General features: G+C 43.5%; 1 protein-coding gene across 1 annotated transcript; it reads right to left on the bottom strand.

Moving 5' to 3' along the window:
- Window positions 1–4,579: 4,579 nt before the first annotated feature.
- LOC115466967 (WAP four-disulfide core domain protein 8-like) lies at window positions 4,580–57,359 on the bottom strand. Its single transcript, XM_030198570.1, has 9 exons — window positions 57,193–57,359; window positions 50,012–50,161; window positions 41,889–42,035; window positions 41,450–41,572; window positions 32,496–32,651; window positions 24,692–24,832; window positions 16,983–17,135; window positions 10,431–10,567; window positions 4,580–4,679 (listed from the first exon to the last, which is right to left on the bottom strand). Exons 1-9 carry the CDS (start codon window positions 57,284–57,286, stop codon window positions 4,671–4,673), a joined length of 1,110 nt encoding a protein of 369 aa, XP_030054430.1. The 5' UTR covers window positions 57,287–57,359; the 3' UTR covers window positions 4,580–4,670.
- Between the last annotated feature and the right edge of the window lie 10,037 nt (window positions 57,360–67,396).

Genomic DNA, 67,396 nt, shown 5'->3' on the forward strand with positions numbered 1-67,396 from the left:
GTATATCACCCACCACTAAAATTCTAGGTATTACCCTAGATGCCCCCCTTTCCTTCTGACCACACATCTCTACTGTTATCAGACAATGGTTCTACAAACTATGACAAATTCATTTGATTCGTCCTTTCCTTAACTCATCGGCTCTTAATATACTTATCCATTCTTTCATTATCAGCAAACTTGACTATTGCAACTCGTTATATATAGGACTTAGACAAAAGACATTAGACATCTTCAAATTGTCCAGAACACCACAATCAAACTCATTAATGATAAAAAGAAATACAATCACTTCACCCCTCTACTAAAAGTGTTCCACTGGCTTCCACTTCCTCATCGTTTCATCTATAAAATCTTGCTATTGATCTTTAAGATTCACCAATCAGGAAAACCCGCTTATCTCTCCCGTATGATAATTCCCTATGCCACCAAAAGGACTCTACGTTCAGCATTTCAGAACCTACGATAACTATCCCATCTTTCCACAAAGTTGTTCACCAATGCACAAGAAAGGCTATCTTTTCCTTTCAAGCACCAGAACACTAGAACAAGTTACCAAATTATCTTCGCCTTGAGCAATCTCTCCAGAACTATAAAACAAACCTCAAAATGTTCCTATTTTGAGATACATTCTCTTAATCATACTTGATGCTCCACAAAGTTGAGGCCTGTAGGCCTTTTTTGACCAGTCTCAGCCCTTCTTTCCTTTCTCCCCCTCCTCTCTCCTATGCATAATTGTAGTCCTACCCCACCCCTTTATTTCAGCTCCTTCCTCTTCTTCCTATCTATATTTTTAGTATATAAGCCACACAGACCTCTCCATGATGGGCGGGGTAGTAAATATTGAAATAAACTTGAAACTTGATCCTCGCCTGATGTAAATTTTTGACCTTTGCAGCTGCTCCTCTAAGTTTTTTTTTTGTTTTTTTTTTTGGACCATTCTTCTCATTTATCATAGTCTCCTTTTTGAAAGTTAAATGCTAATGTATTGGATTTTCCTATGTGTACTTACTCCAGAGCTGATATCAAATCTAATCATGTTATGACCACTGTTATCAAGTGGCCCCAGCACCATTACCTCCTGCACCAGATCATGTGCTCCACTAAGGACTAAGTCTAGAATTTTCCCCTTCTTTTTGAGTCCTGAGCCAGCTGCTCCATAAAGCAGTGGTTGATTTCATCAATGAATTTTACCTCCCTAGTGTGCCCTGATGTTATATTCACCCAGTCAATATCGAGGTAATTAAAATCATCCATTATTATTGTTGTGCTCCCCAGTTTGTTAGCCTCCCTAATTCCTGTTAACATTTCTAAATCTGTCTGTTCATCCTCCTATCACTATCCTTTACCCACTGCTAACTCCAGACTCCGTTCCTTTTATCTTGCTGCACCATATGCCTGGAATAGACTTCCTGAGCCTGTAGGTCAAGCTCCATCTCTGGCCGTCTTCAAATCTAGGCTAAAAGCTCACTTTTTGATGTTGCTTTTTAACTTCTAACTCTTACTCACTTGTTCAACCCCTACGCCAAGCTCCCTCCCTACCCATTTTCAAATCTCTGCTTAAAACCCACCTCAATGCCGCGTTCGGCACCTAACCTCTCATGAAATATAGTATCACCTACCAGACGGACTCTACACTTGTCTTTAGATTGTACACCTGTCTTTTTAGATTGTAAGCTCCTTGAGCAGGGACTGTCCTTCCATGTTAAATTGTACAGTGCTGCGTAACCCTAGTAGCGCTTTAGAAATGTTAAGTAGTAGTAGTAGTAGTAGTGTTCAGCACCCATTTTTATCATTACTCCTTATTTGTCCTGTTTGTCTGTCCTAGTTAGATTGTAAGCTCTGTGAAGCAGGGACTATCTCTTCATGTCCAGTGTACAGTGCTGCGTACATCTAGTAGCCCTATAGAAATGATAAGTAGTGGTACTAGTAGTAGTAGTATAGCAGCATTTTTCAACCAGTGTACCGTGGCGTATTGGTGTGCCGCAGCTGGTCCGCAGGAATTGAGGGTCATTTACGAGCAGGGCCAGCTTAATTTGTGCCGGAACAGAGTATACCTTTTAAAATGCCCTCCACAACTTTTCATTCTCTTTCAAGCTCTTAGGAGTAACTCATAATAAACACGTGAATGTAGAACTAACTAAGAAACCTCCATCAATGAGTCTCTAATTCTTCCTTTGCTTTCTAGTTCATTGTGTTTATATACTGGAAAGGCATTCATTTATTTAGTGATTTACCTAACATAAGAACATAAGAATAGCTTTACTGGGTCAGACCAATGGTCACTCTAGCCTAGTATCCTGCTTCCAACAGTGGCCAATCCAGGTCACAAGTACCTGGCAGAAACCCAATTAGTAGCAACGTTTGTCAAGTGACGGATGTCACAGGCTTCTTGAAAGCAGTGCAATGATATAGTTTCTCAAACTTTCAGTGCCAAAGTTGAGAACTGTTAATGAAAAAGTAAATGAAAGCTAGCTGACTATGGGGTCCTTCTACTAAGCTGTGGAAAAAAGAAGGAGTAGCCTAGTGATTAGTGCAGTGGACTTTGATCTTGGGGAACTGAGTTCAATTCCCACTGCAGCTCCTTGTGACTCTGGGCCAGGGGCGTAGCCACGGGTGGGCCTGAACAGGCCCAGGCCCAGCCACTTTCCCTCCAGGCCCGCCCACCCAACATCCCCTCACCTGGGGTTTAAATCTTTTTTTACCTCAGTCGAAGCGGCCACGTCATCGAAAGCCCTGCCCATCGAGCCTTCCCTTTGTTGATTCCCTCAGAGTCCCGCCTTCAGATGTCATTTCCCCTTTCCGCGAGGGCGGAACTCTGAGGGAACAAACTCGAAGGGAAGGCTAGAGATGGGCAGGGCTTTCAATAACGCGGCCGCTTCGACGGAGGTAATCAGGTGAGAGAGGAGAATTGCTGGGTATGGATGGCTAGAGGGGGGCAGGGGAGAGGAGAGAATCGCGGGGTATGGGTGGCTTGAGGGAAGGCAGGGGAGAGGAGAGAATCGCAGGACATGGGTGGCTGGGGGGGGCAGGGGAGAGGAGAGAATCGCTGGGTATGGGTGGCTGGAGGGGGCAGGGGAGAGAAAAGAATCGCTGGGTATGGGTGGCTGGAGGGGAGCAGGGGAGAGAAGAGAATTGCTGGACATGGGTGGTTGGGGGGGCAGGGGAGAGGAGAGAATCACTGGACATGGGTGGATTGAGGGGAGGGCAGGGGAGAGGAGAATTGCTGGATATGGGTGGATAGAGGGGGCAGGGGAGAGAGGAAGGTTGCTGGATATGGATGGAGGAGAGGGAAGGGAGAGAGAAGAAATACTGGACATGGATGGAGGGGAGGGAAGAGTGAGGAAGGAGATGAGATGAGTGAAAAGGAGGAGAGGAGAAAAACTGCACATGGATGTACAAAACAGGCAGAAGCTGGATCCACTGGACTGTCAAGTCTGCGGAGGACCCAGCTTTTACCTACGGATGTAGGGCAAGAAATGAAGAAGAAAGGCGGAAAGTAAAGAAACAAATGGAAAGGAAGCCCTGAAAACTGAGTTAAGAGGACAGATAGCAGCAGAATCAGATACTGGGCCAGCATGATCAGAAAAACAAAGTCACCAGACAACAATGGTAGAAAAATTCATTTTATTTTCATTATAGTGTTTGGAATATGTCCACTTTGAGAATCAGGTGCTCAACATTAAAAGTTTATATTTATTTACTTATTTATGGCATTTTATCCCACATTAAACATGAATTAGATTGGAGCCTGAGATCATTTACTTTTTTTTTTCCTGGAGAGAGTAATGCATTGCTGCCCCCCCAGGCTCTCTCCCCGGCTACAGCCAGCTCTGCAATTTTGAGGGGAGGCGCAGAGGTGGATGGGGGCGCGCACAGGTGGACTGGGGAGAGAGCCTGTTGTTAAACATTTACCAGCACACGACTAGTGCCCACTCATCCAACCTGTTGGCCCACCCAAAAATTGCTTCTGGCTATGCCACTGCTCTTTGGCAAGTCATTTAACCCTCCATTGCCCCTGGTACTAAATAAGTACCTGAATATATGTAAACCGCTTTGAATGTAGTTGCAAAAACCTCAGAAAGGCGGTATATCGTCCCATTTCCCTTTCCCTTAGCAAGCCATTGGGTGGGTTTTTCCCATGCTCTAAGGCAATTTTAGGCTGATTTTCTATTTTTTGTACCAATGGCCACACAAGTTAGCATGCACTGAGCCTATTTCCTAGCACTCTTAAGTATACAGACAGTGAAGGAAAACAGAGAGAGAGTGAGCAATCACATAACCTTAGGAAATTATATACTTTCTGCATGTTATAGTATTAAAGAAGTACAGAATATAGTTTATAAAAGATCAGCTAGGACAGGAATGGCTTATGAAAAAGAATTAGGCCTTGGGAACAGATGGGGCATTTAAGTGCAAATGGCCCAGTCTATTGCAGTGTAAGTTCATGTTATCACAGAGCTGTTTTGTATTGTTACATCTCACATAGCATCATTAGAAAACACAATATAGACATTTAACAATTGCTAGAATAGTTATAAAATGATGTCTGCCAGGATCCAGCTTCCTAGAACTTTAGTTTGTAGTTGAAAGTGTCTCCTTCTTCAGGGTCACAGGCAGGCCTGTTCTGGTCCTTATGTTATTCAGTGGCTGGAATCCATCAGATACTGCTAAGGACACTGAGAAAAGAAGAACAGGAAAAGCCAAGATAATCAACTCAGTGTACAGAGCACATCAGATTTTATACAGAAAGTGGAATAATTGAAATGTCTGTATTTTTAGCTTTCATTGGTGCCTCAAGGTGAGTTACATTCAAGTATAGAAGGTAATAAAGTGATACATCATGGGGGAGAAAGGAGCAGAGGCGTAGCTAGGTGGATTGCCTGAATTTTAGGCAGCTCATGAGACCTTGGGGAATATACGCAGAAAACATCATTACCAGAGTTTTTATGATTTTAAATACTGTATTTCACAAATATTTTCAGAGAAATTAAATGAAATCTTTGCTTCGGTCTTCACCGAGGAGGATTTGGGAGGGACACCAGTGCCGGAAAGTGTATTTGAAGCGGGCGAGTCGGAGAAACTAAACGAATTCTCTGTAAACTTGGAGGATGTAATGGGTCAGTTCTGCGAACTGGAGAGTAGTGAATCACCAGGACCTGATGGTATTCATTCCAGAGTATTAATAGAACTGAAAAATGAACTTGTAGAGCTACTGTTAGTAATATGCAATCTATCCCTAAAATCGAGTGTGGTACCGGAAGACTGTAGGGTAGCCAATGTTACGCCGATTTTTTAAAAAGGCTCCAGAGGAGATCCGGGAAATTATAGACCGGTGAGTCTGACGTCGGTACTGGGCAAAATGGTAGAGGCTATTATTAAGAATAAAATTACAGAGCACATACAAAAACATGGGCTGATGAGACAAAGAGGGGAATAATCGAATGGCACCAGTGAAATAGATTGCCGGCGATCTATTTTGGCGGCGCCACAAACAGCTGGCCGAACCGTATTATCAAAAAAGATGGCCGGCCATCTTTTCTTTCGATAATACGGTTTGGCCCGGCCAAATGCCAGAGTTCGCTGGGTTTGAGATGGCCGGTTTTCTTTTTCAGCTATAATGGAAAAAAAATGCCAGCCATCTCAAACCCGATGAAATCCAAGAGGAGGAGCCAGCATTTGTAGTGCACTGGTCCCCCTGACATGCCAGGACACCAACCGGACACCATAGGGGGCACTTCTAAAAGTTAAAAAAATATATACAAATAGCTCCCAGGTGCATAGCTTCCTTACCTTGGGTGCTGAGCCCCCCAAATCCCCCCCCCAAGACCAACTCCCCACAACTCTACACCACTACCATAGCCCTTATGGATGAAAGGGGGCACCTACATGTGGGTACAGTGGGTTTTGGGGTGGGTTTGGAGGGCTCAACACTTTCAGCACAAGTGTAACAGGTAGGGGGGGGGGATGGGCCTGGGTCCGCCTGCCTGAAGTCCACTGCAACCAACAAAAACTGTTCCAGGGACCTGCATACTGCTGTCAGGGAGCTGGGTATGACATTTGAGGCTGGCATACAGGCTGGCAAAAAAGGTTTTTAGTTTTATTTTTTTAGTGTGGGAGGGGGTTGGTGACCACTGGGGGAGTACGGGGAGGTCATCCCCCATTCCCTCCGGTGGTCATCTGGTGAGTTGGGGCACCTTTTTGAGGCTTGGCCGTGAAATTAAAAGGACCAAGTAAACCTGGCAAAATACTGATTAACGCCGCTTTTTTTCCATTATGCGCTGCAGCTGGCCATCTGGTAGCCACGCCCATGCCTGCCCATGTCCCGCCTTCGCTACGCCGCCGACACGCCCCCTTGAACTTTCGCCGGCTCGGTGACGGGAAAGCGGCGATGGTGTAAAAAAAGCAGCTTTCGATTATACCAATTTCGCCGCTTTTGAGAGATCGCCGGCCATCTCCTGATTTATGTCAGAAGATGGCCGGCGATCACTTTCGAAAATAAGCCTGAAAATCAGCACGGATTTAATGAAGGGAAGTCTTGCCTCACCAATCTACTGCATTTTTTTGAGGGGGTGAACAAACATGTGGACAATGGGGAGCCGGTGGATATTGTGTATCTGGATTTTCAAAAGGCGTTTGACAAAGTGCCTCCTGAAAGACTCCTGAGGAAACTGGAGAGTCATGGGATCGGAGGTAGGGTATTATTATGGATTAAGAACTGGTTGAAAGATAGGAAGCAAAGAGTAGGGTTGAAATGTCAGTATTCTCAGTGGAGAAGGGTAGTTAGTGGGGTCCCGCAGGGGTCTGTGCTGGGACCGCTGCTTTTTAACATATTTATAAATGACCTAGAGATGGGAGTAGCTACTGAGGTAATTAAATTCGCAGATGACACAAAATTATTCAGGGTCGTGCATGTAGCCCCATGCAGGATGCAAGGTGTCGAAACAGCTGATCGCAGGAACTTCGTTGAACGAAGGCACTACTCAGGTGCTGAAGAAGACTCTCTTCGGCTGGCGGGGTTCGGGGACCCCCGCCAGCAAAAAAGGTATCTGATGCGGCGGCGGGGCGGGCGGCGACGGCGGGGGACAGTTGGTGGTGGGAGGGAGGTTCAAGCAGATCGTCAGCAGGGGGGCCAGGGCCAAACCTACGGGGGCCCAGGCCCCCTCAGGCCCCACGTAGCTACGCCACTGCTATGGAGCACTGTGCATTTCCAGTTCCAATATTAGGTAATGTTTCAGAATAGTACTGACATTCATGCAGGCCTCTGTGTATAAAGCTTGCCCACCCTGGGCTAGAGTGTTACCAGGGCAGATAAAAGAGAGTTTTAGGGGAAAACTTGTGTCTTATTCCTCTTTTTCAGTCTTCTAGAAGCAAGCTGAGTACCCAACAGCTCAGGCCTTGTCTAGTGTGGATCCTAAGTACTACCCTAGTCCTGGGATAAATGAAAACAGAAAGCTAGGAGCACCCAGGGAGGGTGCTACACCACCAGAAGGATCAAGGAGAGATCTAACAAAGGGAATTTTTGGGTGCTACCCGAGCCCTAGGCCACTAAGAGAGAAAAGTTGGTGTAGGCGATGTTGAGGCTTAAGAGAAGACACTGGCAGTGGCGTTCCTAGGGTGGCTGACACCCGGGGCGGATTGCCAATGCGCCCCCCCCGGGTGCAGCGCGACCCCCCCACCCTCGGCAAAAGGACACACCTCCCCCCCTGGCGAAAGGACACCCCCCCGGGAGTATTTTTCCTGCTGGGGGGGGTGCCGCGCGCCTGTCTGCTTCACTCGTTCCATGCTCCCTCTGCCCCGGAACAGGAAGTAACCTGTTCTGGAGCAGAGGGATCACGGAACGAGCGGAGCAGACAAGCGCGCGGCACCCCCCCCCCCCCAGCGGCATGCACCCGGGGCGGACCGCCTCCACCGCCCCCCTTGGTACGCCACTGGACACTGGAACTACGATTAACCACAGTGCCAATGGGCCATCTACACGTGTCATTAATATCAGCCATTAGTATGCATGCTAAACTACATTAACAGACAATATATGCACATTTTAATACATTGGCCCTTTAATGAGGAAGTGAAAAAAGGAATGAAGGTGCAAAACTGATAAAGAAAAATGCAGGCATCAAAAGACTAACTAGAGAATGACTTGGGGACGGGGACTGGCGGTAATCGCAGGGAAAGGGACAGAGCCCGCTGGTATGGGGTGGGGACAGAGCCTGAGGGGACAGGGCAGGGACGGGGATATAGCCCGTGGGTACAGGGACAAACTTTGTCCCCGTGTCATTTTTTACTTTGAAGCCTGTTAATGAACTGGACTGTTATTTATGTTTTAGTGATGCAGACAATGATATTTTGATTTTTTGGAAAAACAAGCAAACATGCTGGCCACAACTAGCAAAATTTGCACGGGGGATCCTGTACATTCCTGCTACCAGCACGTCTTCTATTACAGGAAGGACTGTGTATAACAGGAGACTGAATCTTGAGATTGTTGATGACTTATTCATCTACAGATTAAAAAATCATAACAGTGCTTCATAGGGCATATTTCTCCCCAACTAGGGCATACAGAACAGGTTGTATTTTGTCCCCCTGAACATTTTAACAGGGTGGATTAGGAGTCCTTGGGCTAGTAGAAGTCAGCTTTTGTTGGGGTTCAAAGGGTAGAGGGTGGTGGTGGGCGATCTACTTCTTGTCACACTATCCTCATTTGGGTTCCAGGGCTCTGTCCTCTCCTGGTTCTCCTTTTATCGCTCCCACCGTACCTTCAGAGTACATTCTCATGGTTCTTCCTCCACCCCCATCCCGCTCTCTGTTGGAGTTCCTCAGGGATCTGTCCTTGGTCCCCTTCTCTTTTCAATCTACACATCTTCCCTGGGCTCCCTGATCTCATCTCACGGTTTCCAATATCATCTTTATGCCGACGACACCCAGCTTTATCTCTCCACACCAGACATCACTGCGGAAACCCAGGCCAAGGTATCGGCCTGCTTAACCGACATTGCTGCCTGGATGTCCAACCGCCACCTGAAACTGAACATGGCCAAGACCGAGCTTATTGTCTTACCACCCAAACCCACTTCTCCTCTCCCTCAACTCTCTATCTCAGTTGATAACACCCTCATCCTCCCCGTCTCATCTGCCCGCCACCTCGGAGTCATCTTCGACTCCTCCCTCGGCTTCTCTGCGCATATCCAGCAGATAGCCAAGACCTGTCGCTTCTTCCTCTATAACATTAGCAAAATTCGCCCTTTCCTCTCTGAGCACACCACCCGAACTCTCATTCACTCTCTCATTACCTCTCGCCTTGACTACTGCAACCTACTCCTCACTGGCCTCCCACTTAGCCATCTATCCCCCCCTTCAGTCCATTCAGAACTCTGCTGCACGTCTTATCTTCCGCCTGGACCGATATACTCATATCACCCCTCTCCTCAAGTCACTTCACTGGCTTCCGATCAGGTACCGTATACAGTTCAAGCTTCTCCTACTAACCTACAAATGCACTCGATCTGCAGCCCCTCCCTACCTCTCTACCCTCATCTCCCCCTACGTTCCTACCCATAACCTCCGCTCTCAAGACAAATCCCTCCTTTCAGTACCCTTCTCCACCACCGCCAACTCCAGGCTCCACTCTTTCTGCCTCGCCTCACCCCATGCTTGGAATAAACTCCCTGAGCCCATTCGCCAGGCCCCCTCCCTGCCCATCTTCAAATCCTTGCTCAAAGCCCACCTCTTCAATGTCGCCTTCAGCACCTAACCACCTACCTCTATTCAGGAAATCTAGACTGCCCCAACTTGACATTTCGTCCTTTAGATTGTAAGCTCCTTTGAGCAGGGACTGTCCTTCTTTGCTAAATTGTACAGCACTGCGTAACCCTAGTAGCGCTCTAGAAATGTTAAGTAGTAGTAGTAGTGGTGGGAGGGTTGTTATAGTTGCTTGTTGTTATTATTGTTTTAGATTTGTGATCTATAAACAACAGTTGCACAGCATATAGTTCTGTTTTATACTGTAATAAAAAGATTTAAATATAAAATCATGTGTTCAAGGCTTCTGCAGATGAAGACAGAGCCCACAGGGATAGGGCGGGGATGGAGACAGGGCCCGTGGGGACGGAGACAGAACCTACAGGGATGGAGTGAGGATGGAGACAAAACCCACGGAGATGGGGACAAACTGTCCCTGTGTCAATCTCTAAGACTAACACTGTATCTTCTGTTTAGCTCTAAAACTGGCAAAACTACAATTTGACAGTATTTTTTTTTTTATATTGTACCATTCATTGTACATTCAGGAATGTAACAGAACTAATAGGTGTTTTTCTAATTGGTGTTTGTATAGGTCTGTCCTTCCATGTGGGATTTATATAACCAGAAGATGCAGTGTGGACCTTCCACAATAACACATCACAATGAGTAGAAAGATCAAATACCAGGCAGACGTATCCTTCAGTCCCCAAGCAGCACTTTTCACTTCCAGGACAGTCTCTGTCAGTTTTGCATCTCCATGAGATCTCCTTTTTCGTCTTGCTCACAGCAGTTGCAGTGGTTGGGCAAATCCCCGGTTTTTCTAGAAGAAAGAAAAGTCTCAGTGCACATATGTTCCCCAAGAGTTGCTGTATAATGCATATTGCAACCAAAACAATCCAAATTAATATGCTACTGGGTATTCCAAAATAATATAGTTGCAAAAATTCAATCCTAGCTTCATGTCACACAATTGGGGCAAATTCTACAGAATGGCACCTAGAGGTAGGTGCCACTTAGAACATAAAAACATAAGTATTGCCATACTTGGACACACCGAAGGTCTATCAAGCCCAGCACCCTGTTTCCAACAGTGGCCAATCCAGGTTACAAGTACCTGACAAGATCCCAAAACAGTACAATACATTTCATGCTGCTTATCCTAGAAATAAGCAGTGGATTTTCCCCAAGTCCATTTTAATAAAGGTTTATGGACTTTTCTTTTAGGAAGATAGCCAAACCTTTTTTAAACCCTGCTAAGCTAACTACTTTTACCACATTCTGTGGCAATGAATTCCAGAGTTTAAATACATGCTGAGTGAAGAAATATTTTCTCTGACTTTTTTTTTTTACATTTACTACTTTGTAGCTCCATCGCGTGCCCCCTAATCCTAGTATTTTCGGAAACAGTAAACAAGCAATTCACCTCTACCCGTTCCACTCTACTCATTATTTTGTAGAAACTATCATTTCTCCCCTCAGCCATCTTTTCTCCAAGCAAAGAGCCCTAGCCGCTTTAGCCTTTCCTCATAGTGAAGTCGTCCCATCATTTTTGTTGCCCTTCTCTGTACATCAAAGGTATCAATAATTGACAGGTAGGCACCTATCCTGCTTATTTTTGAAGGAGAAGGCCGGCAATCTTCTGACACAAATCGGGAGATGGCCAGCCTTCTCCTATACCCTGCCAAATCGGTATAATCGAAAGCCAATTTTGGCTGGCTTCAACTGCTTTCCATCGCAGGGCCAGCCAAAGTTAAAAGGGGCATGTCGGCAGGGTACCGAAGGCAGGATGGAGCGTGGCTACGAGATGGCCAGCTTCGGCCGATAATGGAAAAAAGAAGGCTGGCTCTGACGAGCATTTGGCCAGCTTTACTTGGTCCATTTACTTTTAGGACCAAGCCTCAAAAAAATGCCCCAACTGACCAGATGACCACCGGAGGGAATCGGGGATCACCTCCCCTTACTCCTCCAGTGGTCACCAACCTCCTCCCACCCAAAAAAAAAAAAAGTTATACATTTTTGTGCCAGCCTCTATACCAGCCTCAAATGCCATACCCAGCTCCATCACAGCACTATGCAGGTCCCTGGAGCAGTTTTAGTGGGTAATGCAGTGCACTTCAGGCAGGTGGACCCAGGCCCATCCCCCCCTACCTGTTACACTTGTGGTGGTAAATGGGAGGGCTCCAAAACCCACCAAAAACCCACTGTACCCACATCTAGGTGCCCCCTTTACCCTTTAAGGGCTATGGTAGTGTTGTACAGTTGTGGGTAGTGGGGGTTGGGGGGCTCAGCACCCAAGGTAAGGGAACTATGCACCTGGGAGCAATTTATGAAGCCTACTGCAGTGCCCCCTAGGGTGCCCGGTTGGTGTCCTGGCATGTCAGGGGGACCAGTGCACTACAAATGCTGGCTCCTCCCATGACCAAATGACTTCGATTTGGCTGGGTTTGAGATGGCCGCCATTCGTTTCCATTATCGGCAAAAACCAATGGCGGCGATCTCTAACGCTGGCCCAAATGTTGAGATTTGGCCGGCCCCGACTGTATTATCGAAATGAAAGATGGCTGGCCATCTTGTTTCGATAATGCGGTCGTGTATTCCGCTTTACGGGGCCAGTCTTAGAGATGGCCGGCCATATAGATGGCCGGCCCCATTCAATTATGCCCCTCCACGTGCACTAGGCACTATTCTAGAAGGTAGAGCCTAAGTACCATAGTGCCTAACTACAAAGGGAAGCACACATGTGGGTGGAACATGGGCATGTCTTCCTGTTACATTACATGGTGCACTTATGGATGCCATCTTATGCCTGCCATTGACATGGCTGAAACTGAAACCTTATGCTGGGTCCCCCTAGCTCTCCCTCTCCATTGTACAATAGAAGCCCTCCTCCCTCCCTCCCTCTCCTCCTCCTTCCTCCCTGAACAGAACAAGCGCCCCTACAGGATCGATCCATAGCCACACCCCACACCCAGGCCTACCATATATCCCCTGGTGATCTAGTGGATAGTCTGGGCAGGAGTGATCCTCAGTTGCTCCTGCCCATTTCCTCATTATCAAAATGGCCGCCGCACTCTCTCAGAAATTCTTTGTACTTGTCCCAGACTTTTTTTGAATTCAGATAGCCTCACATGGAGAATGCTTCATGCATCTGCCCCCTTTTTCAGAATCTGCCCCCTTTCATCCAGACAGAACACAACCTACAGAACCCTGAATGCTATCAGATATCTCTTGACTAGCCCACTGTATTAGCTACTTTTAGCTTAGCAAGAGCCTCATAGATACAGTCTTCTGAAAATTATTCAAGGTCTACATCACTTTCATTTCTGTTTGCTTCCATTTTCTGCAGTCCTACTCTCAGCCCTCCTTCAGTGAACAAATGAATATTTGTTAAGAAATTATGCTTTTTGTTCATTAGATGCCACATATTTCTCTCCTATAATCCTGAAGCTTACAATCCCACTTTTGCACCTCCTCCTCCTCTCATTAACATATTTAAAAAATAGTGTCACCCGTCTGTGATAAGACTTCACACAGTATCAAAATACCTCTAATATGTAGTCGTGCCAGCCGAGGGAACCAACTGTGCTCAGCTCACCAGAGACAGAGTGAACATAAAATAAAACATCATCCTTTAAAGATAATACCGGATGAAGGCATAAAGGTGAATATGGATTCCTGGGAATGGAATCAATTTGATTTACAATAAATCCAGATACTACTCCCTTATATATATATATATATATATATATATATATATATATATATATAACAAAATATTATTTAAGTGGAATGGAATTATTTGACTGTACTGGTAAACAGAAAGAAATACTCTTCAGTTAGATTGTACAGGATTAGACCAGTAGAACTGCTGATTCCCTACTGGATCCAGTATACACTCTAATTTCTTTACTAACCAAACATTATTAGTCTTCTAACCAAATTACAAGTCAGTGTAACACTTCAAAAATTTCCAACTCAAAATAGGAATGTTTCTTAGGTGTATCTCATTTAAACATTTTTATAAACTTCTTTCCTACAGGGCTTACTTATAAGGTGAATAACTATCCAAAATCATAGTCTTATAGTGGTATAATTATTCTACTTGGATTTCTCCTTCTTCCTTTATTTTCAAAATTAAATCTCAGTTCACTTGGGTGATAAACAGGAGTTTCAGAAAAAGTGTGAATTGTCTCTCTCTCTCTTCCTCAATTTCCTGTATTAAGTTGTTTACTTCTTTTTCACAGTACTTAGCTGAAGGAAAACTTCCAGTTGCAGACTCAGTCTTCAAGAGATCTCTCCTTTAGAAGTTGTCTCCCATCAATTTTTCTTCCTAAACTTAATCTAAAAATAAAAATAAAAGGAGAAATACTGCCTCTCTGCAGTGTGTGAGTCTTTAGATCAGCCTGCCTGAAACTGGAACCTGGAATGAGTGCTAAACTATAAAAAAAATAAAATAAATTGAATTTCCTCAGTTCTAATTTCCTAAGTAGCTTTGTTATAACTTTACCCTGACTATCAAAAGAGCAACTCTTTTTTTTCTTCCAAGCTGCTGAGATCTTGAAGCCCACTGCTGGATCTCATCCACACACACACATTCATATATCCACTCCCCTCTCTACTCTGTAAATTTACTAATCTGGCTAATTCAAAATGTGAGCAAAGTCCTCCTAGTTTCCAAAGATTCATTTTCTACCTTATCTCAAAGGATATAATTCAGATCAAACATTTATCTCAGATCGACTATCAGATCAAATATTTATTTCAGGTCAAATATTTATTCCAGATCAAATATTAAGGTTTCCTTGCTTACAGGCACTTAAATCTACCTAGCCTTTATATAGTTTATAGGATTTAAACACTCTTAAACTGAAATTCACCCTTTTCAATTCTTCATAAACTTCAAGTAATCCTGAAATATTCAGATCCTTTTCTCAATAGAGAAACCTCAAACTTGTAAATCTCCACCAATCTCTTTTCACTCATATTTTCTCATTTACCACATAATCAGGAACTCTTTTATAATTTCAGTCAACTTAGATCAAACAACAATTCTTTCTTTCCTTTCATACACACCGAGCTCAAAGCTGCATGTCCTCTCAGTCCAAATCTTCAGTTGCTCTCTGTTCTCTATTCCCACCGGGCAGATTTTCTAACAGGAGCCTGCTCATCCAATCAGAGAGCTCTATTTGAATGCAGATTAACATACAGACACTCTAATGGGAATTTTTAGTCAAAAACATTAGCTAAACCCTTCGTTTTTTGATCAAACTTCACATTTTTGATCAGAGCCATGCCCTAACATTAAGGCTATAAACATTTCCAACAATTTCTACCCATAAATTTGCAAATGAGAACCTCCCAAAAATGGACTAATTTGCATATGATTTAAACAAATTTGAGTACATAGCATACCAGTCCCATCTCCTAGCACCTAAATTCTGCAATTAGATTTAATGCAAATACTTTTAAAACATATTTTTAGCACTTTTAAAATCTCAGGTGTCAGTGCAAGTCTCTTTAGTATGAACTGCTCATGTGCAGGAATTCATCCTACTTAAATATCTCCCTGGCAACCCATGACACCTCCAGCCAACCCCCCATGCTCTCCCAGCAGTAAGGTAAACAAATTAAACCAATTTCTACAACTGGTTACAATAGTCTTTTCCCTGTTTTACTATTGTGATCCAGGGTCACTAAAGCCCTTACTGCATGGGGTGGATTCTCTTTGTGCCTTTATGATTTTGGGGGGATTATATTTGTTGTCCTGGCCTTGCCCTTGCTGCAGCTTTGTCCCTTAGTTACCCTTAACCTTTGTATAGCGATTTCTTGTGAAAATAAAATGCTAATGAAAAAAGCACTAAAAAAGTATAATTAAAAAGTGTAATATCTCAGCACCAATCTCAACTCCGGGATCGAACAGCTGATTGGTATAGAGTAAATGAGACAAACAGGAGGTACCATTCTAATTACAGAGAACATTCATATGAGTGTTTGCCATTCAATTTCACGATTTAGCCCCTACAGTTCTACTGTATTTAAAGTAATGATCCAAAACTGCTCTTTAAAATTTAATGTTCTTTTTATTTTTTCATTATCAATTCAAGATTAAATAAACAATGAACGTGAAATTATATACTTGATCATGATTTTTCCTTGGTGTTTCTGGGACACAGACCATAGAAGCCCACCCGGCTCTGTTCTTATGTTCCAACTACTGGAGTTGCATCAAAGCCCACTCCATCCTATCCAAATCTGTCTTGACATTTGCAGGACAAAGACCGCAAAATTCTGCCCGGCAATGTCCTTACATTCCAGATTACTGGAGTTTCCATTGAAGCTCTCTCCAGCCCATCCTAAACCGGATTGCTATATGCAGTACTCAGACTGTACAAGCCAGCCCAGCACTGGCCTTAGTTGACACAGCCAGAGTCACCATCTAAGCACTTGACATGCAAACACATAAGCAACCCTTTAAGTTTTGTTTTTTATATCATTCATTTTCTAATTAGAGATCCTCTGTGCATATCCAACACTTTTTAAAATTCCGCCACAGTTGTTTTTTCCACCACCGCCCATCCTGTTGGCACTTGTGTGAGCAAGTGTACGCCTACATACATACGTGCTAGCATTCTATAAATGTATGCATACAAGGGGCGCATAAATATGGGTGCCTAGATTACAAACTTGCCCTTTAACCTTCTGTTATGACCTCACAAAAAGTCTCTGACAGATGGAAACATCCAGAGCAAAACTCAGCCATATGATTCCTCTCCATCTTTCTGCAGCATCTGCTCTAATTGATCGAGTTCCTCTCCCACCCAACATAGAAACATGACGGCAGATAAAGGCCATATGACCCATCCAGTCTGCCCATCCTCTGTAACCCCCAATTCTACCTGTTCCTAAGCGATCCCACATGCTTATCCCATGCCTTTTTAAATTCTGGAACAGCCCTCGACTCCACCACCTCCACCGGGAGGCCATTCCATGCTTCCACCACCCATTCTGTGAAATAATACTTCCTTAGGTTACTCCTAAGCCTATTCCCTCTTAACTTTGTCATATGCCCCCTCATTCCAGAGCTCTCCTTCAGTTGAAAAAGGCTCTCTTCCTGTACATAAATGCCCTTGAGATATTTAAACGTTTCTATCATGTCTCACAACTGACTTGGTGAAATGAGGACAGCGGTGAATTGATTTGGCAGGTGTCTTGCAGCTGCCCATCTTTATCGGTACCTGCCAAAGAAGTCACGCACTGCTTCATGTACCCAGAGAAACAGCACTTCTCATCAGTGGCACAGTGCCAATCATGTGAGCAGGTAGGCGCAGATGAGTTGTATCTGCAGGGCTGTGATGCTCCCAGATGTGGTGGGCAAACTCCATCATGCTCTGTAAAAGAGAAAATACCACAGTGAAAACACAAATCTACCTGATGGAGGAGTGACAATGTTATACAGGATGGAAATTGACAGGTGGTGCTTGCAAGAAGGGGTGTAGCCACAGGGAGCCTTGGAGGTCTGCGCCCCCCAATTTAGGTTTGGGCCCCTGGCTGGTGAAGGTTCCCAAGCCCCTCCAGTGGAGGTCCTCCTCTGCCCACAGCCTGCACATTCCCTGGTTGCCCGCAGCCAGTGCATGCTCAGTTTCTGTGAAAACGAGTATGCACAGGAGAGACCCGCCCCCTGCACATGTTCAATTTTGCAGAAACTGAGCATGTACTGGGGCATTACATAATGAAACATTAATGCTCTAAACAGATATTTAGTTACATTATAAGAAGTTATTTACATAGGGCAACTGCATCAGTTCTTGGATATTTAATTGATAGATTAACTTTTTTTGATTAACTGCATACCAGCAAGGCATAATACAGGGTAAATGTTAAAATAAACAATAAATATTTTAACAAAGCAAACAAACATAAACACCCTCCTTCCCAATCTAACAGTCAAAGACATTGGGGCCCTTTTACTAAAGGTCAGTAGGGCTACCGCGTGGGTAGTGCACACAGAAACAGCACCACCACAGGGCGCGCTGAGGTATCCCGTGATATTGCTGTGATCAGTGTGTGCTGATCCCCTCGCTAGAAACTAGCCCGACGGTAATCACGCAGCACAGACAAATTGCCACACGCTCGCTGCCCGATTACTGCATGAGTAACGCGTGAGTCCTCACCACTTACTAAACAGGTGGCAGTAAGGGCTCAGGCAGTAATGGCCATAACCCCAATTTGTAAATTAGCACAGGCCATTAATGACATCAATTGAAATTCAGCCCTTTTACAGCCACGCTAAAAAGTGGCCACAGCGCATGGGAAATCCATGCACTAAATGTAGCGCAGGCTACATTTTAGCACAGCTTGGTAAAAGGACCCCATTGTTCAAAGCATCAAGCTTTCAGCCTCTTACAAAACCTGAGATGGTTTCATTCTTCCTGCACTCCCTGAGGGAGCACATTGCACAAACAGGGAGGGATCCTAGGGGCGGAGCTTGGCACTGCATCAAGATGGCCAATTAGAGTTGCTCTCTCCCTACCATTAGAAGAATTGTGTCCTGTTCCATTGTTAGCAGTCCCAGCATTGGTTCTTTGGCTGTTACAACTCCAGGGAAAGAAAAGGAATGGAATGGAACGAACCAAACCCACAAGACAGGATGTTCCAAAATGGCTCAATTTATTAACAAAAGCAGTCTTCCAGGATCTATATCCAGAATGAATGTACATAAAAATCATGCACAGTAGATATAGTCGGTACTTCAAGATGAAGAAAACCCAACAGTACATTGCAGTGTTTCAGCAAGAAATTGCCTTCATCACGGGTCCTAACATGAAGTGCTCTATATCATATGTGCTTTACCAAATCAGCACTATGGATAAATCACTGAAAGCTGTAAGGAAAAACCACTGGTCATGAACAGTGTCTCTGATCCTTTTCTTTCCTTGGACTGTTTTACAGGAGGACTTTGTTTCCTCTTTTGGCTTGACACTGTTACTGTTATTCCTCCTAGTGCAGCAGCTTCGTTAAGCCCAGTTGGAAGGACCCAAGTCTGTTGCCAGGGACTTCCCTAAATTGGAGCACGCCAGATGACAATCTGAAGGCTGTTAGTGTCTGTGTGCCAGTGTGCCTTCAGCATCTATCATACTGGCACCCGGAGATTCACAATAGCTCAGTTCCCAAAGACTAAATCTATTTCATTACTATTTTCGTTTCTTCAGATGAACTCAGCGATTTCTGAGGAAGCATTTTCAGATGTCTCACTAGAGGGCATCTGGAGTTTGCTGTTGAAAACTAATTTGCTTCTTCAGGGATTTGTTAAACAAACAGACTGTAAAGTTTTTTGAGGAATCTATTGGGGAAACTGCAGGGGTGTGATGCAAGGCTACAAATGGAAAGTAGTGTATGATCTATTGGGACACAGATTGATGTGATTCAGGCAGCAGAAGCTCCAAGATCAAGGATATAATGGGACTTCATCGCCAACTTGAGTCAGTGTAAAATGGCTATAAAATAAAAAATTTACATTTTCTTTATTTCCCCAAAACTCTTCTCCTTGCCCCTCTGATATTATTGCAAAAATATTCCAAGGAGGTTTCCCAATTGGTTACTACTACTACTTAACATTTCTAGAGCGCTACTAGGGTTACGCAGCGCTGTACAAATTAACAAAGAAGGACAGTCCCTGCTCAAAGGAGCTTACAATCTAAAGGACGAAATGTCAAGTTGGGGCAGTCTAGATTTCCTGAGTAGAGGTGTAGTGAAGAGGTGGGCTTTGAGCAATGATTTGAAGATGGGCAGGGAGGGGGCCTGGCGTATGGGCTCAGGGAGTTTGTTCCAAGCCTGGGGTGAGGCGAGGCAGAAAGGGCGGAGCCTGGAGTTGGCGGTGGTGGAGAAGGGTACTGAAAGGAGGGATTTGGTTAACCATATGGTTAACCATATTAATACTTCTAAGTTACATATATCTAATTGCCTGTTGAGAAATCTGAACTAGTTTGAGAGAAGTGATGTCCTATTTCTAATTTAACTGATTTCCTGGAGACCTTTCAAGATCTGATCTCCTCTATAGCTACTTTACTTATCACATTTTTGGAAGATGACAATGTATCTGTCTTGAAAGCTTATTTTTCAAAGAAAGATATATTACCCACTTCAGGCACAGCTCCTTGTGACTCTGGGCAAGTCACTTAACCCTCAATTGCCCCAGGTACAAATAAGTACCTGCATACAATATGTAAGCCGCATTGAGTCTGCCATGCAGGGCCGTGCCGATGCGGTAAGCGGGGTAAGCGCCGCAGGGGGGCGCCCACCTCTGGAGGGCGCCGCCGCGGTGCTTACTCTCGCCCCGCGCCGCCGAGGCCTTTAAATCTTTTACCTGGTCGCAGCAGCGTCAGTGAAAGCGCTGCCGATGTCTCCCTTCCCTTGCACTCATTGGTTCCCTCAGTGTCCCGCCTTCTAGAAGAAGGCGGACACTGAGGGAACCAAGAGCGCGAAGGGAGATGTCGGCAGCGCTCCGCTTTCACTGACGCTGCTGCGACCGGAAGTAAAAGATTTAAAGGCCCCAGGGTGCGGAGGAAAGAGCAGAGGCATAGGCGCCCCGTATAAGAGGCTTGGGGAGGCTAAGCCTCCCCAGCCCAACCATGACCTTTAAAACCGGCTCCGGTCCCCACCTGGCAGTGTTGACGGCGTCCCCTGTGCCTTTGAGCAGCTTACCGGCACACGCAGCACTTCTCTTGTTTCTCCTCTTCGTTGCCGTCGCGTCGTCCCACCCCCCCACCCCCCCCTTCACGCGATTTGCGAACCGCGCTGCCGCTTAGCACTGCTTAAAAAAAAAATTTACACGTCAGCAGGAACAGGCTGCTTCAGCCAATCCCAGGAGCCTTCCTTCAGCCCTTGGGCGGAACACGCTGAAGGAAGGCCCCTGGGATTGGCTGAAGCAGCCTGTTCCTGCTGATGTGTAATTTTTTTTTTAAGCAGTGCTAAGCGGTTCGCGAATCGCGTGAAGGGAGAGGACAATTTGCTGGAAATGGAGGGGAAGGGAGAGAGAGGAGGATTGCTGGTTATGGATGGAGGAGGGAAGGGCAGAGAGGGACAAGGATGGACATGGGGGCCCACGGAGAGGACAATTTGCTGGAAATGGAGGGGAGGGGAGAGAGGAGGATTGCTGGCTATGGATGGAGGAGGGAAGGGCAGAGGGGGACAAGGATGGACATGGGGGCCCACGGAGAGGACAATTTGCTGGAAATGGAGGGGAGGGGAGAGAGGAGGATTGCTGGCTATGGATGGAGGAGGGAAGGGCAGAGGGGGACAAGGATGGACATGGGGGCCCAGGGAGAGGACAATTTGCTGGAAATGGAGGGGAGGGGAGAGAGGAGGATTGCTGGCTATGGATGGAGGAGGGAAGGGCAGAGAGGGACAAGGATGGACATGGGGGCCCACGGAGAGGACAATTTGCTGGAAATGGAGGGGAGGGGAGAGAGGAGGATTGCTGGCTATGGATGGAGGAGGGAAGGGCAGAGGGGGACAAGGATGGACATGGGGGCCCAGGGAGAGGACAATTTGCTGGAAATGGAGGGGAGGGGAGAGAGGAGGATTGCTGGCTATGGATGGAGGAGGGAAGGGCAGAGAGGGACAAGGATGGACATGGGGGCCCACGGAGAGGACAATTTGCTGGAAATGGAGGGGAGGGGAGAGAGGAGGATTGCTGGCTATGGATGGAGGAGGGAAGGGCAGAGGGGGACAAGGATGGACATGGGGGCCCAGGGAGAGGACAATTTGCTGGAAATGGAGGGGAGGGGAGAGAGGAGGATTGCTGGCTATGGATGGAGGGAAGGGCAGAGGGGGACAAGGATGGACATGGGGGCCCAGGGAGAGGACAATTTGCTGGAAATGGAGGGGAGGGGAGAGAGGAGGATTGCTGGCTATGGATGGAGGGAAGGGCAGAGAGGGACAAGGATGGACATGGGGGCCCAAGGAGAGGACAAATTGCTGAAAATGGAGGGGAGGGGAGGAGGATTGCTGGCTATGGATGGAGGAGGGAAGGGCAGAGAGGGACAAGGATGGACATGGGGGCCCAGGGAGAGGACAATTTGCTGGAAATGGAGGGGAGGGGAGAGAGGAGGATTGCTGGCTATGGATGGAGGAGGGAAGGGCAGAGGGGGACAAGGATGGACATGGGGGCCCAGGGAGAGGACAATTTGCTGGAAATGGAGGGGAGGGGAGAGAGGAGGATTGCTGGCTATGGATGGAGGAGGGAAGGGCAGAGTGGGACAAGGATGGACATGGGGGCCCACGGAGAGGACAATTTGCTGGAAATGGAGGGGAGGGGAGAGAGGAGGATTGCTGGCTATGGATGGAGGAGGGAAGGGCAGAGGGGGACAAGGATGGACATGGGGGCCCAGGGAGAGGACAATTTGCTGGAAATGGAGGGGAGGGGAGAGAGGAGGATTGCTGGCTATGGATGGAGGAGGGAAGGGCAGAGGGGGACAAGGATGGACATGGGGGCCCAGGGAGAGGACAATTTGCTGGAAATGGAGGGGAGGAGAGAAAGGAGGATTGCTGGCTATGGATGGAGGAGGGAAGGGCAGAGAGGGACAAGGATGGACATGGGGGCCCAAGGAGAGGACAAATTGCTGAAAATGGAGGGGAGGGGAGGAGGATTGCTGGCTATGGATGGAGGAGGGAAGGGCAGAGAGGGACAAGGATGGACATGGGGGCCCAGGGAGAGGACAATTTGCTGGAAATGGAGGGGAGGGGAGAGAGGAGGATTGCTGGCTATGGATGGAGGAGGGAAGGGCAGAGAGGGACAAGGATGGACATGGGGGCCCAAGGAGAGGACAAATTGCTGGAAATGGAGGGGAGGGGGAGGAGGATTGCTGGCTATGGATGGAGGAGGGAAGGGCAGAGAGGGACAAGGATGGACATGGGGGCCCAAGGAGAGGACAAATTGCTGGAAATGGAGGGGAGGGGAGGAGGATTGCTGGCTATGGATGGAGGAGGGAAGGGCAGAGAGGGACAAGGATGGACATGGGGGCCCAGGGAGAGGACAATTTGCTGGAAATGGAGGGGAGGGGAGAGAGGAGGATTGCTGGCTATGGATGGAGGAGGGAAGGGCAGAGGGGGACAAGGATGGACATGGGGGCCCAGGGAGAGGACAATTTGCTGGAAATGGAGGGGAGAGGAGAGAGGAGGATTGCTGGCTATGGATGGAGGAGGGAAGGGCAGAGAGGGACAAGGATGGACATGGATGGGAGGACAGGACCCAGGGAGAGAGAAGAAATTGCTGGAAATGGATCTAGAGCAAGAAATGAAGAAGAAAGGAGGAAAGTAAAGAAATAAATGGAAAGGAAGCCCTGGAAATGGAGTTAAGAGGACAGATAGCAGCAGACTCAGATACTGGGCCAGCATGATCGGAAAAAGAAAGTCACCAGACAACAAAGGTAGAAAAAAATCATTTTATTTTCATTTTAGCGTTTGGAATATGTCTACTTTGAGAATTTACATCTGCTATCTTATTTTGCAATGTATAGCAATTTGTTTCTAAGAATATTGCTGACAATTCCTGTCAGTGTAGCAAGTGGTGAGCGATCATTTTCACCGGGGGGGGGGGGGGGGGGGCGCCAACTGATAGTCTGCAGGGGGGCGCCAGAGACCCTAGGCACGGCCCTGCTGCCATGAGTGGGAAAGCACGGGGTACAAATGTAACTAAAATAAAAAATAAATAGTTTATGAATATAAAGTTGCCAGTTTTCCAGATGTTGCTCAAGCAACACAGTTAAGGAGGAAATAATTTTGGCTACCTTTTTTCTGTTTCCCAGGGCTTGCAGATCAGGAACTTTGTTGCTTAGACTGCAAGCATTTGTGGTCATCGCTTTCCAGCTACATTTCAGTGGAGTCTCATCTTCTTGTTAGTTTTTTCTTTAGTCTCACTTCCTGCTGTGTTGGTAAGAAGTGATTTCATTGCTTTCTTTACTACTGTCACATCATGTCTTTAGCTGGGAATGACTGCTGGAAGTGACCTGCCTCCATATTCCACTCCCGCCTTCTAGTATAAACTGCGCGCAAATTCCAGGATCCGCCCATGCCCCTCCCATGGCTAAATCCCCTTTTTCGGATCTATTTGTAAAATTTACACACAGATCCCAGCACCTAAAGATGCATGCGCAAATTTAAATTAATGCCAATTAGTGCCAATGATTTTTAGTGCTTACTGGCTCATTTATCAATTAAATTGCGCAAGCAAATTGGGCATGTGCCGAAGTTTACACGCACAATTTTTAGCACCATATATAGAATTAGGGAGTAGGTGTCTCATAAATAAGAATCTACAGGAAGCTGGTTTAAGGTATGGCAAAACAGGAGCATAGCACTGATTTTCAACTCTTGACACCAAACTTAGGATTCTTAATCAAAACAGATTAATTGCAGGTTTAAGAATCCTAAATGTATGTGAATTTCTACTTATAAGTTTGACTGAAAATAGATGGTTATTTGAGGAAGCAAACTTTGGGGGTTATTTACTAAAGCTTAGCATGAGTTATCTGCAGCAGGGCCCATAGGAATAAAATGGGCCCTGCTGCAGATAACTCGAGCTAAGCTTTAGTAAACAGGGGGGTTTGTTTCCAAAATTTAGTAGCTGAGCTTTTTTGAACATCAGCCTGTATAGTTTGCTCTATATTCTACTCTGTACCAGTGGTATCAGGCATTTATTACTCTAACGTTAGCTCTATTAATACTGAAGCACATCTGTGGATGGAAATTTATCAGTAGGACAGGATTCACATTTGTTACATATTACCTGGTTACATTTGGCATCTGTTTTCTTTGACAGATGGAAGACTGAGTCAGCTCTCTTAGGGTCGGAGCCCATGAACCTCAGGATTACGAAAGTCACAAAAGAAGACAATTTAAGCAAGAGAGCTGTCATTGCAGCTCTCGTGACAGATTATGTTCCTACCTTGAGCAGGCGTCATGCACACTCTCCCACACAAGGTGCAGCACTTCTGAGTCTGGGGGCAGTTGCCGTCATTGAAGCACTTTGGTGCAGGTAGAGGAGGAAGGCATTTAGCCATTATTGCTGGGCACATACCAGGTTTCTCTATAATTAAAATAAAGTCTATTGAGAACATCAGTCACTTTAGAGCCTTGAAAGGAGAAATTATTATGCAGGTCAATATGCCATGGTCAGAGTTTGCTTTAAATGTTGGCTGTGGTATTAAACTGTGGAAACCTGGGAATTCCCGGATACAAATTCACATCAGAGGAAAACCTCAATACAAAGAAGTATGGGCTATGTTCACAAAGCATGCCACAGCCGGTACTGAATTGCTTCTGGTCTTGCAAACTTTAAAATCAATACATTCACACCTAGGCTAGTAGTACTCTCTATTTGGAGGAAAAGACTTCAGATTCTCTGTTTGCGCCCTGCTTCTTGTCATGAGCTGCTACCTTTCCTCTGCAGATTGTGTGTCTGCTTTGATTAGGATTAGGAGCCGAATCGTCATCAGTCGAAAAACCTTCGTATATTTCTACTTCATATATTGTATGTGTTATAGCTTTCACCTGCTCTGTATGTCTTGATTATACTAGGGTTACCATATGGTTCCAGAAAAAGGAGGACGGATTGAACCAGCCGGGTTTTACTTCCATTGCTTTCCAAGCAATGGAAGTAAAACCCGGCTGGCTCAATTACTTCCATTGAAAGCAATTGCTTTTCATTGAAAGCAATGGAAGTAAAACCCGGCTGGCTCAATCCGTCCTCCTTTTTCTGGAGCCATATGGTAACCCTAATTATACACTTATCTGGGCTGTAGAATGATCTGTCAGGAATGCTCTTTACTGGTCTTGCAAGCAATATTATACAATTCTGGAGCTAATCATTGAGGGGTCCTTTTACTAAGCCGCGCTAAAAAGTGGCTTGCAGTAGTGTAGGCGCATGTTTTGGGCACGCGTCAGGCCAGTTTTTACTGCGTCTGCAATCAAGGGCTTTCTTTAATGGGACAGAAAAAGAGCATGCGGTAAATCTGAAACCAGCGTGCACCTAAAACCGGCCTGAGCCCTTAGCACCACCCATTGATCTAGTGGTAAGGGCTCACGTGCTACACACACGCAGTGAACAGTCGGCACGCACAAACTGCCGATTACTGCTGGAAACGGCATGTGTGGAAGGAAATAAATAAATCATCCAAGCGTTATGGGTGAGCGGCAAATCTGAAATTACTGCCAGGGGCGTGGTAGCCTGGCGGCAGTCTCATTTTGGCGCACACTGCATGCACGTAGAGCTTAACGCACCTTTGTAAAAGGGCCCCTCATTGCCTACTACTACTACTTATCATTTCTATAGCGCTACTAGACGTACGCAGCGCTGTACACTTGAACATGAAGAGACAGTCCCTGCTCGACACAGCTTACAATCTAATTAGGACAGACAAACAGGACAAACAAGAGATAAGGGAATATTAAAGTGAGGATGATAAAATAAGGGTTCTGAACAAGTGAACAACGGTTAGGAGTTAAAAGCAGCATCAAAAAGGTGGGCTTTTAGCTTAGATTTGAAGACGGCCAGAGATGGAGCTTGACGTACCGGCTCAGGAAGTCTATTCCAGGCATATGGTGTAGCAAGATAAAAGGAAAGGAGTCTGGAGTTAGCGGTGGAGGCCTAATTATCTTATTGAATCATAGTTATTCCCTTATCTTCCGATGACCACCTGTTACTTTCTATAGCTTAGTTTCTACTGTATTGGCAAGAGACAATAAGCTAGATGGTGATAATCTACAGTTTGACTGCTTGTCATACCGTTTATTACACTTCTAGTTGGAAACTGATATTCAAAACTATTTAACAGGCCAGGAGCATTCAAACTTCAGACAATACAAAAGATGATAATTATCTTTATTGGCTTCTCTAGTTTGTGAACTTTAGTGAGTGATGATTTTTTTTAACCTTCTAGAATTGTTTTTTCTTTGTATATTTCTCATTGTATACATTTGTCTGTATAAGTGAGTTTGGGTATTCTTCCTTTGCAATTTTCAAAAAATATATTTTTTAAACGCTGTGCTTAAGTTTATATCCCAATCTTTAAAAAATATACAACATGTGACACACTTATCGGAATTGGATCTTCTCCAATCATATAAACATATTCTGTATTTGAAATCTTTTGCTTGAAGACTCCCGTTTAGAACGTGTACAATGAAATAGCAAGGAAATCAGCAGTATATTCAACTACTTTTTCTGGTAAGTGATCTTGGACATAAAACATACAGGGACAGGCTTATGAACCTCAACATGTATACCCTGGAAGAGAGGAAGGACACAGGAGATACGATAGAGACATTTAAATATCTCAGGGGAATTAATGTACAAGAAGTGAGCCTTTTTCAAGTGTTGAAAAACTCTGGAATGTGGAGGCATACATTGAAGCTAAGAGGAAACAGGCTTAGGAGGAATCTAAGAAAGTATTCATTCATGGAAAGGATGGTGGAAGCGTGGAATGGCCTCCCATTGGAGGTTGTAGAGATGAGGACTGTGTCAGAATTTAAGAAGGCACGTGGGATCCCTTAGGAAAAGGAAGAGTTAGTAGTTACGGAGAATGGGCAGACTGGATGGGCCATTTAGCCTTTATCTGCCATCATTTTTCTATGTTTCTATCTCAAGCTCTGTCCCACTGATTTTTAAATGTCACATTCTTCTTCCATACTGGGATCAAGACCTTTCCCCTCCCTATCCCCCAAGAGTCCAGCTTCTCCTTTTTCCCTCCCCCTTCTTCTGCATCCAGAATCTCACCCTTTTCCCTTCCTCTTACCAAGCCTACTGCCACTGCCCGTTCCTTCTAGAGGCGAAGAGCAAAGTGGATTCAGCACCAGCATGGGAAAGATTTTCATACAATGTCTCCTTGGTTTAGAAATCTATCTCATACATCTTCACTGTAGATATCCCCAAAACACGACTGGCTGGGTGTGCCCCAAGAACAGGGTTGAGAAGCACTGTGGTAGAGTCACTACACAAACAAAAGCCATGTATTTGGAGCATGTGCTGTTCTTGAGTTGATTATCATGATTTGAATACTTTTTTGTGTGGCCAGTTGTAAGAGGGTAGAGAATCCAAACCACGCCCACATAGAAGAATTTGTTGAATGATGCTATCAATTATATAATGATGGTTTTACTGGGTAGTTTAAACAGGTTGGAGGGAGGAGGGTTTCTTTTATGTATAGAAGATTGTTAATTTAAAAGTGGAGGGAGGTTATGTATGGAAATATCGCTTTGACTAGCCCCCTTCCCACCATACCTAACCTGCCCCCCTGTTGTCACCCCAAATATTTATGTCTAGAGATGTCACTGCCCAACCCATGTTCTCTGTCTCTCCCTTATGATGAGCAAGTGCAATCTCCTGTTCCCCCTACTTTGTATCTCCTCCCCCTCCCCCCCCTCCCCCCCATATGTCCCTCCTTTGGTTTTATTTTCTTTTAATAGGTTGTTTGTAAACCATTTTGCTGTGCCTGTTACATGAAATGCAGTATTGTATGTGCTTGTAAATTAAAAAGAAAATCATATACTACTACTACTACTTAACATATCTAGAGCGCTACTAGAGTAGAAATGGCTCATTTGATCACAACTTCATCCTTCTCTGAAATTCTGTCAGGTTGGGATGACACAAACTATTCAAAGTTGTTAAATCACATGCTGACTGTGAGAAATTGCAGGAGGACTTTAGGAAATTGGAAGACTGGGCATCCAAATTGCAGATGAAATTTAATATGGACAAATGCAAAGCGATGCACTTTGGGAAGAATAATCCAAATCATAGTTACTTGATACTAGGTAAGACAAGGCTGAAGGCCCTTCTGTTGTGATCTGCCGAAAGGCGATTGCAAGGCATAGATCTTTAATTTGAAGAGGCCCAAAGCTATGGAACAACTTGCCAAAAGCTATCAGAAGCATTACTTGTTATTGTACATTCAGGAGAGCAATTAAGGCTTTCCTATTTACTCAGTATTTGAAGGATTCTTCAGTATGAAGGAAGGAGTATTTTTTGACTGTAAATTATTGTAAGGCAACTGTTTTCAAAGGGATCGGTATCATTTTAATGTTGTTATCCTCCTAGGTCCTTTGAGGTGAGGTGGAATATAAATGCCCATATTAGATTAGATTAGGTTCCGCTTTTGGAGCCACCATCAAGAAAAAGATCTAGGTGTCAATCATGGACAATACGTTGAAATCTTCTCAGTGTGCAGCGGTGGCCAAAAGAGCAAGCAGAATACTAGGAATTATTAGGAAAAGGATAAAAAATAAGACAGAGAATATTATATTGCCTCTGTATTGCTCCATAGACCAACCTCACCTTGATTATTGTGTGCAATTCTGGTCACCGTATCTCAAAAAAGATATTGCAGAATTAGAAAAGTTTCAAAGAAGGGTGCCCAAAATGATTAAGGGGAAGGAACTCTTCTCATATAAGGAAAGGCAAGTGGTTAGGGCTCTTCAGCTTGGAAAATTGATAGCTGAGGTGGGATACGAAAGAGGTCTACAAAATCTTGAGTGAAGTACAACGGATAAATGTGAATTGATTATTTATTCATTCAGAAAGTACAAAGACCAGCGATCACTCCATGAAATTACATGGTAATACTTTTAAAATGAATAGAACATATTATTTGCACTCAACAAATAGTTAAGCACTGAAACTCATTTCCAAAGGATGTGGTAAGAGCAGTTAGTGTATCTGGGTTTAAAAAAGGTTTTGACAAGTTACTGGAGGAAAAGTCCATAAACTGCTATTAAGGTAGACATGGGGAAAGTCACTGCCTACCCCTGGGATTGGTGGCATGGAATCTTGCTACTCTTTGGGATTCTGCCAGCTATTTGTAACCTGGATTGGCCACTGCTGGAAACAGGATATAGGGCTTTGGTCTGACCCAATATGGTTATTCTTATGTTCTTATGGGATACAACAAAAGCTATGATAGTATGTCGCTTTTCTTGCTGCAATTTTATCCTTGAAAAGACAACAAAGTGCCCTGTTTTCTCCCTTGACAAAGCCGGTGGGCAAAATGGGTCCCTGTCGGGAGTTTGAAAAGGATCCGACGAACAAATGGGGGTTGGACCATATAAGTCAAGCTAAGTTGCTCTAATGATTACATTTTCTTTTTTTTGGTCAAAGGTTTACTCCGTGGTACTTTACATTTTTATGGACACAGAGTTTGATATTGTCACTAATTTTGAAGAACTTTGATTTCTGGAAGTGATCTTTTCATGCCAGACCTGGATAAGGCAGCACATTTAGGAACTGCTGATTTGGGGTTTCTGTCAGCTAGAGGTAATAAATAGAAATAAAACAAAACTTAGAAAAGAATATAAGATGATGCCTTTTTTATTGGACTAACTTCATACACTTTTTGATTAGCTTTAGAAGTTAACCCTTCTTCTTCAGCTCAGAAATGAAACACCAAAGCACTCCAATGACAGTTTCACAGGAAGAGGGTGGAGTGGATAAAGTGAGAAACAGGGGGAGCTGGGTGGATAAGAGACAGGGAGACATACATGGTAGATAGGAGAGTGACAAAACAGTAGAATGTTATGGTTTATAATGGGTTAGAAACCCCCTGTATGGTGGGTGTCAAAATATTTAATCATTTTGACTTCAAAGGTCTTACGTTCCTGGATTATCTTAATGTTTCCTTTTAGTATTCTCACCATAAAATCATTGACATCCTGGTTGGCACTGACATTTTTCATACGATGTCTATGCATCTGGCTTGTTTCGCCAACATATCACCCTTCTTCGCGCTTTTTACATTGAATGATAATATACCACATTTGAAGATGAACATGTGACGTTGTTGAATATTTGTCCTTTGTGAATGACTGTGGGATCCTGTGAAATGTGATGGCACAGTTTACAGCTAGATATATTGTAAGGATGTGTGCCATGCTCTTCTTTTTGAGTTTCTAACGGGAGCTTGCTTTTCACTAGTTTGTATTTTAAGAATGGTGGCTGTTGAAAGGCTACAGTGGCGTAGGAAGGGGGGGGCGGTGGGGCAGTCCGCCCCGGATGCACGGGGGTGTCGGCTCGCTGGTTCCCTGCTCTTTCTGCCCTGGAACAGGTTACTTCCTGTTCCGGGGCAGAGAAAGCAGGGAAGCAGCAGAGCCGACGCAGCTCCCAGTGACGTGCACTGGGGGCGGATCGGCCCTCCTGCCTGCCCTGCTGAAAAGTAGGGTGCGTTTCGGAGTGGGGGCACTCCGGAGGGGGGGCACCGTGCCCTGCACTAGGGGGGGTGCGCAGCGGCGACCCACCCCGGGTGTCAGGCACTCTCGCTACGGCATTGGAAGGCTAGCACTAGTGGGGATGGGAATATCTCTTTCAGTAGTTCATTCTCCTGGAGTAGTGACACACATGCTTGCAATATATCTAGCTGCAATTCACAAAGGAAAATATTCAACATAAAGGAATCTTTCACATGCTCATCTTCAAATGTGGTATATGTCATCCAGTATAAAAAGTGTGAAGAAGGGTGCTATATTAGAGAAACAAGCCAGATGCTAAAGATGAGATTTAATTTGCACAGACATCATGTGAAAAATGCCAATGCCAACCAGGATGTCACCTCTGTGGGACAGCACTTTACAAAAGCAGAACACTGTATCAATGATTTTATGGTGAGAATACTAAAAGAAAATGTTAAGACAATCCAGGAATATAAGACCTTTGAAGTCAAAATCTACTATAATAAAACTCACCCTCAACGTTCTGAGGACACTGACGTCAGTGAAGCCAAGCCCTGACTTCCTTCAAAAAGGTTCGAAGGTTTGTGGTGGTGAAGCCACCAAAATCTCTCCAGGCCCCGCCCTCGAGGGCGGAGCAATGGCAGAACAACGAAAGGGTTGGCAGGGAGGGAGGCAGGGAGGCGGGGGGTGGGAAATCGCTCCAGGCCCCGCCCTCGCGTCAAACGTCATGACGTTGGGGGCGGAGCAATGGCAGAACAACGAAGGGGTTGGCCAGGGAGGGGGGGGGTGTTGGCGACGAAAACCTTGCTAGCGCCCGTTTCATTTGCTCTGAAACGAGCCTCTTTTACTAGTGATTAAATATTTTGACACCCACCAGACAGGACTTAACAAAGAACTAGGTTTTCTAGCCCATCTGCTTTGTCAACCTCTTATCTACCATTCATCTCCCTGTTTCTCATCCACCCAGCCACTCCTGTTTCTTGCCTTGCCCACCCCCCCTTTTCCTGTGCAACTGTCATTGGAGTGATTTGATGTTTCACTTATATATACTGTTGTTAGTTAACAACATTTGCTTATTTCTGATCTGAAGAAGAAGGGTTACCTTCGAAAGCTAATCAAAAACTTCATTGTTAGTTCAATAAAAAATAAAACCATCTTATTTTCTTTTCTCTGTTTTGTTTTATTTCTATTTATTACCTTTAAAAATGGACTAACACAGCTCCACATCACCCTACTGCCAGCTAGAGGAAAAAGACTTACTTCAAGGCTCTTAGGGCTTGAAATACACTTTTGCAGTGTATAAACACAGACAAAAATCCACATCAATTTGTTTTGTTCCCAATAATTGACAGGAAATCATCTCCTGAAAATTATATTCATTGCATAAACCATAAGAATGCAATTTCCCTCAAAAAAGCTTCTTCACTGAAAACACACAGGGCATACCTTTTGCAGCCCAAAGGGTAACTGTCCACATAAACAAAAGTCGCAGCATATAAAAACTTCTCCCAGATGCCCCATGCAAATAGTACCTGCCAAGGCTTTCACACACTGCTTCCTACCGCCAAAGAAGCAACACTTCTCGTTTGATTGGCACTCGCTGTCACACTTGCAGAGCGGAGCAAGCGGAATCTCAGAAGAATACTGATCATTGCTTCTTAGGTCATTTGGACAGAATCCAGGGTGTTCTGCAACAGAAGAAATAAACTGAGTCAAGACGCCTGTGTAACAATAACAATCACAAGCTACAGTTAGGACCATAGCATTCTGGATTTTACTCACTACAAAAAAGAAATAAAATAACTTCCTCCAGTGATAAGTAAGGACAAAAAGAAAAATTATTAACTTTAGTAATATAAAATCATTAAAATGTATTTATATTTATTTATTGCATTTGTATCCCTTATTATCCCACCTTTTTGCAGGCTCAATGTGGCTTACAATTCATCATGGAAACTGGAAATGGAAAAGAATATACATTTGGTTTTACAGCAGGTGTTAGGTGCATGATGGTGAAATACATAGTACTGGAAATAGAAAAGAGTATACATTTATGTTAGCAGAAGTTTAGGGTGCATGGTGGTGAGATATATGATAGTATTAAGTCATAGACATTAGGTATATGATAGTGTGAAAGCAAAGGGCATTGAAGAGCGTTCCTGGATATCTTAACAAATGTGGAGTTATGTGTGTTGTTCTTTATGATATATTTTGTCGAAGAGATAAGTTTTCAGGAGTTTGCGGAAATTGGTCATTTCGTAGACCGTTTTCAGGTTTCGTGGCAGTGTGTTCCAGAGCTCTGTGCTTGTATAGGAAACGGTTGATGCATGCATTGATTTGTATTTCAAGCCTTTACAGTTGGGAGGATGAAGGTTGAGGAATGTGCGGGAGGACTTTTTTGCATTTCTGGGTGGTAGTTCTATTAGGTCTGAATATGCATAATATGGAATACTATCCAGCTTATTTTCGAAAGAGAAGGCCGGCCATCTTCCGACACAAATCGGGAGATGGCCGGCCATCTCTCAAGGCCGGCGAAATCAGCATAATCGAAAGCCAATTTTGGCCGGCCTCAACTGCAGTCCGTCGTGGAGCCAGCCAAACGTCAAGGGGGCATGTCGGCAGGGTACAGAAGGTGGGACAGGGGTGTTGTACGAGATGGCCAGCTTCGCCCGATAATGGAAAAAAGAAAGCCGGCCCTGACGAGCATTTGGCCGACTTTACTTTGTCCCTTTTTTTCAGATCCAAGTCCCAAAAACGTGCCCGAACTGACCAGATGACCACCGGATGGAATCAGGGATGACCTCCCCTGACTCTCCCAGTGGTCACTAACCCCCTCCTGCCCTCAAAAAAACAACTATAAAAACTTTTTTTGCCAGCCGGAAATGTCATACCCAGCTCCCTGACAGCAGTATGCAGGTCCCTGGAGCAGTTTTTAGTGGGTGCAGTGCACTTCAGGCAGGTGGACCCAGGCCCATCCCCCCTACCTGTTACACTTGTGGTGGTAAATGGGAGCCCTCCAACCCCCCCCCCCCCAAACCCACTTTACCCACATGTAGGTGCCCCCTTCACCCATAAGGGCTATGGTAATGGTGTAGAGTTTTGGGGAGGGGGATTTGGGGGGCTGGCATGTCAGGGGGACCAGTGCACTACAAATGCTGGCTCCTCCCATGACCAAATGCCTTGGATTTGGCTGGGTTTGAGATGGCCGGCCTCGGTTTCCATTATCGGCAAAAACCGAGGCTGGCCATCTCAAACCCAGCCATCTCTGACATTTGGCCGGCCCCAACCGTATTATCGAAACAAAATATGGTTGGCCCCACCCCTTCGCAGTGCCGTCCTCGGAGATGGGCGCCCTTAGAGATGGCCGGCCCCATTCGAAAATGCCCCTCCACGTTTCTTCCCTCCTGAGGAGAGCGATTTATTCCTGAGATAAAGGCTTACAGAGATATAGAGACCAGCAAGAGGACATACTGTACCATTATTTCTGTAAGCACAGCATTTACAGCACTGGTTCCTAATTCTTCAAGAGAAAGGCCACCTAGGACATTGCAAATCACTGAGAAGATTCATGGGTGCCCCACCCACTCAGAATTTGCTAAGGTGAGTGGAGTTTTGCCTTAGAGTTTGTTCAGTTTATCAGCCAGATCCAGCTGCTGGCAGGAAAAGGATGGAGGAAAGCATGCAGAGGTTGAAAGGGGACTGACTCAGGAAAAATATCAGAAAGTTTTGGTTTTTTTTCACTGAGAGGGTGGTAGGTACCTGGAATGCCACCAGGAGGTGGTTGAGATGCAAACGGTAATGGAATTCTGTGAACTCCATTCGCTGGGTAAATGACTCCTGTCATCCCCCTTCTCCCCCACTGCTAACTCCCGGCTCCGTTCCTTCTATCTCGCTGCTCCCTATGCCTGGAATAGACTCCCTGAGCCAGTACGTCAGGCTCAGTCTCTGGCTGTCTTCAAGTCTAGGCTTAAAGCCCACCTCTTTGCTACTGCTTTCGACTCCTAACCATGACTCTCTTACTCAACACCCTCACTTATCACCCCTACCACTGCAATTTCCCCACCCCTAGCTGTCTGTTCTTCTGTCCAATTTAGATTGTAAGCTCTGTTGAGCAGGGACTGTCTTTTCATGTTCATTTGTACAGCGCTGCGTAAGTCTAGTAGCGCTATAGAAATGTTTAATAGTAGTAGTAGTAGGAATTCAAAAATGCATGGGATAAATGCAAAGGAATCCTGTTTGGAAGGAATGGGTCCAAAGAAGCTTAGCAGAGATCAGGTAGCAACACTGCTAATTGGGAAGCAGAGCCAGTGCTGGGCAAGACTACGGTCTGTGCCCTGATAGTGGCTGAATAGAATTGGATGGGCTGCAGTGGAGCTTTTCGGGGGTTTCGACAACTTCAGAAATTTAGAACAAGGACAGTGCCAGGCAGACTTCTACATCTGTGTCCTGAAAATGGCAAGGCAAAATCAAGATCAGGTATATATGTGAAGTATCACATCATACCATATGTAATGAGTTTATCTTGTTGGGCATACTGGATGGACCGTACAGGTCTTTATCTGCCATCAACTACTATGTTACTATGGCCCATGGAAATCTTTCCAATGTGTGACTGTGTGTATGTGAGGGAATGTGTATGTAGAACGATTGTTTTGAGTGTATGCATACTGTTCGTGTTGTGTGGGGCTAGTTGGGGGGTAGTTATGAGGAGTGGGAGAAATTGGGGATGGTTTGGGTTGTTGGACAGATAGGAGGACGGTGATTGAGTTGTGAGGGCTAATTTGGGGGATGGGGCATTTTAGTGAGGTGGTGGTGCCATTGTAGGGGGTAGCTGAGTTGGAGTGGTGTAAATTTGGAGGGTGGGGACAGTAGAGAACAGGGGAGATGCAGTTTGAAAGGAAAAATTCCCCAACTGCTGTGTTTCACTGTGTGGAAGTTTCTATGCATTAGACCATATTTTTTTATTGGGGGAGGGGGAGATTAATTCCTCTGGGATCCTAGTCTGATTTGGCCCATTTTTGAACTGTGTGTCTTTTCATTTGTTTTTCCCAATGCCAAGTTTCATCCAATTCATTTAATTTTCAGAGTTATTTTGGTCCCAGAGAAATATTTCTCAATCCTTTTTTTATAATTCTTTCCAACTTCCAGTGGATTGGAAAGAATAAAAATGAGCTCCACAAACCTTTTTGCAAGTGTGCCCTCTGCTGCCACCCAATGGCTACAGCCAGCACTACATACAAGGCTAGATGCGTGATGATAATTTGAACAGCGCATTTGTATTTGTGATTCAGTAGGATGGATAAACCACATACATTTTAGAGACCGAGAAAAAAAATAATAAAACCCTCCTCTTACTGGAATACACTACCAGAGCTTCATCATGAAGTGGATCAGGTGCAGCTGGAGAACTGATTTACTGTACCAACTTGCATTCAAGTGGCTGATCAGAAGAGAAGAAGCCTACTAAAACTTATACTTTTTTATTATTTCATATTTATTGAATTTCTATACAAATCCTTCAAGATAACACTTGTAAACAGAAAATAAGTAGTCATCAGGTGGAAACTTAGACAGAGTAAAAATATACTAAGAAATAATCTACTACTATTTAGCATTTATATAGCGCTACAAAGCGTACGCAGTGCTGCACAAACATAGAAGAAAGACACCTACTAAACCAATCCCGGGGAAGGGGAAAAGAGAACAACAATAGATGAATTTTTAATCATAAGAAAAATAAACCTAGAACTAGACCAGGGGTAGGCAACTTGGTCCTCAAAGGCCGCAACCCATGCAATCTATTACCACAACTATGGCATTGCAAAATGTTTTATTACATACTACAGAGTTTATATTAAAATCCTGTGAAGATATAACATCACATATATGTAGTGCTGTTACCCACACCTCATAAACATATATCGCCACTAAACATACAGTGGTGGAAATAAGTATTTGATCCCTTGCTGATTTTGTAAGTTTGCCCACTGACAAAGACATGAGCAGCCCATAATTGAAGGGTAGGTTATTGGTAACAGTGAGAGATAGCACATCACAAATTAAATCCGGAAAATCACATTGTGGAAAGTATATGAATTTATTTGCATTCTGCAGAGGGAAATAAGTATTTAATCCCTCTGGCAAACAAGACCTAATACTTGGTGGCAAAACCCTTGTTGGCAAGCACAGCGGTCAGACGTCTTCTGTAGTTGATGATGAGGTTTGCACACATGTCAGGAGGTATTTTGGTCCACTCCTCTTTGCAGATCATCTCTAAATCATTAAGAGTTCTGGGCTGTCGCTTGGCAACTCGCAGCTTCAGCTCCCTCCATAAGTTTTCAATGGGATTAAGGTCTGGTGACTGGCTAGGCCACTCCATGACCCTAATGTGCTTCTTCCTGAGCCACTCCTTTGTTGCCTTGGCTGTATGTTTTGGGTCATTGTCGTGCTGGAAGACTCAGCCACGACCCATTTTTAAGGCCCTGGCGGAAGGAAGGAGGTTGTCACTCAGAATTGTACGGTACATGGCCCCATCCATTCTCCCATTGATGCGGTGAAGTAGTCCTGTGCCCTTAGCAGAGAAACACCCCCAAAACATAACATTTCCACCTCCATGCTTGACAGTGGGGACGGTGTTCTTTGGGTCATAGGCAGCATTTCTCTTCCTCCAAACACGGCGAGTTGAGTTCATGCCAAAGAGCTCAATTTTTGTCTCATCTGACCACAGCACCTTCTCCCAATCACTCTCGGCATCATCCAGGTGTTCACTGGCAAACTTCAGACGGGCCGTCACATGTGCCTTCTGGAGCAGGGGGACCTTGCGGGCACTGCAGGATTGCAATCCGTTATGTCGTAATGTGTTACCAATGGTTTTCGTGGTGACAGTGGTCCCAGCTGCCTTGAGATCATTGACAAGTTCCCCCCTTGTAGTTGTAGGCTGATTTCTAACCTTCCTCATGATCAAGGATACCCCACGAGGTGAGATTTTGCGTGGAGCCCCAGATCTTTGTCGATTGACAGTCATTTTGTACTTCTTCCATTTTCTTACTATGGCACCAACAGTTGTCTCCTTCTCGCCCAGCGTCTTACTGATGGTTTTGTAGCCCATTCCAGCCTTGTGCAGGTGTATGATCTTGTCCCTGACATCCTTAGACAGCTCCTTGCTCTTGGCCATTTTGTAGAGGTTAGAGTCTGACTGATTCACTGAGTCTGTGGACAGGTGTCTTTCATACAGGTGACCATTGCCGACAGCTGTCTGTCATGCAGGTAACGAGTTGATTTGGAGCATCTACCTGGTCTGTAGGGGCCAGATCTCTTACTGGTTGGTGGGGGATCAAATACTTATTTCCCTCTGCAGAATGCAAATAAATTCATATACTTTCCACAATGTGATTTTCCGGATTTAATTTGTGATGTGCTATCTCTCACTGTTACCAATAACCTACCCTTCAATTATGGGCTGCTCATGTCTTTGTCAGTGGGCAAACTTACAAAATCAGCAAGGGATCAAATACTTATTTCCACCACTGTATGACACCAAATACCCTTACATTAGACCAAATATAGCCCGCAGCTCTTCCACTCAGCAGGATAAATAAAAGTCTCATTGAGAAACGATGTAGCTATCTCAACAATCCTTTATTTATCAGGAGAAGTCCACATTGCTCCACATCAAACTGATTATACATCCAAAATGTACTCCATAGTCAATATATTAATCAATTGAGTCACTATCAACGGTGTAACAATCCTCAGAATGTTGTACACAGTCGGGTACCACGGCATTATACTTAAGTGTAAAACAAGGGCAATAATGCTGACACTTGAGTCCATCTTTGGAAATTACTGAACCCAACACGGTCCGTGTTTCGCTCTTCAAGGCTTCATTAGGGGTCGGATATCTTATATTGTCTCATAGACTAGCTGGCAGTTGAAAACTCCACACCAGGCTCACACATAACACAGTGGGTTGACCAAAAGACTTAGGTGTTGGACTACTTGGATCTTTAAGCCTGGAATTCACATGGAACTTTATGGTATTTGCGAAATATAAGAGCACTTGTCATGTAATATAATGTCAAAAAATTAAGGCCCCACACTAGGCATGACGAATGCTATATTGGAAAGCTGACTGAAATGCCGGTGCCACCACAGAAAGGGCAAGGCAGGGAAGGGAAGCTGCTGAACACTTTCGGGGGGGGGGGGAGGGGGAGATGCTGGACACCAGAGGGAAAGGAGAAATAGAAAGGATGGAGATCCTGGGCACGACAGTGTGAGGAGGGTTAGGGAAAAAGAGAGATGCTGGACACCATGGGTAGAGAAGGGGAGATGCTAAATATGAGGAGGGGGTGAAGAAGAAGGCCATGAGTTGCCCTAGGGGAGATATAGCTGAAGGTTTATCTGGGGAGTCAGATATCCTTGAGCTGACCTTGGGCATCTCCAGAGTCAACCCTCCATGTCCATGCCTTGGATCATCCATGTCATAGGCTAGCAGGAGAGGGGAAGGGAACTTGTCAGTTCTCATCTTCTGCTGCTGTGCTTGAGGAACAGTAACACCAGCAGAGGCTGAGCTCACAATCTCCCCTGCTCAGCTGTAGCTCAAACAGCCTCATTTTCTCCTACCCTAGACCATCCTGGATTTTGATGGTGCTTGTGCACTACTGTACTCCCATGCTCACTCAGTTGTCCTCTCCTTTTACTGTGCCCCTCCCAAATATTCTTGTACACTGCTCTCTGTGCTTTCCCTCCCCCATCATTGCAAGAGTTGGAGAAATTCCTCCCCCCTCCTCCAGTTGCTCATTGGATCATTCCACTGGGCAGGAGCAGTCACAGTCAGGAGGGCCTGGCTGCAATAAGCAAAGAGCGCTTCCTGGATTCCTGGCTCAAACACCATCCTGGTGCCTGCCCTCTTCTCAACCTACCCTATCAGAATTGAATGATCAAGATCTAGCTTCTGTCTGCCATTTGGGAAGGCTTAGCTATCTTAAACCTCTTACACTGGGCATTTATGAGCATATTCATGTTTCTTGATATTCAAGTCAGTTAAGTTGTTCCAATTGCATTTTTGGTAATTGTTTTCTTATGTCTGTGTGAAGAAGGCTGGGTGTAGATTACATACAAGAGAAATCCAAGTTTGGTGCCCTGAGCACATACTCATGTTGTCATAAATAAGCTTATGTGTTGAATATGTATTAGAAAGGGGTCTGTAAACAAAAGCCCTTGGAACTTTGTTCCTCTCCCCTCACCCGCAACCAAACCAAAGAATTTGCATTGTTCTCAGTGACAGAGAAATAACAATGCATTTTTTTAAAGGTGACCCCCATTTCCACTATAGGCTTTATTGATATAATTATCCTCCAGATATGCTTTTGAAATTATTTTTTTGCTACCATTTCAATAAAAAAAAAAGTCAAAACAAGAGGAAAAAAAGGAAGGAGACAAGTTTTATTTGAAGGGTTTCATTCCAAAGGTTCTACATTAATGTCTCTGGTAATCATAATAATAATCTTTGCAAAAGTTGAAAAGATTATGCAGATGTTACTGCAAAAACCCTGATCTTTTTCTGCTCTTTACTTTGGTAAGAAACATTTTTACACCTCTAGGTGGCAGAGGTGAGGGGCACTGTTAAGGTGTTCAGAGCTACCCAGAGGCGCTGCCTTTTTTGAATCACTCACTGTGTGAGCAAATGAGCCTGAAAGGGAAGGGGGGGGTGCCCAAAACAATCCTTGCCTGCCTTTATTTTGAACAGTGATTGTCCTGAAGGCTGGGATAGGGACAAGTGAGAAGATATGGCTGAGGCAGGTGGGAGAGGCAAATGAATGCTGAGAACAAGACGTGACAGGGCAGAGTCAAAGGTGGGGAAGATGACAGTAGGAGGATTTATTGTTATTGCGTTAGAAAAGGCTTCCACCACAATACTGATACAACATGTGCCAGCTTCCTTGTCCTGTGTGGAAACAACATGGTCCTAGTAAGACCCTTGGTTTATTCGGCTCTGTAGTCATGTTGAAATATTCTGCACACTGGGAGTAACTCAATAAGGAGCTGCCTAAATTTAGGAACAGTGGAATCCTAGTTACTACTAGCAGAAAAGTACATACCATGAGCAAAACATGGGCAGAATGCGCAAATACATGCATAAATTATACTATTCTATACTTTATGCGTATTCAGGTCTATATCTAGGTGTGAGCATTTACACCAGTCATAGGGCTGGTATAAGTAAGTGATCACAGCTTAAATGTAGGCGTGTTATCTGCCACTTGTGCAAGGATTCTAGAAGGAAAAGTAGATGGCTAATTTTCATTACAAAATAGGCTTGAAATATGCACCTGCTTATCCTGTTATCCTAGGCACTCTGTTATTGCTTCCCCACCCACACCTCTAGTATCATTTCCCTCCCCCTCCCCCTCCCCCCAGCCAGATATCAGCTTTGATAAGTGTTCACATGGAGGGGCTGGGCCACTGTCACTTGATATAATGGTACCTGGCTCAGGATCCTGGCAGGTGTCCCCACAGCACTTTGAATTCCCAAAGCAGTCCTCATCATCCTGGCACTGTCTGCTAGATGAAGAGGGTGCACACTGCACTGGGCACTTGCCAGGTTTCACTAGGACAGAGAAAGACATAGAAATGTCAGTTTCTTTAGGTGCTGAAATTTTTCTTTAAACTTTAATATAAGAGACAATGCCAAAATGGCTGCTGGTGAATAGGAAAAAAACAAAACAAAATCTGTAATCCTGCAGAATTCCTGTGACTTGGAAAATAAGTACCTCTTTGTGGTTTTCCCTCATAAAATCTTCACACAGGGATTGACATGTGTAGGGGAAAACGTACCAGGACATCGCTGGCTTGTATCTGTACTTCCTGTTTTTTTAATAGCTTCCAGAACAACCCTCCTGCTGTACTCCCATGCTGACACCTACCGTCAGGCCTAACACATTGTTGTTTGCAGCCGTAGTAACAGCATCTCATATTCCCCGGACACTGCACATCATTTTGACACTGACCAGGTCCTGGACGTACATAGATACAAATCGACGCATCCCACTCTGGACATACGCCATGTTTACCTGAAACAGGAAGGCCCATAATGAACATGCTATTATATACATTTATGTTCTTGCAAGGGAGAATAGCTTCATATGTGAGGTTGACTCATTCTAACAGAAATTCAGCACGTTCTAATTTGCAAATAAATAGCTTTTCAGCAACTTGAATGCCTGGAGTAACTTTATTCCACCTGTTACTTTTATCATCTCTTTATTTATTTATTTAGATTTTGCTCACACCTTTTTCAGTAGTAGCTCAAGGTGAGTTACATTCAGGTACTCTGGATATTTCTCTGTCCCAGGAGTGCTCATAATGTAAGTTTGTACCCAGTGGCATAGCCACAGGTGGGATAGGGTGGGCCAGGGCCCACCCACATAGGGCTCAGGTCCACCCAACAGTAATACAGATTTAGCAGTAGCTGGCGGGGATCCCAATCTCTGCCAGCTGAAAACGCTACTCTCCACGATACTGGCACCTGCACATTCTCAGTTTTCAGCGCCTGCCTGCTGCAGACTGCCAAGGTGGAGAGAAGCATTTTTCCACAAGCTGAGATATTTTTTTGGTGGGGTGGAGAACACTTGGTGCCCACCCACGTCTTGCCTAGGCCCACCCAAAATCTGCTGTCTGGCTACGCCCCTGTTTGTACCTGAGGCAATGGAGGGTTAAGTGAATTGCCCAAGATCACAAGGAGCAGCAGCAGGATTTGAACCGGCCACCTCTGGATTGCAAGACTAGTGCTCTAACCACTAGGTCACTCCTCCACTCTCTTTACTTTATTCCCCTATTGTTTGTTATTTTTACTATATATTTTCTTAAACTAATCTCCCAGGTGTAGATGTTCAGTGTGGTTTAAGCGGGCAGAAGAGGCTGAGCAGTCTGGGAGCAAATACTCAGCAACACTTAACTGGACAGCCCACTTTTTATCCGCTCTGACCGCTGTGGCTCTGTCCAATTAGTGACAGGGCAGTCCATGGGCAGAGCCAGCATTTATCTGGTTAACAGCCATATTCAAAACCACTAACCAAATAACCACCCCCCCCCCCCCCTGTTTACTAAGCCGCACTAGTGGCTGGCGGTGCGCTAATGCCAACACAGCCCATTTGCTTTAAATGGGCTGTGTCAGCAATACCGCACAGCTAAGTAAATGGGGGGAGGGGAGGGGGTAAGTAAGCAGATAAAATTAGAGCTGTCCTTACTTTTATCCACCTAGTTATTCAGGTGCCAGTCTGAATATTACATGACATTTATATCCCACACATACCTCCAGAGATCAATGTAGCTTACAAACAAGAGAACTGGGCATACCCTAGAACATTGTACAAAGTACACAAGAGTGGAGGAGTGGCCTAGTGGTTAAAGCACCAGGCTTGAAATCCAGAGGTGGCCAGTTCAAATTCCACTGTTGGTTCTTGTGATCTTGGGCAAGTCACTTAACCCTCCATTGCCTCCCAGTCTCTTGGCAGCCCTGGGAGGAGTAGCCTAATGGTTACAGCAGTGGACTGAGAACCAGAGAAGCCCAGTTCAAATCCTACTGCTGCTCCTTGCGATCTTGGGCAAGCCACTTAACCCTCTGTTGCCTCCGGTACAAACTTAAGGGGGTCTTTTACTAAGGTGTGCTAGCGTTTTTAGCTCGCTTACAAATCAGCAGGAGCTAAATGCCGAGTTACCAATAGGAATATAATGGGCGTCTCAGCATTTAGCGCCATCTGATTTGTAGTGTGAGCTAAAAACAAGACCCCCTTGAATTGTGAGCCTTCCAGGGACAGAAAAATACCTACAGTTCCTGAAAGCACACTGCTCAGAAAGCTTTTAGACTTGCAGGTGGTATATAAGAAATTATACTGTAGGGTAAAGTACTAGCAGACACTTTGAGGGGTAAGGGAGCGGTAGGGAAATGGTCTCTACATGGCACTGTGCAGCAGGACATGTTAGCATATTAGGTGGAGTGGACGGGGGGGGGGGGGGTTGCTATACTAAGGGGGGAGGGGTAAATAAAGGCAAAAAGTCCGAAGTGTCTCGTTTAATGTTATTTGATGTATTTATGTTATAACCCTGTGGATGTTGATGGAAAGGCTAATATGTTGTTTCATTCACTGATGGGAAATGACGAGGGGAGGGGGGCTAATGTGTATTGATGTTTTGTGCACTAAGGACTCAATAAAGATACTTAAAAAAAAAAGAAATTATAAAATAAATAAATATCCAGGTCTAATTCAGCTGACACTGCAGGCTGAATATTGACTGCCCTGATTTTAGGGTAATGCCACTTTTGTTCCCAGTATGGTAAAACTATGACCATTTAAAAAAAACAAACAAATTAAATATACACTGTGGGCCTGATTTAATAAACTTTTTCCCATAGGCACTAATTGTGAAAAACAGCCTCAGCAAGTCATGCCTCATGTTCATTTTTCATACTGTAGTATGTGAATTGTATGTTGGTGTAGCAGGCTGTCAAAATGTATTTTCTCTGTGGGCCTCCTGCAATAGGGCCTGCACAGACCAATAGTTTGATGTAATATGACTGAAATACCTGAGCTGGCAGGGATCCGCAAGCCCTGCCAGCCAAAAGGCCTCTTCCCGGCAGAAAGAACACTTACACCCTGAGCAGCAAGAGGTGGGGCCGCAGTGGCTCAGTGACACTGCCGGCTGCACAGGGTGTAAGTGTTCTTTCTGCCGGGAGGAGGTCTTCAACCGATGGGGCTTGCAGATCCCTACCAACCACGCCAACAGAACACTGATTTTGAGTCCCCCCTGCTGCCCCCCCCCCTCTCGGCGGCTATGCCAAAAGAGGAGGTGGTGTTGCCATTCTCTACAAATCCTAACCTCAAACTCACATCAGACCTCATAACCCCTTACCTGGAAATCATGACTTGTAAACTCAATGACTACACACTCCAGGGAAGTATTTGCTTTACCCCTATTCTACCATCCACCTGTAAAGTAGACAAATGCACAGGATGATTTTGTGGAGTTGTGTGCACTCGCAATGACCTCATGGTCATACTGGGTGACACTATACTTGGACTGTGAAAATGATAGGGACACTGAAGACCTAATGGATTTCATGGGCAAGTGGAACTTTCAACAACCAACATCACCCACAACAAAGGACACCAGCTAGACATGCTAGCCTACAAACTCAAAAACCATCACAAGATGAAAATCAGAGATACACAATGGTCACCAGCCCCATGGTCAGGACCATTACAAGCTAACATTAATCCTGGAGTGGCCAAAAAGGGATAAAAAGAAAAATCACAATGTCCGACCCAACTTCAAAAAAACAAGAGGAAAAATTGATGCAGACCTATTCTGGCACGACATAAATTAAAACCGCGTTTTAGAACAGCACAAAATACAATTACCTTCCTAAATTGATGGAATGAGGAGAGTCAAACAACATTGGACAAAATAGCACCAGAGAAACTGAAGAATCACCTCAGGAGAACAATCCACCCCTGGTTCAACCAGGAACTATCACAGATGAAAAAAGCATGCAGAAGACTTGGTTGGAAATGGATTCGCCATAAATTCAATGAAAGCAGAGTGCAATGGTGCAAAATGATCCAAAAATACAAATCTGAAATCAAGAAAGCCAAAGTTAAGTATTATGAAAACAAAATAGGTGGCAATCAACCAAATTAAAAAAAAAACTTTTCAGGCTGGTTTCACATAACTTGTACAATGTAACCCATAACCAAGTTATAACAAATGTATTTCCATTATTCATATCCTATTGTAAGCCACACTGAGCCCGCAAAGAGGTGGGAAAATGTGGGATACAAATGCAATAAATAAATAAATAAGTAAATAAAATAGTCTGCTGGACACAGAGAAGCTGACAGCGGACAACAGACAACAACCCGCAGCCCAAGTGCTGGTCAACTACTTTGAACAGAAAATCTCCAATATCAAAAGAGGTCTCTCCACCTCCACAAGCAACTTAGGAGGTTACCTAGACATGACAAGTAAAATGGAAGACCCCAAGTCAGGAAATAGAACATGGACTACTTTCACACCTCCCTCCACCGACATGGTCAAAAATCTTGTGAATAAATACACCAAATCACAATGCTTTCTCGACACCTGTCTGAACTTCCTATTAAAGAACGCCCCTGATACTTTCATACACTGCCTAACAAAACATATCACATCCATGCTTAACCAGGGCCAATTGCCAAAGGAAAAAGGAGGCATCTTCCTAACCCCAATCCCAAAAAATAGCAAGATCATGCAAGATGTAATATCCAACTACATGTCTTTGGCTTCCATCCCCCTACTAACCAAGGTAATGGAGGGCATAGCTGCACATCAACTCATGGAATATATGACACACTTTTCCATACTGTACAGCTCACAATCGGGCTTCTGCCCAAACCACAGCACAGAAACCATATTAACATCGCTGGTGTCAGACCTGAGAAAAGAGATCAGCACAAGTCGCAGGACCATGATCCTCCAATTCAACATGTCATCAGCTTTTGACCTGCTAGACCATGGACTGTTACTAAACATGCTAGACAGCATAGGTATAGGAGGCAACGTACTATCCTGGTTTGAGGGATTCCTGAGCAACCGATCCTACAAAGTGAAGATGCCAAGATCCCTATCTGCGGAATGAATCCCAGAATGTGGAGTACCTCAAGGTTCCCCCATCTCTCCATCACTATTGAATATTTTTATGGCCCCCTTGGGCCACAAACTAGAAGTGAATGGCTTTAAAACATATATCTACATGGATGACATATCCATAGGCATTCCCTTTGCTGATAACATCATGGCTGCACACAGAGAAATCAAACATGCACTTGACCTAATGGAAACCTGAGCCACGACTTTCAAGCTGAAACTCAACAGTGAAAAAACAAAGTTCATGGCGATAAGCAACCCTTCCAAACCAATAATAAGCAACAAAATTCATATAGATCAAAGGGAATACACACAAGATACAAATATTAAAGTACTAGGAATACTGATTGACTAACATCTGACACTAGAACCACAAGTATTCAGATCCCTCTGGAAACTACAATGAATAAGAACATATTTCTCAAAAACTGCCTTCTGAATCCTAGTCCAAAGCCTCATTTGTCCCAGGTAGACTACTGCAATGCGATCCTTGTGGGCTGCAGAGAATACTTATTCAAAAAACTACAAACAGCACAGAATACCTCAGCATGCCTGATCTGCGGCACATCCATATATGACCACACAATGCTACTACTGTAATATCTACACTGGCTACCAATAAGAGCAAGAGGGATCTTCAAAGTCTGCACTTTCGTGTACCAAATTGTATATGGCACCGCACCAAGTTACATGATGTCACTAGCTGAACCACCGCAACCTACTCTCAAAGTGAAACTACAAGACTACCTCATCATACACCATTCCAACTGTAAAGGGGTGACCTACAAAGCAGCCCACACTGCAAACTTCCCATTTAATGTGGTCAGATGGTGGAATACATTGCCAAAGGACATACAACACGACATCACCTATGAATGTTTTCACAAAAAATTAAAAACATTTCTGTATAAAAAATTCCTCCCCTCCGAAGGGACACCACCTTTTAGGGGTGGAGGGGCTTGTGTGTTTCAATGACTTAGAGGGCTATGCTGAAGGGTTACCCATATCAGACAGGCCTCTGAAGAGAAACCAGACAAAGAGTGTCCCAAACTGGGAGAGTGGTAAGATGGTGACCTGAAGTTCGTATGCCCAACGGCCCAGCTGCCCTCTGAAGTTTCGTCTTCTTTACTTAAATTTCCTCTCTGCAATTGCAGTTACCTTAACTAAGAGGAAGGGGACAACCGGCAGTCAGCCGCCGATGGCCAGTGTTTTATCCCCTGAGCAGCAAGTGCAGGACCGCTGCGCGACGAACTGCCCACAGATGAAAGGGTTGGCGAGTCCTTTGATTAGTGCCGGCGAAGGAGCATCAACGCTCTTGGACCTGGAAAAAACAACTCCTTCACTCCCGAATTATTCAACCACCATGTCCAAAGGAGTGGAGGAGTGAGTTAGAGGTATATGCTGAAACGGAGGACGTTTACAGCAGAACCCAAATCGGCGGAACCACTCCTAAACACCTATGAGAAATCAACTTAGAGGTTTTGGCTCCCGTGGAGGTTACATTGAATACCATCTGGAAGGTGCTTCGGGACCTAACGGTGGCAGTAAATAATTTTGTTTCAGATATAATTTTATTAGAGAGTTACATGGACAACTGAACCCTTTGAGAGTAAAAAATTGATATAACAAATTATTCTACATGAGCAAGATGTGGTTTTGATTTTGAAAATGATAATAGACCAGAAATTTTGAGTAATAAAATGAATATTATTATAGATGATTAATATTGAGATTATTGTTTTTCCCAGAGTTCCGGGTATGACTCTTAAAGTTTTCCTTAGAAACATTTCCTCAAATTATTACTTTAAAAGGAGTGAAGCCTGTGAAAACTGGGATTACTTTAATCAGTGGGATTTGAATTAGAGACTTAAGTATATGCATTGTTAAATAACTTCTGTTTTTTAAAAGAGAGAGAATATAATCAGATCTATTATTTCTAACTAATATTGGACAATAAGTATGTTTTCAATGAAATGATTTGACTTTACACCGTATTGGCCTTGAAGAAGCCAACCAGATGATCAATGTGGAATAATGAATTAGACGAGTAATATCTGGGGATAATCAGGTTAATACCACGTTTTTGTTTTTCTGTTTACTGTTTAATTGATCTCCTTATCTTGTTTCACTCTCCCTATTTAGTGGTCTAAGGAAGAGAATAGAATTACCTGACTGAAATAATTCCTACATATTACTTTCTCTGTATTTCCAGCAAGTTGTTTTATCGCTTGTAAAAATTTAAATGGTTATAAATAAAAATAAAAAAATTCCTCATGATCAATGCAACCTAGCATCAAGAGACAGACAGCACAACAAATACACCAGATCATGATACCGCACTACACCCCTAGATATGTCAACTCATCCATCTATCTCTTTTCTCCCTCTTCTTGCACCCCTTGACCTGTTGTTGGTATCTCTGATTGTATTCTCATTTGTACATCTGACCTCTATCTGTATATCTGAGTTAACTTAATGTAAGCCACAAAGAACTGAGTCCCCAATTCGGATGTGTGTGGGGTATAAGTACAATAAAGTAAAGTAAAGTAAAGACTAACGAGTTAATCACACTATTATGTTCTTTCTTGGCAAAGGAAAATATGATAAACTTGGTGATTGCCTACCCCCAGTCTTCACCTAGTCTCTTTCTCTCTCTCTCTCTCTCATGTCCCCCTCCCAGCCTTTACCCAATCTCTCTCTCTCTCTCTCTCTCTCTCTCTCTCTCATGTCCCCCTCCCAGCCTTTACCCAATATCTCTCTCTCTCTCTCTCTCTCTCTCTCTCTCTCTCTCTCTCTCTCTCTCTCGTACCCCCTCCTCTGTCTTTATACAGTCTCTTTCCCCTCATCTGGTTTCCCCGCCACGACTGGTCTATCTGCAAGCTTGAGCCACACAGTGCTCATGCTAGTCTTGTGATTTCAAGTCTCACAAGACTTGTTTATGATCAGTAAATCTTTGTTATTATTGTATACCACTCAGCATTATATTATTGCTGTTACCTCTTGGGACGAATATTGCGATCAAGAAGGTTAAAAAATTGAACTGTAAGATTAAGGAAGCTTGATTACCAACTAGGCATTTATAACTATAACATCTGAATGTGATTGTAACAGAGGTTAATTAAACCAGTCCAATTTTGTTCCAGCTGGCCAAACTTTGATGACTTTCACTTTTGTTTGGATAGTTATTTTGCCCCCAAATGGATGAACAGATACAGATCCTTTTTGAATAGTTCTTTTACAAAATTCTAATGGTTCACAAGCCGAAAACCTACAGCTCCCTGTGCATTTTTTGACAAGATTGCATTCAATGGGGTGGGCACTCTCTGAACACTGTACAATCTAGGTGTGACATGGGCACCCTTACTTTGCACGGGTTTCACGCACTGGAATTTGCAATTATAGTTGCAGCACTTCTCATCCTCAGTACAGTTGCTGTCACTGCTGCACAGAGGGGTTTGATCTCCACTTGCACAAGGTAGTCCATCCAGTTCCAATGGGCAAGAGCCAGATTTTTCTAAAATAAAATTACAAAATTATTTTAACAAGTCTCTCTATTTGCCTGCAGAATGGAAAATGAATAAATAAGCACTGCAGAGCTGGAAGAAAGATAATCATTTTATTCTTGCTACAATCTAACTGCAGAAAATGCACAAAAATACTAATACAGTATATTCAGTGATGTGAAATGAAATATTGAGGCCAGTATTAAGCAGCACAATATATCCCGCTAACTTTAATAAGATATTCAGAGACATAACTTGTTAAGTAAGCACTGCTGACTATCGCAGGTTAAGGGGCTCATTTTTGCAACAGAAAAACGTTCAAAAATGGCACATAACAGCAGATGGAAGTTTTTCTTGCAAAAACATCCAAATTGCTATTTTTTGAAAGATATTTAAAAGATATTTTTCAATGTAGTTCATCTGCAGTGTGTCCAAATCACAGGGGGGGGGGGGGGATTTGAACATTTCCACCACTAGGATATTCTTCCGCCATAATGGAACAAAGCAAAAATGTCCAGGGCTAAAAGTTGGACGTTTTGGTCTTAATACTGACAAACTTCAGGATATACAGAGAGATCACAGGATATCCCAAAAAAACAGAGGTCTCTCAAAAAATTGAAGATATTTTTATTTTTATTTTACTATATATATATATATATTCTATATAATAAAAAGCACCTCCAACATTCTGAAGCTGAGAAAGTGAAGCCTTGAAGCATTCGTGCTCCTGCTGTATCCATCTCCTGAAATGACGTCACGTACTTTCGTGTAAGTAAAGGCCAATCACTGGAAGGGAATGCTGCAGAGTTGCCAGGCAACGGAACGCGATGTCACAAGCATGAGGGTGTCGTCGTCCCTCCCTTTCTCCCTCCCTCCCTTCCAGTTCCAGGCCCCCTACCTCCAAATTTTAAAAGTCAACTTCACTTACGAAGTCGGGTTTACTGCAGCCGACAGCAGTAGCGGTAACAGGCGTGCAGGCTTGACCCTTCTCTCACTCAGCTCTGTTCCTGCCCTTACGGAAACAGGAAATGAGGGCGGGACAAGAGCTAAGAGAGAGAGAAGGGCCAAGCCTGCACGCCTTTTTCCACTGCTGCCGGCTGCCGTAAACCCGACTTCGTAAGTGAAGATGACTTTTAAAATTTGGAGGTAGGGGGCCTGGAACTGGAAGGGAGGGAGGGAGGCAGGGAGGGACAATGACACCCTCATGCTTGTGATGTTGCGTTTCGAGGGGGGGAACCTAAAACTCAGAAGGAAGGAGAGAGAGAGGGGGAACCTGAAACTCGGTCCCCTGGAACTCGGAGGGAGGGAGGGGACGACCCTGGAACTTGGAGGGAGGGGGGGATGACCCTGGAACTCGGAGAGAGGGAGGGGGAGGACGACCCTGGAACTCAGAGAGAGGGAGGGGGGACGACCCTGGAACTCGGAGGGGGGGATGACCCTGGATCTCGGAGGGAGGGGGATGACCCTGGAACTCAGAGAGAGGGAGGGAGGGGCGACCCTGGAGATCGGAGGGAGGGAGGGGGAGGACGGCCCTGGAACTCAGAGGGAGGGAAGGAGGGGACAACCCTGGAACTCAGAGGGAGGGAGGGGATGACCCTGGAACTCGGAGGAAGGGAGGGGGGACACTGGAACTGGGAGGAAGGGAGGGAGGGGGGCCCATGGCACACAGTCTCATTCTCACACACACTCTCTCTCACAGACACACTCACACCCAGTCTCACTCTCTCTCTGTCACACACACTCGCACATTCACTCTCTATCTCTCACACAGTCACTCTCACACATACTCTCTCAAACATAGACACTCCGAGGGAAAACCTTGCTAGCGCCCGTTTCATTGGTTTCAGAAACTGGCCTTTTTCCTAGTATGTATGTATGTATATATAAATATTGTATTGTTATTTGACTATTTTTACTGCTGCAATTGTCTATTGCTCATGTTTGATCTAGTCTTACAGTACACCACCTTGAGTGAATTCCTTCACAAAGGTGGTAAATAAACCCTAATAAATAAAATAAATAAACATTTAAAGGATCCAACACTTATCATCCAATTAGCTTCATATCTTGCTCCATTGTGTCTAAATTCAAAATCTCTCTTACAAAAAGCAAAACAACTTTTTCAGATGAAGAATTTAAAGCACCATTTATTACTATTTTGATATTGAAACCAGCCTTAAAAAATCTTGATACATTTTATTCTAAGTTTCTATGTCTTATTTTTGATCTTTTACATTTTACATTACAACCCACTTTAAACTCTTTAGATAGACATGGGTTTGTTTCAGTGTGTGCCTATGCACAGGGAATCTTTGAAAATGAAAAAGAAAGAGATAGATTTTTGATTGTGGCTGTTTAAACAATGGTGCCATTCCTGCAGAACAAAAAATATTGTGAGACTTTTTTCCATTAGTTGATGTTGTCCTTGAATGGGAGGTTTACTCAGCTAGATTTTTTTCTATTTAGCCCTGGGGAAATATGAAAGGCTTTAAGGTAGCTCACCTTTCACTCTGGAGGTCTCTTCAAACTCCAAGCAGTTATATGCTGTGTTTGGGGAATTGTTTTGCATAACTGCTATACATGAACTGCTGGGAGTTCCAACCCTTTCTCGTTAATTGCTCGTTAAGTTTAGTGCTTCTGGCCCTCAGTGCAATGATGGTGGAGTGTGTTATGGGGAAACAGATCCTGTACCATGTTGGGCAGCCTGACTACAAAGATTTTGTGAATGGACTGTGAATGAGGGAGTGTCATACCAGAACAGTGGAGTTATGTGACCTTTTAAATTAATGTGAAAGTGTCTTTTTTCTTTCTCTTTCAGAGCTCAAGCTTTAAATTTAGGATTCTTATGGAGCCAGGATTTGATACATACATGGCTATCCTGGAAACATCTTTTGCCGGCTTCCTGCTTTTAATGTACCTAAAAAAAAATTTACTCTGCGTTTTTGCCTCCAACGCAATCTTTTTTCAAAATCCCTCTTTGCCTTCCTTAGCACTTTGCATTTGACTTGACATTCCTTATGTTGTTTCTTATTATTATTATTATTATTAATAAGCTTCCATGCACCTACTGTTACTCTATTTTCCACTCTGTATATATTCCCGGAGTTGATACTCTCCTCTCCAGAACCTGTAAGCCACATTGAGCCTACTGCTATGCGGGAAAATGTGGGATACAAATGTAATAAATAAATAAATAAATAAATAATGAACTTATCTGAGCACTACTATTAATATTATTTATTATTATTATTATTATTATTATTATTAATAGTGAGCATATTTATACTAGATTAGACATAAAATACAAAATTTTTAAACAACAGAGCAATTTAGGTTCCTAACAAATAATAAATAAAGAGTTAACATTTAATGCCAAGAAGTGCAGAGTGATGCACTTGGGGTGCAGAAACCCAAAAGAGAGATACCAGATAGGAGGGGAGAGATTAGTAAGCTCGACCTTGGGGTGAAGGTGTCCGATGATCTGAAGGTGAAGAAAAAATGCAACAAGGCAGAGGCCTTGGCCAGAAGGATGCTAGGCGGCATAGAGAGGGGTATAACCAGCAGAAGAAAGGGAGTGTTGATGCCCCTCTACAAGTCGTTGGTGAGGCCCCACTTGGAGTATTGTGTTCAGTTTTGGAGGCCATATCTTGCTAAAAATGTAAAAAGACTGGAAGTGGTGCAAAGAAAAGCTACAAAAATTATATGGGTTTGCATTGCAAACCGTACGAGGAGAGACTCGCCGACCTCAACATTTAGACCTTGCAGGAAAGGAGAAACAGGGGTGTCATGATACAGATGTTCAAATATTTGAAAGGTATTAATCTGCAAACAAACCTTTTCCGGAGACGGGAAGGTGGTAGAACTAGAGGACATGAATTGAGGTTGAAGGGGGGCAGACTCAGGAAGTATTTTTTCACAGAGTGGATGGTGAATACATGGAATGCTCTCCCGTGGGAGGTGGTAGAGATGAAAATGGTAACGGAATTCAAACATGCGTTGGATAAACACAAAGGAATCCTGCTTAGAAGGAATGGATTCATAGAATCTTAGCAGAGGTGGCAATACCGGTAATTGGGAAGCAAAACCAGTGCTGGGCAGACTTCTACGGTCTGTGCCCTGATTGTGACTGAATAGGTATGGATGGGCTGGAATGTAAATTTTAAGGAGCTTCGACATTAACTTCAGAAATTTTAGTACAAGAACAGTGCTGGGCAGACTTCTACGGTCCATGCCCTGAGAATGGCAAGGACAAATCAAACTCAGGTATACATATAGAGGGGCATTTTCGACCGGGGATGCCCATCTCTAAGGATGCCCATCTCCAAAGATGGCGCCGCAAAGGAGCGGGGCCGACCGTATTATCGAACGAGATGGGCGTCCATTTTTCATTTCAATAATACAGTTAGGGGTGCCCAAATCTTGACATTTAGGTCAACATTAAAGATGGTCGACCTAAATGCTGAGATCGCCGGATTTAGAGATGGGCGCCCTCGGTTTTTGCAGATAATGGAAACCGATGGCGCCAATCTCAAAAAACGAACAAATCCAAGGCATTTGGTCATGGGAGGGGCCAGGATTCGTAGTGCACTGGTCCCCCTCACATGCCAGGGCACCAACCGAGCACCCTAGGGGGCACTACAGTGGACTTTGCAAATTGGTCCCAGGTGCAAAGCTCCCTTACCTTGGGTACTGAGCCCCCCAACCCCCCCCAAAACCCACTCCCCACAACTATACACCACTACCATAGCCCTAAGGGGTGAAGGGGGGCACCTACATGTGGGTACAGTGGGTTTCGGGTGGGTTTTGAAGGGCTCCCATTTTCCACCACAAGTGTAACAGGTGGGGGGGGGGACTGGGTACACCTGCCTGAAGTCCACTGCACCCACTAAAACTGCTCCAGGGACCTGTATACTGCTGCGATGGACCTGAGTATGACATTTGAGGCTGGCAAAAAAGTTTTTAAAGTTGTTTTTTGAGGGTGGGAGGGGGTTAGTGACCACTGGGGGAGTCAGGGGAGGTGATCCCTGATTCCCTCCAGTGGACATCTGGTCAGTTCGGGCATTTTTTTGGGACTTGGACCTGAAAAAAAAAGGACCAAATAAAGTGGACCAAATTCTCGCCAGGGACGCCCTTCTTTTTTCCATTATCGACCGAGGGCGACCATCTGTTAAGCATTTCCCGGCATGCCCCTGTCCCGCCTTTGCTACCCTTCCGACACGCCCCTGGGAACTTTGGCCGTCCCAGAGATGGAAAGCAGTTGGGGACGCCCAAAATCGGCTTTCGATAATGCCAAATTGGGCGCCCCTGAGAGAAGGACGCCAATCTCTGGATTTGTGTAGAAAGATGGGCACCCTTCTCTTTCGAAAATGAACTGGATAAAGTATCGCATACCATGTATAATGAGTTTATCTTGTTGGGCAGACTGGATGGACCGTACAGGTCTTTATCTGCCGTCATTTACTATGTTGCTATGTTACTATATGTGAATATAACCTAATCATTCAATACAATTCAATACAAAAGTTTTTAAATCATTTTTATTCCAATATGTCACTTGAGAATTTTCCATCTTGCAAAATGGGTCCCATCAAAATATTGCTTCTTATATATTCCCAAGTGTGCCCCGACGCAAAAATGTTCTGCATCAGGGGGATATTGTCTCAAGTGTCTCCACTGGAGGTCAATTTTCTCTGACCCACTTAACAGCAAAGTATGACTTCATTTTTTTATTTATGTATTGTTAGTAAATTTTCAAAGAGCAGTTTCTCTTTGAAAATATGTTAGAGCTTACAATAGCACTGTGTGAAAAGCACCATGTATATTATCTGTGCTTAATATTGGCACTTGCATTGCATCCATTCCTGACACACACATGAACAAAGAATTCTATGGCAACCTTATAAATTGGAAAAATTGTTTTGGAGGCAGCTTTATTAAGCAATCAAAAATTCATAACCAACACAAATAAAAATGTTATTATCAATATTTCAATACAACCTTCACTTTTCTTATTACCTTTTATAAAGTTAGTCGGTGCTGACCTAGCTGCACATATTTATTCCATCAAATGTATTATTACTGCATGAACCACCTTGTAAAGTGAGACCTGCGGTGTTGTCAAGGCCTCACTTCTGCTTCTAGCAGTTTCGCACACGAGCAGATTACACTGTAAAATCCATATAGCCAGTAAATTCATTGTTCTTAAAGGAAGGCTGCTTGAAAAATTCTCATTTAAATTACTGCAACTGTGACTTAAACTACCCCTTTTAACATCCCTAAACATCGCTATCCCAACTACAAAATTACCCAAGATCCCAATCCCAACTCTCACTCTTCTAAATTTTGGGAGGGATTGGGAGGGATGAAATTTCTTGCTTCAGTTCCCTCAACTAGCTTTCCTCCTTGCTGTCCATCAATTCTCCTCAGCCCAGAGCTGTTCTCCTGCTATTTTACTCCGCCCCCAACCTTAAAAAAAACCAAACCAAAATTTACATACCCTTTTGAAGTCACCATTCTTTCTGCTCTAATTTGAATGCCTTACTAAACCTCATCATCTCTTCCCGGTGATCCCTTCTTATTTTGTTTACCCCTATTTGCTAATTAATTAAACTACATCAAAATTTCATTAATTTTAATTCCTTAAGTCTTTATAAGACTCCCATTGCAAAATAATTAAATTATCGTCTTATCGAGTATATATGTCCCCCCACCACCACCCATTTTTCTTTTATCCCTTCACCATAACAAAATATATATAGGCACTACTGCAGCAATGCCAATATTATCCACCCATAATTGATCTTATGGGTTTTCTATATTTCCTGTGGAGTTTAGCATGGAAAACTATTCACATAAGTTTGAAAATTCTGCTTACACACAATTCTCACATAGGCAAGTCCATCCTGAAATGCCTGGTTTTGGAGAAGCTAAAATATAGCCTTATATTGAAAGGTTTCTCTACCTTCTGATTCTAGTGTGTCTAACATCAGCCCCTTCTTCCAGTCAACAGCAATCTCATCTTTGTACCTATAACTGTGCTCACCTCCTGTTGTTGTTGTTGTCTGCCCGGACACAGATGTGTATATGCAGAGGTTAATGAATGTCAGTAGAAAGAAGGTGTTACTTGCTGTCTTCATGGTGCCTTCAGGAGCTGGGACGGAATCTTGAGAACTGGCCAGACTGCAGTTTATAAACTAATGCTACAGGGCCTGGCGCTAGAAAGGGAAGAGTCAATTTACAATGACAGATCAGCACTGGGACGCCTGCCACGTCTTATTTCAAAACAGCCTGTTTCCCAACACACCTGAATTAGGAAATCTGTTACAACACAAGTTTAGAAATACCCTGTATGAAAAATTGGCTTCCTAAAGTAAGCAATGAAGTGGTTTATTATGTTAGATCCAGCCTGAGCCTCCTATTAGGGACAGAGACAAATGACTCAGTTCTTCTTGCCCAGTTTTGATCTTTTTGCTCTGTTCTGATGCAGGGTTTTGTTTGGGGTTTTTTTTAAATTGGTAAATGCACCCTTTTATTCAGAGTATTCAAATAGTCTGTATAGTTTGTTCTGTTAATATTGGCATATTTATTTCATGTGGAGGAGCATTTTCAATATGACGTCTAAGTCAGACTTTGGATGTTTGGAGCTAAACGTCCCAAATCTGAATAGGAAATATATAGCCATTTTTGAAAAAGCAAAATGTCTTATCTTTTTTTCCAAAAATACCGCATATAACATGTTTTTGTGCTCTGTGCATTTATCTTTTTAGTCTGTTTTTAAAAAAAAAAAGTACAAGTGAAAAACATAGAAAATCAAGCCATTGGGATGTAGTAGGAGTCAGCATTCTTAGTAGATTAGGCACACAGACATCCCAGGGGAGCAGTGGGAGACCCTAGGCCAGGGGCACTTCTGTGGACTTCAGATAAAAGCTCCCAGGTACACATCTCACCGTTGCTCCCTTACCTTGTCTGTTGAGCCCTCCAAAATCCGCTGCCCCTAACTGTACACCACTGCAATAGCCCTTATGGGTGAAGGGGTCACATATATGTGGGTACAGTAGTTTTTTGGTGAGTTTTGGAAGGTTCACGTTTTCCACCACAAGTGTGACAGATAGAGTGAGATATGGGCCTGGGTCCCCTTTTCCACAGTGCATTGCACCTCCATTCACTGTGAACACTAATTCACTTGGATTTTCAGAATATCTCTAATAAATATTTATTGTATGCAAATTAACCTCATGCATATTTATAATGATATCCTGAAAATCCAAGTCAATTGGTGTGTACAGGGATTATAGGTTGCCTAACCCTGAAAATACCCTTGTATTCTACAAATTCATGTTTTTCTCCAAGAAATTAGAAGCGGTGAAAAACAAACAACATTATTCCAGTGAAACATATTCCAGTGGTGACATTTTGAGAATGCTTTACGGCTTACTGGTAATCATTTTATAAAGCTGAGATCCTTTATGATGACAACCGAATGCAGAGCTGAGGTGGTGATGCTGCTTTGATCTGTTTGGAAAATATTTTGATATACTGTACCACTTTCCATCTAAAATAAGAATCCAAGGCAATGTACTAATATCAATAAAAATCAGGACACATGGAGCTTATAAAATATTTTTAAAATACAGGTCCATTAAACAATCACTAAAATACCTCCCACCCCAGAGAACTCAACTGATATCTTAATATCTCCTTACACACTAAACATCTTATTGAGTTATACTGTTGACCAAACTCTGACCAGCAAACTGCTACTTTCCTACTGGGAATAGAAAGGCCTTCAACTTATTTCCAAACTGTCCATAATTCAATTCTGCCTCTTAATGCTATTGACAAGATGAACTATCTTCAGTATGAGAGGGGTAACGTGATGTGCTAAGAGCAAGGAGGATGCAGGATCCTTGAGCTTTGGGGTCCTCCTCACTTAATTGACAAGCATCGACCCCACAACATGAAAGTCATGGATCTACACATATACTGCAAATGCTTAGAGCAATGAAGTTACTAAGTAGTACATCTAAAACAAAATCTGAGAAAAAATTTCATCACTCAACCTATAATTAAGCTCTGGAACTCATTGCCAGAGTATATAGTAAAAGCGGTTAGCATAGCAGGGTTTAAAGAAGATTTGGACAAGTTTCTAAAAGAAATGTCCATAAACCACTTTCTAAGGTGGACTGGGAAAATCCACTGTTTATTCTTGGAATAAGCAGCATGAAATCTATTTAACTCTTTTAGGATACTGACAAGTACATATGACCTTGATTGGCCACTTTTGGAAACTGGATACCGAGCTTGGTCTGTTCTAGTACAGCAATGCTTATGTACTTTGTACTACTACAACTAATTATAATTTTTTCTATAGCACTACTAGACAAGCGCAGCACTGTACACATTATGGGGTGAATTCTATATATGATGCCAAAATAAATCAGTGCTGAAAAAAACACTATTCTATAAACCAAGCTTAAAGTTAGGCGCGGTTTGCACCTGGGAATTGTGCCTAATTTTAGGCATGGCTATTTACACCAACTGAAACGTGGTGCAAATCTTGATGCCTAAATTAGGTGTGTATCCCCATTATTCTATAACTACCCGTGTAAATTTTAAGAAAACTCTGGTCCACCCATCACCTCCCATTTCCGCACCTTCTTTTTGAACTTGCATGTAAAGTTTAGGTGCGGATCCCTTGCCTATATTTATAGGTGTATATTTTAATTAAATCTATTTAGTGCTGATAATTGCTTGTTAACGAGCCATTTATCAGCATTAATTATCTTGTTATTCAATTAAATTGTGCGTGCAATTTTAAGCAACTGTTATAGAATTTGGGGCTATATGCAGTTACTTTCTCTGTCCCTAGTGGGCTCATGATCTAAGACGGTATTTTTGTACCTGGGGTAATGGTGAGTTGTAACTTGCCCGGGGTTACAAGGACCTTCAGTTCCCCAGGATCACAACTCACTGTACTAACCATTAGGCTACACCCACCAGCAAGTATCACCCATATGGCTTCTAACACACTGAAAAAAGAAGAGAGGGTGTATCACACTGACCCCAAGATGATGGAGGTGTGGCCTGTGAGTCCCGCTCACCGTAACATGATACCCTGGTGATAAATGAGAAAAAACTGTTCTTATTGTCAATATTTAATGTTCCCATTAGTATTTGGGAGTTGTTATAATTGTAATGAGAAAACATATGATTTATAACTGAATCCAAAAAAACTGCAAGTACAATTGTTTAACTAATTGATTAGTCTATCAAAGATCTTTTCATTAAGAATTGTATTTATTACTTAATATACAAGAGCAGCATAAATGAGATGCATATATGATTATAGAACAAATCTATGGAAGATTCCTTTGAGTTTATTTTATATTTGATTATTTTTATATACATGTATATCATTTGAATTGTTATATGTCTTTTATATTTTTACCTATGATGCAGCCTGAGGGCAAAATGTTACCACGTCAGATTTTATTCTGTAATATATCTTCAATAAGAGCTCTTCTTATTTCTCCTGTCTCATGAGTGGTGATAATAACTTGTAGTACATGAAGAACTGGTACAGCAGGTAGCTTTAGGAGGTAGAGGGAAATGGAACACACCGAAAATATTGAGGAAATGCAAATGTAAAGAGCAGTTGGTACAGACTTGGCCTGGAAAGGTTCCATCAAAGAAAGACCAGTTTGCTGCGAACTATTGCCAGGAAAAAGACATGGTGAATAATGTGTGAATAGAATTGTGAAATCCAAGCTATTCATTACCTACCAAGGTAGCTTCTAAGAACCAACAAGAAACTCAAAGTAAATAGAGTCAGAGGCAAGTCAGCAACATCAATAATCAAATATGTGTGGATTGTAAACGCATATTCTATTCACATCATTTATATTCTGCATTTAACCACAGCTGCAAAGCGGATTACACTAATAATCACTTCTAAAAGAAGGGAATTACATTTACTAATATAAAATTAGCAGGTTATGAGTGTGAAAGAAAATACTCCAAACTCTATACAAAGAAAACAAATGAATTTTTAAAGCTTTGCGAAACTGTAAATATGGAGTGATCTGTCTAACAGGAACTGGAACACTATTCCAAATTTTAGCACTTTGGCACTATATAAGGAAATACAATAATTAAGATAGGATGTTAAAACTGCCTGCTCAATAACCCGAACATTTACAGGACTCAGAAATGAATTAGTATGGAAATTATTTTTGTAATTTATGTAAATTTATAGCTCTTAATTTACATAAATTAAAAAAATAATTTCCATACTAATTCATTGATATGTAGCTCAAAAGACAGTCCAGAATCTAAAATCACCCCTAAAGTTTTAGATCGTTCCTTAAACTGAAGAATTTCCCCAGACAACAAAGTGTTTCAACCTTCTGTATGTCCCCGAACCAGAGTAATTTAGTTTTCTGCTTATTTAATTTTAAATTAGACTTTGTCCAATTCTCCACCATATCTATATAGTTCCTTACTCTAAGAAGAGTCTCATGTAGAGCTCGCTGTTCAAATCTGTATAAGTGAAAGCTATCTAAATCAGCCAAATATTTACTCAGAGGACTCATAAAAACATTAAAAAGTTGTGGAGACAGGGGAGGACACAAGGTGATAACCAACTCTTTGATTCTTCTCCATTTTTAATTACGCTATACATATGATTTTTAAAAAAAGCAGCAAATCAGTCAAAAACCCTGCCTGCAATACCCACCTCTCAACCGATAAAGCAGCACAGAATGATCAATGGCATCAAATGCCGCCAAAATATTGAACAATAAGAAAGTAACACTGTTTCTTGCCACTAATAATTCCTTACCTCTGTCACTAATTCCCCTGTTTACTATGCTGCACTAGCGGCTGCCATGCGCTAATACCGACACAGCCCATTCATTTTGAATGGGCTGTGTCGGCATTGCTAAGCGGCTAAGTAAACAGGGGGTAAGATAATAAGTAAAGTTTCTGAACTACAGGATGGTCAAAACCCATGTTGAGATTTATGTAACTAAGTAGATGATTGAAGATAATCAGAAAATTGTGAATTTGTTATACACTCCAAAGGTTTAGCAATCCAGGGGATGCCAGCTACTGGCCTGTAATTATCTACTATTGTCAAGTCTGTTCCTACATTCTTTGGAATTGGAGTCAGTGGAATTTTAGTTATTGCTGTTGGATATGATCCCTCCTCTAATATAGCATTATCAAATGCAGTAACCCAACAAAGAATTCAGATGATATTTTAACCACAAAGTTATTCATGAAATGCTGTGAGAAAAAAATGGCACATAATCCTTTATTAGGCATGTGAATTAATTTGTGAATTTAAATGAGAAACACAATAAAACAGGCTTATTTAGTTTTATTTCCAACTAATCTGAGAAAATATTTTTACACATATTTTTTAGAATGCCTTACTTGCAGAAATGAAACAAAGAAAGAAAAAAAATCAAACAAAAGTAAATGCTACTTTGACATAGGACATAGAGTGTGAACAAATGAAGTCTCATTGCAATTCAGTTGAATGATTTTTTGCAAAACAGATTCAAACAATTCCTTTTCTTTTTTAAGCCGCACCAGCTCTCCCCTTCATGAAATTTACATCTTTGTCCAAGCACAGCTGTCTCATCTCTTTAAGGGATGGCGTTCTTGTCAAACTCATTTTGACAGGTCGGGCCAGCCAATCAGAGTTCACTTCTGGGTTAGTACTATCCATTTCCTGTTCCTCCAGCCAATAAGCATTCACTTCTGATCCTTAGTCTATCCTTAACCACACCCATTTCTAGCCATTTTTGGTATTATCCTTAAATAGATGTAGTAGCTGCACACTAAATATTACAGGAACAGACATAAACCAGTTCCAACACTAATGATGTATCCAATATGGCCACCACCACTCTGCATCCACATGGGCTGGACAGCCATCTTTGCTCACTGTCTCCACACCAGATCCAGAAGGAGCCAGGTAATCTTTTAAACTTTAACCCATAGGGTTACATTAAGTTCAAATATTTTTTATTTAACTTTATACAGAATACAAATTAATCAAACAAATAAACAAAACAGGTATAACAGAATGTAGCACTTTAGAACCAAAGGTTAAAGTACATTTTAAGGTTATTTAGCAGCTCCCTCCCCCCCCCCCCCCCCCCCCAAGAAAGAAAAGCAACCAAATAACTTCCACATAGCAGAGTATATGGAAGTTTTCCTGATTTTTCCACTGCAACTTTTTCATATTCATGGACCATATATACATACATAATTTCACCAAAGATGGAAGCCAACTTGTGCCAAATGTTTCCAATTACTCAGAAGTAGATGTAAAGCAACGGATTATCAGTATATCAAACAGATATCTGCCCGGTCGATATTTTAAGTCCAGAAAAACAACAGATTTCATAATTTTATAGGTAACGGTAAAATTCCAGATATTCTACCCCACACCCTTTGCCATAAAGGAAATATATTGTTACAAAAAATAAATAAAGCATGAGACAATGTACCAACATTGATTTGGCATATGCAGCATATACTGTCAGACTTCTATCGTGATCTATAGAGTTTAAACAGGGTCCAGACCGCAAAAAGGCAACTGCACAATACTCGTACACAAAAACATATTTTATGAAACTAGAAACAGTTTCATGGAACATCGGTGTTTCCCCAGATTAACTCTTTCCCAGATTTTCCCTAAGCCCTTCATACCAGGATTACAACATTTAAGCAATGAAGCATAAAACTGGGAAACAGTGTGTCCAAAGTAATAGAATGTTGTACATTGTTGGATAATGTCTGGAGGGCAATTGGTGCATAAACAATGGTCCAATTGAATCAATTTAAACAAGTGTTCTATTGTACCATATGTGTAATGTACAAATTAAATTATGAAGCTTCTATTACAAAATGTTTAACAAAGAACTTTTTAGAGATCAAAATTATGCCCCAAAACCACATAAAATGACTACATATATGCGTGAAAACCAACCTACCTAGTGACCTCATAATACTGGTCATATAATAAACAAACTATAATCTAATATAATAATTTGCTCCTCCAACATTCCAATGTGTCTCACTGGGATCGTAACCACCTGCTGACATCACTCCTTCAATGTTCTCCGTCCCCCCTCCCTCCCAGTTCCATGGGACCCTGGAACTGGGAGGGAGGGACGGAGGGACAGAGGGAGGGGGGCCTGGAATTTGGAGAGAGGTGGAGGGGGCAGGGGAGAGATGCTGCACATGGATGGATGGAGGGGGCAGGGCACAGAGGACGTTGCCTGCATATGGATGAATGCAGGGGAGAGAGCTTAATGCAGGGGAGGGAGGGGACCCTGAAATTCAGAGGGAGGCAGGGAGGGGACGACCCTGGAACTCAGAGGCAGGGAGGGGACGACCCTGGAACTCGGAGGCAGGGAGGGAGGGGACGACCCTGGAACTCGGAGGCAGGGAGGGGGGGACAATAACCCTGGAACTCAGAGGGCGGGAGGGAGGATCCTGGAACTGGGAGGGAGGGGGGCCCTGGCACACACTCTCATGCTCACACACACACTCTCTCTCTCTCCCAGACACACTCGCACCGTCTCACTCTTTCTCTGTCACACACACACACTCACATTCACTCTCTCTCTCTGTCTCACACACAGTCACTCTCACACACACTCTCTCAAACATACACACTCCAAGGAAACCTTGCTAGCGCCCGTTTCATTTGTGTCAGAAACGGGCCTTTTTTACTAGCAGGAATATAAAGCATAATGGGTATAACATGTGATAATTTGACACTGGTCCAGTATAAGTGCACATTATATAGTGTCAGCAAAAGAGATACACATTGTTTATTGTTTTTTTAGACTTGGTCTGTCTTTCAGCCAGACAACCAAATCAGTTTCCAAAATCAAAAGAAACAGAAATGAATTCCATATGTAAAGGTCAGAAACAGGGGGAAGATAGAGGAGAAAAGGAAAGGTTCTCTGCTGTCTACAGTGTACAACACTACCCCTAGGAAGCTCTGGGGAAAGGCTAAGGAGAAAAGGTGAGTTTTCAGAGCAGAGTGAAATCTGGCATAGAACTGCTCTACTGGAAGGTTGAGAGGAAGCAAATTCCAAAGGGTAGGGGCTTGGAAGAAGAAAATGGAGTGCCAGGAAGAAGAAAGTTAAGCGCTGGGTACAAGCAAGATGGGAGTAATGCACTGAGGGAGGGGCCAGCCAGCGTACAGTAACAGAACGCAGGGCATGTGAAGGGGTATACGGAATAAGGAGAGGAGAGATAGAAAGGGACCCAAGATGGAAAACCTTATGTGCCAGAGTGAGGATTTTATGATGTATATGGAAAGATACTGGGAGGCAGTGATGTTGCATAAGAAGCGAGATAACAGGATTGCGACCATGTGCATGGGTAAAATGTCTGATGGCCGTGTTCTGAACAGTTTGTAGATGCTTAAGAGAATGGGCTGGCAAACCTGAATAGAGAGAGCCTGACACTATCACCTCTTTTTCCTGCTGGTCATCCCTCTCCTTATGCAACCAAGCATCCTTCTGGCTTAGACCAGTGCCTTTTTTTTTTTTACCTGTTTGGCCACCTTAAGGTCATCCACACAATCACCCCCAAGTCCCACTCTTCTTTCGTACACAGAAGTACTGCACCGTTCCCTTGGATTCTTGTACCCCAAGTGCATGACCCTGCATTTCTTAGCATTAAATCTTAGTTGCCAATTATTGGACCATTCTTCAAGCTTTGCTAGATCATAAGTATTGCCATACTGGGACAGACCAAAGGTCCATCAAGCCCAGCATCCTGTTTCCACAGTGGCCAATCCAGGTCACAAATACCTGGCAAGATCCCCAAAAAGTACAAAACATTTTAAGCTGCTTATCCCAGAAATAAGCAGTGGATTTTCCCCAAGTTCATTTTAATAATAGTCTATGGACTTTTCCTTTAGGAAGCCATCCAAATCTTTCTTAAACCCCACTAAGCTAACTTCCTTTACCACATTCTCTGGCAATGATTCAAGAGTTTAATTACATGTTGAGCAAAGAAAACGTTTCTCCAATTCGTTTTAAATTTACTACTTTGTAGCTTCATCGCATGCCCCCTTAGACCTAATGTTTTTGGAGTAAACAGACACTTCACATCTACCCGTTCCACTCCACTCATTATTTTATAGACCTCTATCATATCTCCCCTCAGCCGTCTTTTCTCCAAGCTGAAGAGCCCTAGCTGCTTTAGCTTTTCCTCATATGGAAGTCGTCCCATCCCCTTTATCATTTTCGTCACCCTTCTCTGCGCCTTTTCTAATTCCACTATACCTTTTTTGAGATGCGGTGACCAGAATTGAACACAATATTTGAGATGCGGTCGCACCAAGGAGCGATACAAAGGCAAATGGTTCTTCCATTTAGCTGTGGCTACTAGTACAGCCCTGAGCTACCTCTCTGTGTGGTTTCTGTTTGAGTGGGTAGTTCTTCTGCTTAGCTGTGGCTCCTAACACAGCCCTGAGCTGCATCCCTGTATGGCTTCCCTTTAACCTTTTACTCCTTGATTCTCCTATTTGAGCCTGTGTGGGTTGCTCTTTCCGTCCGACAGTGCTTTTTGACACAGTGTGAGCTATTTCTTTTATGTGGGGTTGTCTTTTTCCCTTCAGTTACTTTGTGCCTGTGTGTAACATCTTTTGACCTCTTGTTTGTGGCTGTGTTTCGCGCAGCGTGTGGGCACTGCTTGGTTAGTGTTTGCTTAGGGGATTTCATTCTGTTTCTTTCCCCTTTCTTTCGGTTAGGGCTTGCAGCCTGTATGAGTGTCCTTCCTTTTGTTCCTGCTATTGCCTAGCTCTGTTCCTGGTTCCTGCTACAGCCAGGCTCTGTTTCTACCTTGTTTTTAGTTTGCACTGCTTGTTGCCATGTCTCGTGCCTTGTCTTGGGTTGTTTCTTTAGTGTCTGGATCCAGTTCTTGGTCTGCCTTCTCGTGTCTGGATTCAGCGTCTGGCTTGCCTCTGCTTTGTGCCTGTGCCATCCCAGAGGACTCCTCTGCTGCAGCTAGTGCTGTACTCTACATTTTTAACAACAGGCTCTCAGCCCTGCAATTTTTTTTTTTTTTGGGGGGGGGGGGCACAGAGGTGGACTAGGGGCCTCAGCCCACCTCTGCCCCCCTCCATATTGCACAGCTGGCTATACATGGGGAGAGAGCCTGGTGGGGAGGGGCAATGCATTACTCTTTCTAGGAAAAAAAAAAAAGAT

This window comes from Microcaecilia unicolor, chromosome 3 (assembly GCF_901765095.1).
Source record: "Microcaecilia unicolor chromosome 3, aMicUni1.1, whole genome shotgun sequence".
Classification (NCBI taxonomy): domain Eukaryota; kingdom Metazoa; phylum Chordata; class Amphibia; order Gymnophiona; family Siphonopidae; genus Microcaecilia; species Microcaecilia unicolor.

Bases quoted from the DNA above. Each gene is read 5' to 3' on its own strand.
- LOC115466967 (XM_030198570.1), bottom strand. From the start codon at position 57,286: ATGAAGACAGCAAGTAACACCTTCTTTCTACTGACATTCATTAACCTC. The intron at 50,162-57,192 runs GTGAGCACAGTT...ATTTTATTTTAG, and splicing joins GACAACAACAACAACAGGAG to AAAAATCTGGCTCTTGCCCA. The intron at 42,036-50,011 runs GTAAGGGTGCCC...TTCCTGTTTCAG, and splicing joins GTGCGTGAAACCCGTGCAAA to GTAAACATGGCGTATGTCCA.